Source organism: Leptonychotes weddellii, chromosome 7, assembly GCF_054177405.1.
Source record: "Leptonychotes weddellii isolate Sample4059 chromosome 7, ASM5417740v2, whole genome shotgun sequence".
In the NCBI taxonomy this organism is placed as follows: domain Eukaryota; kingdom Metazoa; phylum Chordata; class Mammalia; order Carnivora; family Phocidae; genus Leptonychotes; species Leptonychotes weddellii.
The window spans coordinates 117,146,841-117,207,788 of NC_138375.1; the positions used below are offsets into that span (position 1 = coordinate 117,146,841).

General features: G+C 50.3%; 3 protein-coding genes across 3 annotated transcripts; all 3 read right to left on the reverse strand.

Annotated features, from left to right (window-relative positions):
* Positions 1-31,441: 31,441 nt before the first annotated feature.
* LOC145722494 (uncharacterized) lies at positions 31,442-33,450 on the reverse strand. The gene is made up of 4 exons (XM_081825760.1): positions 33,210-33,450; positions 33,099-33,131; positions 32,544-32,681; positions 31,442-31,788 (listed from the first exon to the last, which is right to left on the reverse strand). Exons 1-4 carry the CDS (start codon positions 33,360-33,362, stop codon positions 31,660-31,662), a joined length of 453 nt encoding a protein of 150 aa, XP_081681886.1. The 5' UTR covers positions 33,363-33,450; the 3' UTR covers positions 31,442-31,659.
* A 1,179-nt stretch (positions 33,451-34,629) lies between these two features.
* On the reverse strand, positions 34,630-36,951 carry CSF2 (colony stimulating factor 2). Its single transcript, XM_006751090.3, has 4 exons — positions 36,773-36,951; positions 36,631-36,672; positions 35,794-35,919; positions 34,630-35,059 (listed from the first exon to the last, which is right to left on the reverse strand). The coding sequence occupies exons 1-4, from the start codon at positions 36,929-36,931 to the stop codon at positions 34,925-34,927; spliced, it is 462 nt and encodes a 153-aa protein (XP_006751153.1). The 5' UTR covers positions 36,932-36,951; the 3' UTR covers positions 34,630-34,924.
* Positions 36,952-48,134: 11,183 nt separating this feature from the next.
* IL3 (interleukin 3) lies at positions 48,135-49,899 on the reverse strand. Its single transcript, XM_006751089.1, has 5 exons — positions 49,741-49,899; positions 49,608-49,643; positions 48,514-48,606; positions 48,351-48,386; positions 48,135-48,242 (listed from the first exon to the last, which is right to left on the reverse strand). The coding sequence occupies exons 1-5, from the start codon at positions 49,897-49,899 to the stop codon at positions 48,135-48,137; spliced, it is 432 nt and encodes a 143-aa protein (XP_006751152.1).
* Between the last annotated feature and the right edge of the window lie 11,049 nt (positions 49,900-60,948).

Below are 60,948 nucleotides of genomic sequence, written 5' to 3' on the forward strand. Positions count from 1 at the left end.
ACACATATGGTATACCATTTAATATTGTCTCACAGCTCCTGGATACTCTGCTCTGGGTTTTGTTTTTTTGTTTGAGGGATTTTTTGTGCATTTTTTTCTTTTTGTGTTTCAGTTTGCATAATTTGTGTTGCCCTATCTTCAAGTTCCCTAATTATTTCCTTGGCTGTATTGAGTCTGCATTGAGCCTTTCAAAGTCATTCTTTAGCTCTCTTACTACATTTCTTTTATTTCTAGAATTTCCATTTAATTCTTTTTTATAATTTCCATATTTCTGCTGAAATTCCCCATCTGTTCATACCTGTCGTTCATTTTTTTTCACTCAGACCTTTAACTTACTTATCACAGATATATTAAATTCCCTGTCAGATCATTCTAGTATCTCAGTTTTCCCTGATTGTGTTTCAGATAATTGCTTTGTTGCTTAACAGCACTTTATTTTCTTGTTTTTTAAATCTGTCTTGTAGTTTTTTGTTGTTGTTGTTGTTTGTTTTTTTGTTTTTATTCATTTGAGAAAGAGAGAGAGCATGGGCAAAGAGGAGGGTCAGAGGGAGAAACTGACTCCTGCTGAGTGGGGAGCCCGATGTGGGGCTGATCCCAGGAAGCCAGGATCATGATCCGAGCTGAAGGCAGACGCCCAACTGACTGAGCCACCCAGGTGCCCCTGTCTTGTATTTTTACTGCATACTTACCTCATGTGTATGCAATAATCATGCGTATGTAAAATCATGATGTAAATATGGTATTTTTCTGGAAGTGTGCACAGTTCTTCTCCTAAACTATTAATATGGGGCATTGAATGAGTTTAGTTTGTGAACCTGGGTTTGAGATCTTTTTTGTTCTTATGTTTGCTTTTAGTGTACCTTCAGCTTCAAAACATTTTGCTTAGGATAGGGACTGAGTTTCCAGAGTTTTTTTTTTTAAATTAATTATTTGAGAGAGAGAGCATGAAAGCAGGGGGGAGGGTCAGAGGGAGAGGGAGAGAGAGAGAAGCAAGAGAAGCAGACTCCCTGCTGAGCTGGAGCCTGACGCAGGAGGCGGGGGAGTGAGGCTCCATCCCAGGACCCTAAGATCATGACCTGAGCTGAAGAGCCAGACGCTTAACCAACTGAGCCACCCAGGCACCAAGTGGTGCCCCCAACTCCCCGCTTTTTTTTTTTTTTTAAACAATCCTACTCCACCTGCAGCTTTGAGACTTCCCAGTACACTTGCATCTCAGAGGGATTTTTCTCAGTGTACTCTTGCTCCTCCTTGGCCATAATCTTCTGTTGCTCGCTTAGCGGTGGGGACCAGTGAGAACCCTATGTTGTTCTGGTGCAGCCTCAGTCTTAGGCTACAAAGTTCATTGCTTTTGGCGAGGGTCAGGAAATGATCTGGCTCCAGATCTTTAGAAGTCCACTTTTGGGGGGATACAGTAATGGACCAAGACCCACCAAAGATACAAGGAAGAGTTTGACTGTCATGAGATGCAGGTCAGGATCACTGAGAAAGCCAGAGGGCCAGTCTTTCTTGTGAGCCTCCAGTGGAGGTCTGTGGAGAAGAGCATGTGAGAGGTGTGAATTTCCCTTGTGTCTGTGACTCCCTAGAATCCCATATTGTCACATCACCCATGCTTTGCCTTTAGTAGTTTGTTCAAAAATTATATGAGAATATTTCTTACCTGCTTCTATGATGTCCAGTGTTTCTTCCTTCTGTGCTCTGCTTCCTTTTGTACTTTGCTCATTCCATCTCTCATTGGTGGCACCTGTCTTTCCCTAGACTTAAGGCTTTTTGATTGTCCTATGATCTCAAATCTCTAATGGGTTCAGGAAAAGTTAGAGTTTGTAGTTCATCCAGCTATTGTTGTTGTCATTGTTGTTAGGGTATGAGCAATACTATTCCCAGATTTCTACATCCTGGAATTTTCTTCATGTTTTAAGGACTTTTTTTTCTTCATCCATCCATGCTACATTTAACATGTAGCATGATAGTTGATATTTCCCTTTTATTTGCAGTTTTTATTTCCTTTTTGGCTTACATTTACTTAGATAGTGACTTTTTAAAAAAATTTCAAGGTGGTTGAGATTTTTATTTAATCTTTTGATCTTTATTTCTATTGTTTTAATATTGTAGTTGAAGAATATGGGCAATTAAATTTTCACTTTGAGAAATACGGTAAAGTTGTTCGTATGACTTTTTGATCAGAATGTATATTCAATATTTATGAGATATAGTGTTTAATATCTCTATTAAGCCAAGTTTATTAATTATTAATAATAGGTTCTCTGTATTCTTAGTTGTCTACTTAATGTGTTAAAGATTAAAATAAGTATTTTATAAGCTAACCATTATAATGGTTTTACGATTTTTTTCTTGAATTACTTTTCTTTCTTCCTGGTTGTTTTACTTATTTTGTAAGCTGTTATTCATTCCAGAAATGTTTATAAATGTCTTTATTTTGGAATATCATAACAAAATAATCCTTTGATTTTATTTAGTCTTTTTTTCCTATTACTACTTCTGATTTTTTTCTTGCTTCATGTATCTTTGCCCATCTATTTATTTTTAATCCATCTGCTATGTCCATATCCACTGCAGAAACTCAAGTCCAAGTTTACTATCATCCTTTTCCTAGACTAATGAAATAGGATCCTAATTGGTCTCCTTGTTTCTGCTTTTACCTTACTAAATCCATTCACCACTCTGCAGCCAAAGTGATCCTTTTCCAGCAGAAAACTCTCCCATGGCTTCTCTCATATTTATACTTCTTACCATGCCTTATATTACACAATCTACCCCCAGCCTACCTCTCCAAACTCCCCTCATACCACTCTCCGCTTTACTCATTGTGCTGTCCTTATACTGGCCTTATTTCTTACCCTTAACCATGCCGTGCTTTTACAAACCTTGGGGCTTTTGCACTGGGCATTCTACCCAGAAGACTTCTTGCAACTAATGCCTTCTTTTCATTTACGATTAAGTGTGTTTGTCAGAGAGTTTTTTTCTGACCACCCAATCTAAAGTAGCCATTCTGTCACTCTGTCACTCTCTTCTGTCGTTTTACTTTTTCTTTAAGGCATTTACTAACTGAATTAGTCTTGATTAATTATTTGTGCCCTCAGTGAGAGCGGGTGCCTTGTATGAGTTGTTGGCGCCTGTATCCCTGGCGTCTGTGACCCTACACGTGTCAGCGCAGTTCTCTTTAGCTGTTGCTTTGATCGTTAAGTCTTCGTCTAATCCATTTTCTCCTTCTAAAACTTCTTTTGTATTTACTTTTCCTGGTCTGGAGTTTCCTTGTGGATCTTTTTATTTTCTTCTTTTTCTGTTTTTCAAAACTTCAGTATCTTAGAATTTCTTTCAAGTTTGTCACTAATTCACCGGTTCTGTGTTCTGTAGTATGTAATGTTCTGTTCACTACTTCCACTGGGATTTAGTGTGTGTAGTTCTGCAATCACATTTTTTTCTCTCCACACATTGTTGGTTTTTTTTTTTTCTCCTGATTATATTGTTCCTCTTGACAAAGTGTCCTTTGAGATTACATTGGAAAAATTATTCCTCAGGTTGGAGCACTTTTTTGAACTGCTAAATTTGTTTGCCTCACATTTTAATTTATTTGTTTGCTTATCATTACAGAGAGAGGCCTGAGTTTGCTTAGTACTAGAAGCTGAAGTGGATTTGACCATAGATTGTATCTAAGCTCCGTGAATGCTTTCAGGTTTCTGAGATATTCAAGAGCAGTATGGGGAGTGAGGTTGTGATAAAGGGAAGAGTCAGGTCCGATACAGGGAATAGTCACTTTCATCAAAGGAAAACTCTTCCAGGCTTGGAGAGTCAGTGGAGTTAGGGACTCTTCCAGCTATGTCTGAAGATGGGGTAACTGTACTAATAAACTAGAGCCAACTGTTCGTTATCTATATCAACTCTGGCTGGAACATGTAGCATGGTTCCTGGCACAGAATTAGTCCTCAGAATATGTTTGTTGAAGTGAACCAAAGCATACTGAATGACTGCTGAATTCCTCACTCTGTGCTGGGTGCTGTGGAAAAGAGACAGATGAAAAAGTCACATTTCATTCCTGCAGCGGGCTCCAGCTAGTAGGGATTTTAGCCATTTGAAGAGTTAACAAAGGAAGACGTTTCTCAAGAAATCTGGATGTGCTAAAGGAAAGGAGAACTCCCTCTGAATTGGTTAGTTGGGGAATTCTTCCAGAAGGGGACAATATTAACTGGGTCTTAAAGAAGTGGTTGGAAAAAGGAGGGATGTGGTTAGGGTGAACTAGGTGGTGGGAGTAGCTGATATAAAGATGATGTAGAGGCCCAAATCAGCATATGTATGTGGGAGAAGTTAAAGGTTCAGTTTCTCTGGGAGGAACAAGGCATGTGGGGTATAGAGTAGGTAGTCCCTAGCCCAGTGAGCTTGGGCCTTGATTGCTAAGCGTAGGATTTTGGCTTCTACCTTGTGGCTTCAGGAAGGTACTGGAGGACTTTGAGCCAGGAAGAAATGGTTAGAACTGTCAGGAAGCTCCTTCAGTCTGTTTCCATTGGTGAGAGATTGATAGGATATAAGATACCTCTTTTTGTGCTTTTCTTTCTTCTCACCTGTCTCTTCTCTATTTCTTCTCTTGCCCCAACCGTGATCAGTTTTCTGAGATAGTCCCTGGAGTGGCTTCTGATGACTACCATCCCCAAAGCAGGAACAAGGTCACAGTACACATTTTACCTCCTACTAGCTACTGCAATTTGGGCACTGGGATATAGCAGAGGCTTTAGAATTTTCCAAAGGGGAGTTTTGCATCCTGAACTCTGACCTAGGGGCGTACAGGATAGATGTCATGTTCTTATTAGATAGCTTATGAGAATTGGCCTTCAGAACAGAAATAGCACATGGTAGGAAGATTATATTGTCATTCCATGCCTTGGGGATGGATAGAGAGAAGCGGTATCAGACTCACTGACTGTCTGAGCTCCTAATATTTTTTGCCTTAGATAAAGCACCACCTTGCCAGAAGGGCCCAAGAGATCTTCATATAGCTGAAAGGTTAGAAAGTTGAGGCCTCCCTCAACCCATCACTCTGCCTCCTGAGTCACTGCCTATGGAGATAGGGAAGTCCAGCCCCCACCACTGTCCAACCTTCTGCTTCCTTTGGCCAGTCGCCAAAGTGGGGCATCTCACTAACGGAAATGGAGACAAAGGTATCACCCATATATCGTCAGAATTACACTCTTCTTCCATTCTGAATTTACTATACTTATTCCGCATCAGTCCATTTCACTAATATACCCCCTTTCCTCACATATATGAGGTTTTTGTGTGTGCAGCAGATGCTTGAGAAGATTTGAGGTGCCAGAGGTGTTTTATGCTGCCTTGATGCTTGCTCTTGGCCTCATCTGTCATGCGTTTCTCAAGTATTTAGTACTGTTTTCTGTTATCAACCTCCATTATGCATATTCTCCTACCCTTTGGCAAACTGCCCCAAACAAATGGGACAAACTTAACTATATATGGCTATTTAATTAAATATGACTAATTAATTAAAATTAAATAAAATGAAAAGTCCTCAGTTGCCTTAACCATATTTCAAGTGCTCAATAACTACATGTGACTAATGGCTCCTATAGTGGACAATGTAGGTATATCACACTCTCATCATCACACACTGTTCCATTGGAACTGCTGGTCGAGAATAATACTGCCAAATTCCAGCAGGACTGTCCACATGGATGTAGGTTCTCCAAGGCTAGTTCAAGTTCTTCACTGCCACTGTGTGAAAGTAGATACACCTCTTCATTATTCCAGTTGTCCATCTGGTAGCTATTATTAGACACATGCATACACACACACACAGAGTCACCCATTATAATATTCTTACAGACTGGATATTATAAACCCACAAGGAAGAAGAGAAACATTTTTGAAATTGCTCTATAATTACCCACAATAAAATTAATACCTCATGCTATTATACAAAGAAGTACTCCCCCTTTCAAATTATGCCCTTTGAGCCTTTCAGAAATAGGGAAATAAACCCATTTCTGAACCACTCTCCTTCAATGGCACGCCATTCAGCTCTAAAAGGATGCAACAGAAGCTTTTCTTATCTATTCATTTAGAACCTGTTGAAGTGTTCATCTTCTCCCCCATCTGAGCTGAGGCTCTGGACGCAGAGGCAGCAAGCCTTAGTGTTGGGATGACCTTACATGCTGTAGGCTTTGTCATTTCACACCTTAACCTCAAAGGAAGTCCTTGTTCTTGGGATGGAGTGCTTTAGTTCCCACAACTCTTCTCTGAAGTCATTGTAGAGTGGGTGGAGGGACGTAAGGGCAATGCTTCGGTCTGAACTTTTTGGGTAACCTTAGGAGTGGATCTATTAAAACCAGAGGGTTTTTTCCTTTACCACACCACCCCCAGGATTCCATTTCCTGCAGATGTGTTATCAGCACCTCTAGCCATCTTGACCCAAGCCTTTGGATCATGCCTTGGGACAGCTCTGCCCTCTGCCTTGAGCTCCGTTTGTACCTCTCCAGTGGAAACAATGACTTTCTTTGTCCTGTCTTGGTGGGCAGCCTCTTTCCTCTCTTACTTGGTTAACTGAAGTGGGAATTACAATTACTGCCCTTGCGGGTAAAAGACGTTTTTTCCTCCATGTTGGTAAAAGGTAGGTAATGGCTTCATCTGCCACTCTTACCCATGGATATTAAAAGAACCTTTGCTCCTGATGCAGACTCCTGCCTCTGCTCCTGGCCCTTTCCAGCTTCGATTCTGTTTTGATATCTACTCACCTCTTTTTCTGACCCTGATGCTATCCTGGACCATTCTTCTATCCCTCACTCTTCCAGCCCTTCTTCCAGCCACTGTGCTGGACTCAAAGTGAGCTGAGAGGGGCAGTCTCTCAAAGTCTAGGCAAAGTGCCTCAGAGGTAGGAGTACTACTGAGAGGCAGAGTGAAGACATGGGGAGAGGGACACAGACTCTGAAGCTGGTACCTTCCATGGCCTTCTCTCCTTCCTGTCTCTGAACTTCTTTGAACAGAGGAGCCCTTATCATCTGACCCCCTGGCTATCCAGTACTTTGGGCCTGCCCCCTGTACCCTACTGTGGGCATTCAGCTGTGCAGAGGAAGAGAGCTGGCCCATATCTCCATGTTCAGGAGTCAGGGAGATTCATAAGCATGACGGTTGAGGCCTAGGCAGAGACATCTAGAATCAAGTCACCCTTGGTCCACAGGACCCCCAGCAGAGGGAGCAGGCTCCAAACTTTCACGTGTCCTTGGCCAACTCCTAATCATTTTATAAAAAACCACTTTGTTTTTAATTAATCAAATTTTGCATGAATACACTATCTTCTTGTAACATGTTCTCTTCCTCTAAAAAAAGGAAAGTTATTTAGCCTTATGATTCTATAATCATAAAGCTAAATAAACTGTTTCGCCTGATCCCATTCCCTGTCTCAGTAACTACAGTTTCCAGCAAGGTATATATCCTCCCAGTTTTTTTCTATACATTTCCTTACTGATCCTATATATCTATAGATAAAAGGATTGTTCTGTGGTTTTCCCTCCCTCCCTCCCTTCCTTTCTTTCTTTCTCATAAATGATGTACTATACCTGTCACCCTACAATTGTTAGTCAGTGACATCTCTTAGAGATCTCTCCATGTTGATTCAAAGAGATCATGTGCATTTTGGAATTGCTGCACAATGTTCTCTAGCATGAACACACCTCAGTTTATTCATTCATCTCTGCTTGATGGACATTTTACGTGTCTCCCAGATTTCACCTCAACAAATAGGCTGCGATGAGTATTCTTGTGTATGCTTCAATAAGCACATAAGCAAGCATCTTTCTTGCTTAGATACACCATAAGAAACCACAGACTCATAGGGTATGTGTATTTATATTTAGTAGAGTCTGTCAACTTGATCTCTAGAGAATAGTTGTACCCACTAACAGCCACTAACATTACATATCCACTAACAGCCTGTTGAAACCATTGTCTTGATGTTATCAAACGTTGCATACAGAATTTCTGACTTTTGTATTTCTCAACTTCCTTAGAGATGCTAAACATCTTTTTATTTATTTATTGGGCATTTTTGTTTATTCTTAATGTCAATTATGTGTTCATATCCTTTTTCTGTTAAATAGTTAAGATATTATTTGTTAACTTTTTGATACTCTTTATATACTCTGAATAGTAATTCTTTGTCTCTTAGAAGTGTTACAAATTTTTTTTTCCCTAGTGTCTCACTTATTGTTTATTTTATTCTATCTTTTAATTATATTAAAGTATTTCATTTTGTTGGAGTAAAATGATCAATCTGTAAAATGACCTTTTTTGTGTGTCTTAATTAAAAAGACTTCTTCTCCCTCCAAGGTCATAAACACATTATCCATATTTTTCTACTGTTTATTCCTTATATTTAGGGCTTTAATACATCTGAATTTATTTTTGTGAATGGTATGAAGTAGGTCCTAGCTTTATTTTTTCCTCTGAAGTGATAACTGTATGGGAGCTTTGTTGATTGTCTCCCCAGTATTAATTCTTCCCTCCTCCCTTGCTAACAGTATTCTGAATTTCCTAGTTGGGTGGTATGTATGGAATTGCTCTTACCCTCACCTCTTAAAATGGGTGCTACTTGGCTTAAGCCAATCAATGCATTCCATCCTGGCTACAGGGCATGAATGATTCAAATGGGTAAATGACCCTTTGGGGGCCAGTGATACATGAAATAATGTTTGCTATGAGTTTCTGAGAAAGAGACTTTCTCTGTACTCTTGGCTCAGTTGCCTCTGGCAATCCTCTTACTTCCACATAGGAAGCTAGTCTTAGGATGAACCAGTGCAGTGGAAGGCAAGGAAGAGAGAGCAGAAGAAATCAGGTTCTTGCTGATATCATGGATTTACTGGATCTTTCCTGTTCTGAAATCTAGTCTGCCTCTGGACATTTCTTGTACATGAGCCAAGGCATTTTATTTATTGTTTAAGCCAGTTCAAGTTGAGTTTTCTTTTACTTAAAACTATTACTTAAAATCTTTTACTTAAGTGACGCCTGGGTGGCTCAGTCAGTTAAGCGTCTGCCTTCAACTCAGGTCATGATCCTGGGATCCTGGGATCGAGTCCCGCGACAGGCTCCTTCCTCAGGGGGGAGCCTGTTTCTCCCTTCCTCTTGTGCTCTCTCTCACTCTGTCTTGCTATCTCTCTCTCTCAAATAAATAAAATCTTTAACAAATTTTTAAATTAAATTTAAAAAAATTTTTTACTTAAAATTGGTTAGTATTCCTAACCAATTTAATAACATTTGTCTGAATACTGTTCATTGAAAGATTCATCTGTTTCACACCGCTATGAAATACCACTTGTGGTAGACTCAGGCCTGCTGACTGAAAGACCCAGAGTAAACATGAACAGAAAACTTCAAGTCTCTGCAGCTAGGTAAGGATAGATTGCCCAAATATTGGCAACAAGAATTTTCAAGGCCTAGAATAAACATATTAGGCCTATATGATGTGGCTTACTAAAGAGCGGAGTTATTGCTTTATTTGTTAGGTGGGATTGTAAAAGGCACTGAATACTCTTCTGGGCTCTCCTCACCTGACAGACATCTAATTTCTGTGCAGGCTGCCAAGACCATTGAACTTGGAGGATGCCTTTGTGAGAAAGCAAGAAAGGCAGTGGGGAGCCACCCCCCTCCCCCATGCATCATTATCTTCTGAGTATCCTTTGTACTCCTAATTATTAACTACTTCAAGAGTAAACCAAAACAAAAGCAACCTTGAAGAGAGTCCAGGTCAGCATTATTACCTATCCCTGAATCTCGATTTTATCTTTCTCCATAAATCCCATGAATATGTGGGTATGTTTCTGGACAGAATATGGGTACATATTTATTTATGTTCCCGTACCACCCTGTTTTAATTCCTCTTGTTTTATTAACATATTTGATATTATAGAGGACAAATCCTCCACCATCGTCCTTCAAAATGATCTTAAATATTCTTCCATCTGATTTTTAGAATCAATCTGTCAGGATCCATGAGACATTCTGTAGGAATTTTGATTTTGATAGAATTGGGATAGAATTTATAATTGGAGGAAAATTGACTTTGTAGTATTTGGGCAAGCTGCTTTTTGTTTGTTGATCTTATATCTGGCCATATCATTCAACTCCTGGGTTTTCTGTGTAGAGTCTCACATCATAAAGAGGTAATAGAAGACAGTGATTAAGAGCACAGAGACTCAAGTCAGACTGCCTGGGCTTAAATCTGGCTCTGCCATTTACTAGCCAAGTACCTCAACATCACTATTATTTAGTTTCCTCATCTGTAAAAATGGGTTTGATACTAATATCTTCCTCATAAAATGGTTGTTAGGATTAAATGAGTTAAGATACACAAAGCATTTAATATGAAGCAAGCAGTAATAACCATCATCCTCATTTATTTAAAAATAACAAGTTTGTTTTTTTTAAATACCTGTATCTGTATTTCTTATCTTAATGCACTGGATAGGACTTAAGTACAATATTAAAGAGTAGCATGGATAATGGGTATTGTTGTCTTATTACTGCCTTTAATGGGATTTCTTCTAATGTTTTTCTATTAAAGCCCTGGGTGTTATACACGACTGTTGAATCACTGAACACTACATCAAAAACTAATGATGTACTATATGGTGGCTAACTGAACATAATAAAAAAAAGGGGGGGCGGTAATTGTATTTGCTATAGATTTCTAGTATAATCCTTGATCTTATTAAGGATGCTTCCTGGTAGTGCTAGTATAAAGTGTTGGTGAAGCAATGAGTAAGGCACTAGGCTAACCTTGCTCACAGCCCATGAGGCATAAAGTAGCCAGGGCCCACCAGAGAAGTCGAGACAGGGCTGCAGGTGATCCAAGTGGGCCCATTACCCACCTTCTTCTCTTGGTGAGTCTCAGGCTTGAAAGGGGCCTCTTGGAGGTGTACTTGGGATGAACATGTGATAGTCTCTGTGCCGCAAAGAAGAGGCTCCGGCCTGTGTGTATAAGTGTGTATGCAGGGATATATATATATATGTGTGTGTGCTTAAGTGAGCATGTGTGCTCACTCTGGTCCAGGTCCCTGCAGCAGCAGGTTTATGGGGCCCTGTTTAGCTTCTTTTCTGTAGCAGGGGGAGAGGGGCTCCTGACTGCTGTGTGTTTTGGGATCGTCATATTTTTCTGTAGCAACACCCCTATGTCATTTGCCTCCACCCCCTAGAGGCTGGCAGGGTGATGACTGAAGCATCAGATCTGTGGTTTCCATAACAGGAAGTGATTTAGATGCTGAAAGCTAATTTTAGAGAGTTGATATGGGGTTTTCAAAGAATGTTTCAGGGGAGGTTTCATGCTCCAGGTTCAGCCCCCTGCTTCTCTCATCTACAAGGGACTGACAGTATCCTACTACTATCATTGTCACTGTCTAGCTGGGTGAGCTCATGTCCAGCTGGGTAGGTCCCTCGGGTAGAAAATCAGGGCTGGTTTTCCCTGGATTCCAGGCTGCCTGAGTCATTGTTTCTGGTCTCAAGCTCCAGGCAGTTTCTTGTGATTCAGCACAGGCTGGCTCTAGGCCAGGCTGACCCAGGGCCTGTTATCCCTGGCTGGGATGGCCTGCAGGCTCCACGGGTCCTGTCAGAACAGGGCCATCCACTCCCACCCAGGCTGAGGCCTGGGTCAGAGATGACTTGAGGCTTCTGGCCCAAGAGAAGTGTCATCTTGGAGAGCAGGCACTTAAATGGGGAGTCCTCTCTGGGCCATCCACTTCCTGAGCCTCTTTACAGGGGACCCAGTATGGCCAAACTAGCGATTACATCATTGCTTCAGCCCTGGAGGTTAGTATTCCTTCTGGTAGCAGCAGACACATACACACACACATACACACGCACACACACACACAGAGGAGTTAGCACAGAACTTTCAGAGAGTCCTGTCCTCATAGAGCTGAAACCCCACTGGTGGGCCCCCTCAGAGCTAAGTGGTTTCTGTCTGTCAAGACCTAAACACAGAAAATGGAAGATGGGCGGTCTCTGCTCGCCTCCACAAAGGTCTACAAAGCCCATTCTCATCTGCTGTCCCTTCCTCTAGGACTTCCACAGCAATCTCTGCAGCAGAGAATGCCACCCCATTCTCAGAGAAGAAATCAGGTCTTGCTCTGCTAAGGGCGACGGCCCAGGGTTATGCGGCATAGTGGCAGTCAGAGCCAGGCTAGGTGCTAGCCCGTGCAGCACATTGCCAGTGGGGGGGCCCAACATTCAGGGAAAGAGCTCTACGTGTCTGATCCTGGTGGCGGCCAGCCACGAGCCCCTGTCACAAGCCTGGGGTCTCTCAAAAGCTGGGGAAAATATAATTGAAGTCTCTGCCGGGGTTTAATCTACCCCTTGTCCTGCTATGGGGTGAGGTGTAGCCTGAGAGCTGAGGCTAGGCCTATAGGTCTTAGTTGGTATATAAGAGGAGACGCTACTGCCCAAGAGAGGCTATAGACACACGTTTCCAGAGCCAAACAGGCAGCCTTTTCTTTGGCCTCCATAGCCTATCAGTCCCCTGAAGAGGACCAAGTAGGGCAGGACAGGTGACCAGCACTAAGGCTGGGCTCAGATCCAGAGAGGAGGAGAGCATTCTCACAAAATCGCCAGGGATTGCAGACTAATAACATAGACTTAGATGGTGTGAGGTAAGCCCTGCTTGAGAGTTCCACTGAAAGTATCTTTGACCTATTTTCAAGGCCTGTGGTGGCAGGAGGAATTTTTGGCCACATCATAAAGAGTTTTGCGGGCATCTCTGATAGACCCCGCTCAGGAAGTTGTAATTTTCCACTATTAGGTTGTTAGTCACCAAAGCGATCCCTGCCCCCAGCTCCTGGCTCCTGCACTGCAGCAGGCTGACAAAGGTGGGCCGTCCGGTGGAGAAGCCCTGCCTCTGTAGGTGAGGCCCTGAGCATTGAAGCTGGGTCCTCTCTGCGTCTGACTTCTTTGTGGAGCCTCACAGCCCCATTCCAAGATTTACATAACCATCTTGAGTGTTTTGTCTTCACGTGGAGATTTAGTTTGGACAAGAAATTCCTTAACATACCAATGAAGGGGTATGGGTAAAGAGTAGCTCCCAGAAAATCCACTCAAGGGAAGACCCCTGTACTCTATGGTATCAGTAACTATGAGGGCCCAGTCTTTCTGGGGCATTTTCATTTTAAGAAAAGAGAAAGTCTTAAGCTGAAGGAATCTATTAATAGAGGTGTTTCATAAAGCACTTTAAGGAAATCATGCAGGGCTCAGAGCTCCTTGCCCGTTAGAAAGATGGGGTTGTGTGGTGTTCACACCTGGATCCCCAGGCTTCACTCAGGGAGGCAGAATTAGATGCAACCCACCCTTCTGTGGGGATTTTGCCTAGTTAGCCCCTTCTCCCAAACTCTTGGGTTGTCTCATCTTAGCTCCTGGGCTCACCTGGGTGCGTCTGAGGAGCATTCCTGCTCCTGGAATCGGTGGAGCACTGCCAGGCTGAGGGCTCAGGAGAGCTGCTCCCATGAGCCCTGCTCCCAGAGCCACGGGGACAGTGATACATCTCATTTGCCAGCTGGTGGCATTTTCCTAAATGGAAAGGGCAAGAGTGGAGTCCTCTGTGGCCTTTAAGGGAACCTTCCTCCCTGAGCCTGCAGCTGTCTCTGGCTTGGCCTCTGTGATCATCTCTCAGTCAAGGCGTGTATGTGGTAGATAAGAACACAGGGAAGCAGGGGTTTCTGCATTGGTAGCAGGCAGAATGAGGTGGGAATGGGGAAACTAGGCTTTTCCTGTTCTTATTTCTATCAGAAACAGTCTTAATGTGGCCACAGTCGTTTGTTTGTTTTCTTGCTCGTTTGTTTGTTTGAAAGTAACCGTTCTTTTGCTGGAGGAGTTAGGGATTGACCCAATGTTCCAGATGTTTGGGAGCCTCCAAGGGTCCTTTTCAGGCCTGTGACATGACACCTCTCACCCCCACCCGCACCGCCATAGCCAGACCCTTGATGCTGATGTGGGTCAGAGGAGGGAGCTGAGAAATAAAATTCATTTCCAAGCTCTGGACTGTCTTCTCAAGGTAGGGAATTTACCAAGAGGATAGCTTGCTTCCTGTGGGGGAGTAGCAGATGAAGCAGCCCCGCATCCAGGGCAGGCTGAGAGCGAGGCCTGTGGCTCACATACACTACTACAGTCAAGAAATTGAGAGAACACCTGGGTAGGAGTGAGGTGACCACTCTGCCCTCAGAAGAACAGGAGTCTGAGTTCACAGGAAAGTGACTAAATAACTCAGGTGGGCAAACCCCAGACATTAGTGTAATCTGCTTTCACAGACATCCTTTTCATAGTGTTTCTCACATGTCCCCACCTTAATCAACAGTGCTGACCACAGTGAATGCCTTTCAGGGTGACTCAGTGCCACTTCTTAGGCTGGCCACTGGGCCTTGAATATAGGCAAGGATGCAGGTGCAGCTGGAGGTGGGACCAGCCCTGAATGGGCAACAACCCCTAAACAGTCCCTAGGTTGTCATTAGGCAAAAGTCTCACAAGTTAGTTTGCTTCTAGGCAAAAGATAATAGTGGCTTGAACCACTGTGGGTGGTGGAGATGGTGAGAAATGTTGGATTCTGGATATATTTTGAAAGGGAGAACAATCAGGATTTGCTGATGGAGTAGATGAGGAATATGAGAGAGAGTGCAGAGTCAGTGATGATTCCAAGGGGTTTGCTCTGGGGAGCTGGGAAAAAGGGCCTGATGTGACCCGAGTTAAAGAAAGCCACGAATGGGGGCGCCTGGGTGGCTCAGTCAGTTAAGCGTCTGCCTTCGACTCAGGTCATGATCCCGGGGTCCTGGGATTGAGTCCTGCTGAGCAGGGAGCCTGCTTCTCTCTCTCTTCCCTGCTTGTGCTCTCTCACTATTCCTGTCACTCTCTCTCTCTCAAATAAATAAAATTAAAAAAAAAAAAAGGCCACGGATGGGGTGTGTCTGAAGGGGAAGATCGGGGGTTCACTTTTGAATGGTTGAAATGGATGATAATATCCACTTCTTGGGCTGTAGTGAGGATTAAATAAGATAATATATGAAAGCACTTAGCACTAGCACATAGCCAGCTTTCAGTAAATGTCACTTTCTCTTTTCCACTCTCAGGCAGGTGGCTGAAGCCTGAGCAACTGGGGGGGGGTCCTCCCAGCCAATTTGACTAATTGTCTTTCTGTAGAAATAATAAGCCAATCAGATGCCAAGTCATTCTCCTCTCAGGTGGTTTTCTCACCCTTCAGAAAACTTTCACTGTTGCTAACAGGGTCTTTCACTTTGTCAAAGTTTTCTCAGCAATGCTGACACACCGATGTGTTGATGAGTTTCTGCCTCAGTGGCACTGTGGGGCCTAGGCAGCCCCTCTGGGGGACTCCCCCTCTCCATGTCAGTCAGTCTGCAGAGGCAATACCTTCTTCTAACAGTGGATAGAGATTAAGGGAAGGAGTTTCTCTGGAAGCTACACTTTTTATTTTCCAAAGACGTTTGACATAATATTAGATCACAACTTTCTCTTAGCTCTTTGAATCAAAACAAACTATTGACTCTGAATAAAATTGCTAGCACGTGGCCCATTACAATTGCCGAATGAACAAAACAGAAAAGGTGACAACATGTAAGAAATTGTTCACGAAGTGTGTATGTGTGTACTTGATTCTGTGGATGGAGGGAGAGAGGTGCCCCAAGCATGCTAACCAGAGTGCCGTCTCTGGACAGGGGGTGTGTTTTTACTTGTTTAGATTTTTAACAGTAAACTTAAATCATTCTTAGGACATCAGAGTAATTTCTAGAAAGTGTCTGAAACGTTCAACTAAGGTTTGTGCAGCGCAGCCGTGTGATGGCTTTCTCAGGAGGTGTTTCTGGTGGTTACGTAGCTTCAGCTGAGGGGTAGACTGAGCCTGCTAGAACCACAGTGGGACAGGCCATGCAGGGGCAGCTGAGATGGCAAAGGCTTAGGAAAATGGATGACCTTCCTCAGAAGTGCCCACGCTTTCCTCGTCCGCTGAGGTTGGTCACTGCCGAGACCAGAGCCATGCTTCAGGCAGAAATGTGTAAACTTCTCCGGGATTTTATTATGCATCTGTGTACTAGTTTATGGTGTGAGGGCTCCACATAAACGGGGGTCACTCTGACAGCTCAAGGATAACAAATCTATGTCCGGTTCTTCTTGAGGGCTGCTTGTAGGACTGGCATATATGAGAACAATGATCTCATTCTTACTCTGTTTAAATTCTGGAGATTGATTCGTGGGTACCTGCCAGTGTAGGCATGAGCAAGTGAGTCCCAAATACACGTGCTTCACTGGCCTGTACAATAGTTCAAGAGCCAAGCTAAGTTTCCACATGGTGTCTCAAAAAAGCTATCAAATTGTGCAGAAGCAGAGCATTTGAGTACCTGCCCTAGTATTGTTCTAATCTAACATTTTTCTGGGCCCATTCTTAGAGTCTTGAACAGCCTATTCTTGAAAAATGATACAATTCTTATACTCTCTGACCCTTGGGGTCCTACGGCATTGTGCCTAGCCGGCTGAGGGAATATCACTGGGTGGGGCACAGACATCCCCCTTCCTTCCTCAAGCCACTGAGGGGTGCTGATGGGAGTGGCTTCAGTTTGTCCCCAATACTGAATGTCCCCCTAGGGCTTCTGCCTCATTCCTGACATTGCTATTTTTGCTGCAACTGTCCTTGCCTCTGTTTCTTTTTTTTAAAATTTTTTAATTATTATGTTAATCACCATATATTATATCATTAGTTTTTGATGTAGTGTTCCATGATTCATTGTTTGTGCACAACACCCAGTGCTCCATGCAGAACATGCCCTCTTTAATACCCATCACCAGGCTAACCCATCCTCCCACCCCCTCCCCTCTAGAACCCTCACTTTGTTTTTCAGAGTCCATCGTCTCTCATGGTTCGTCTTCCCCTCTGATTTCCCCCCCTTCATTCCTCCCCTCCTGCTACCTTCTTCTTCTTTTTTTTTTTTTCTTAACATATATTGCACTTCTGTTTCAGAGGTACAGATCTGTGATTCAATAGTCTTGCACAATTCACAGCACTCACCATAGCACATACCCTCCCCAGTGTCTATCATCCAGCCACCCTATCCCTCCCACCCCACCCCCCACTCCAGCAACCCTCAGTTTGTTTCCTGAGATTAAGAATTCCTCATATCAGTGAGGTCATATGATACATGTCTTTCTCTGATTGACTTATTTCGCTCAGCATAACACCCTCCAGTTCCATCCACGTCGTTGTAAATGCTTGCCTCTGTTTCTAACCCCTTCATCTTGACATCCCAGCCCTCCTGCTTTGGTATCTTTGGGGATTGGATGCTGGTGGAGGGGCACGCTCTCCTTGATGGTGAGCAATGGTATGAGCATGGGGTGAGCAGTGCTGCTGACCACTGACTTTTCCGCTCCTGACAGCTATCCTCTCCCAGCCTGTGTTGCTAACCTCTGTCTCACATTCATTTCTGATCTCCCATGGCCAGAAGCCCAGAACTGTTCCAGACAGGGAGGATATCCCCTTGCGTGACTGATTGCCAACATGCTCCAGCTTCATTGGGTCTCTCCGTGTCATCCTGGATCATGGCCAGGTGAAGGTGCTTAGCGGCATCTACCCATCAAAGTTCCAGCCGTTCAAGGTACTGGAGCTTGAAGCAGAAGGGTACTTGCTGTATCTCAAGTCCAGTTCCTCATATGACCAGGATCAGTGTGTCCTGAGAGTGAGCACACACCCTGGTAGGATCAGGTCCCAGGGCTCCCTCACCATGTGTCCCCACTTCCTTCTGGATACTTCTGGCTCTGTCCAAAGCCATTTGGCAGCAGCCTCCAAAAGCCCCAGCTAGCTCAGGAGCAGAGGGGGGAAGATTCAAGGAAATTCTGGAAAATTCTTTTGTTCCCTGCTTGACTATCTATGACCCCCACTAGAATGTCAGTACCAAGATGGTGGAGAATCTGTCTTGTTTCTCACTTTGCCCAGGTCCCCAGACAGTCCCTGATATACAGTAATTAGGACCTCAGTAAAGTATTTATTTCTGGAATGAATCAATCCAACCATCCACCTATACCTGCTTCAGAAGAGCTCACATTCTAGTCACTGGGCTGTTTCACAGTCCAGAGTAACCTAGGTGCTGAGTTGGGAGGAGTGCTCCTCCCCTTCACAGGTGACCAAGACACAAGCCTGCTGTGACCCCAGGAGGAGAAGAAAAGTCCTCTTAGCAGGGTGCTAGCCAGCCAGTGGGCCACACGTCTCTTTAAAAGCAACAGGAAGCCAGGCTCTGAGATAAGCGTGACTGCCAGTGTGATAAAGGTGGGGAGAGGGCCAGAAGGTGGAGAGATGGGGCTGCTCTGTGGGGATGTCCAGGCCTCTGTGGCTGGCCAAATACTGCCACATGCTTCCTGTGGGGAGCAAGGAGAGGAGATTCCCTCCAGAGGCCCTGGATCTGGGGCTGCCCCAGCTCCCTCACCCTTGACTTCGCTAAGGTGGCTGAAATACAGGGCTGCTCTCCCTCACTTCTGCCGTTCTTGGGCATATAGGGGCCCACGCCAGGGAAGATGTTGGACCCATATGCTCTCTGCCCTGGCTCCCTGTGCTCCTCTGTGTTTTATCCTCTCTGTTGGTAAAATGGCTCTACCACACTGGTGGTGGCGAAGAGTCTGGGATGCCAAGGAGGAGGGTCTCAGTGGGAACTACAGGTTGGAGCCTCAAGGAGGATGGAGGTTCTAGAAGGTGCTTCTGTCCCATGGAACCTACAGGGAAACCCCCAGATGTGAGGTATGAGAGGCAGCCTGGGGAAGGGCCTGGATGGGCCGGGTGAAGCTCAAGATGAGGGTCCTGAGGCAGGCATGGAACAGACCCTTAGAGGCCCCCAGGTCTAGCTGGCATGATGGTGCTACATAACAAAGACCTGGCATCCCTCCCAGTATCTTATCCTCATTGGTTCATGCTGAGCAGCAGGGAGGGTAATGTAAGAGCACCTGACAAGAAGTCTCAGAGACTGGGGTTCAAGTCTCTGGCCGTGTGACTCTGGACAAGTTATTTCTCTGCTCAGAGCTTCAGTTACGCCATCCATAGAAGGGTCATGGTCTCACATGATTGTGGTGAGCATTAAAGAAATGATGTAAGTCATTTCAGTGACACTATGGGCTTTAGCTCCCCAATCCTGCCAGGCCATCTTCTGGGGTGGGGATGGTAGGGGAACTGTGGACTGAACTAAGGAAGCCAGAAAACCACTGTCCTGACTCAGTGACTTGCTCCACCCTGGCCTCTGGCCCAGATTCTAGAGGCCTTAGTCAAGGGGTAGGTGTCAGAGCTGGGGGTTTCTCTGTAGGTTCCATGGGACAGAAGCATTAAAGCTCTCTGGAAAGCCCTCAAAACAGTTGGATGTAGCCCTGCTTGAGAAGAGCTCAGAACAGACGGGTGGACCAGTTGGACCTGCCCCCTGGGGAAACCCAGGCATGAGCTGGCATCTGGTCCTTAATACAGTTCTTGTCCATCCTCTAATAAGGCTCTGGAGAAAGCTTAAAGAGCAGCGGGGGTGGTCCCTAGGCCAAGGGCAGCTCTCACCTGAATCCTGCTTGGCATCCAACCTGTCCAAAAGTCTTCTAGTGCCTGAACTCTCCAGGCCTCTTCCACTCACATCATCTCCTATTCCCCATCATCCCTTCACTCCACCTGTCCCAAAGGCCCTGCCAAGAGATGCCACTTCACCCTACACTGACCTGCTCTCTTCAGGATTAGGGCTATTTTCTGACCTGTTGGTCTTCCCTGCCTCCATGATGCCACCACTCCTGGCTCCCTCCCTCCTCTGGGACCAATCCTCACTGACTTCTTTTGCAGTTCCCTCCTCCTCTGCCCACCTCCTAGGTTTGCAGGTACCTTGGGACTTGGTTCTTTCTCTTCCTGGCTATACTAGATATCTCAAACTTGTGGTCTAAGAGCCAAATCAGGGCCTACATCCTCTAACCAGGGTCCCTGCCTTTTCTTAACATGCTACCCCAGAGATGGCACCTCAGAATCATGGTATTCCCCAGACATGCTCTGTATGCCCTTCTTTGGGGAGAAATTCCACCATTATGGAGCTACCCTGTGCAATCAAAAGAAACAATCGAGAATGATGATCCTGTCAAAAATCCCTTACCAAGTTTCCAGATCTGAACCAGTCTTAAGACTTAGAACTCATTGATTGAAGAAACCAGATTCCCAGAAGGAAGGATCCCACAACACTTCAGCAAGTGTACATAGTAATGTTCTCCAGCCCTTTCCCAAAGGGACCTGTGGTCATTTATTCAAGTAAGTATAGATACTGTGTAACTGTAGATACCTAAAGGTTTCAAGGGCAATTGAACACAGGATTTGAGTTGAAATTGTTATCTGGAGATCTGAAGGAACATAAAGACCTTCTTGTTAGAGTTAGGAGCATATGTAGTTCAGATAATAAATAGATTTTTGCCTGAATCCTGCTCGTAGTGGGCCTTCTAGATCCACACACCCATCCAGTAATATAATCAGATGGGCACACTTGAGGATTAGCACAATCCCCTACATTGGGTCCTTGGCCTATGTGGTAAGAGCTGTCATAGAGAAGAAAGCCAAGTGGAAGCCTCCAAAACTTCCCATTCCAGCCAAAATAGTATATCAAAAATAATGTAACATTCCAGAGGGGATGGCAGAAATTAGTGCCACCATTGAAGACCTACAGGGAATCCATCAAATCTTCATTTAAGCCACCAGTAAAACCCAGATGGCTCCTAGAAGATGGCAGTGGGCTACTACCAGTTCAACAAGTGGTAGCCACAGTTATAGCCACCATGCCTACCAGATGTGGTATATTTACTACAGCAGATTAACATGGCCTTGGGCATTGAGTGAGTGGCCACTGATCTGATGACTTCATTCTTTTCCATCTCTTTCAAACAGTTTGCATTCACTTGGAGAAAAACACAGTATAAATTTCCAGGGATAGGTTATTTCTTCTTCCTTCTGTTGTAATATAGTCTCAAGAGATCCGGACCATTTGGACATCCCATAGACCATCACACTGGTCTACTGTATCAGTGATGTTATGCCAATCAGACAAGGTGATCAAGAAGTGACTGACACTTTGGTGGCCATGACAACACACATACACACCAGAAGATAAGCCCTATGAAGTTTCAGAGCCGGCCATATCAGCAAAGTTTTTAGAGATCCAGGGGTCTACAGCATGTCAGGAAATTTCCTCCAACATATAAGACAAATTACTACATCTTGTACTTTTCACTGTGAAGAAAGAAGCATGTTTGGTAGGCCTCTTGAGGTTATGGATGCAACCTATTGCACACTTGGGAATACTATTCTGACCCATATCCCTAACAGTAACACAAAAGCTTGCCATCTTTGAGTGGGCTCCCAGGCAGGAGAGGGCTCTGCAGCAGCTTCAGGCTATCGTACAAGTAGCCCTGCCATTTGCACTATATAAGTGATCAGAACCTGTAGTTTTTACAGGTATCAGTAGTGGGGAAGAGATGTTGTTTCCCTGGGATTCTAGAGCAAGGCCATAGCATCTACATGGGGGGATTATACACCTTTTGAAAAGTAGCTCCTGTTATACTACTGAATCCTAGTGGAGCTGGAATGATCATGCAGCTAGAGCTACTTGTGATGAGTTGGTTTCTGCCAGGCTTACTAAACCATAAGGTCAGGTGGGCCTAGCAATAACCCATCATAGAAGTCATACATCTGGAATCAAGTATGAGCAGGATCGGAGGGCACAAGTAAGCTCTACAAACAGGTAATCCAGAACCCCATGTCATCCACTTCTGTGGCACAAGAGCCTCTCCCCCCAGCTCACACCTACCGCTACATGAGTGATCCCCTAGGACCAGCTGATGGAGGAAGTAAAATCCCAAATTTAGTTCATAAACAGGTCAGATCAGTATGTGGATCAAGCCAAAAATGGTTAGTGACTATGCTGTTAGCCCCACTCAAAGGTGACCTTGAAAGGCAATAGTGAGGAAAAATCCAGTGGGCTAGAGCTTCAGATGGTACATCTGGCCATTGACTTTGTGTAGAGAGGTAGTCTGAAATTAAAATATGTATTTACTCATGGGCAGTGGCAAATGGCTTGGCTGGTTGGTCAGGGACCTGGAAGGAGAAAGACCAGAAAACCTGAGACAGGGAAGTTGAGGGTAAAGGAATGTGATGGACAAATGTTTGTGGTACGAAGTATGAAGAGTTTCATATTGCATGGTAATGGTCCCCAGAAATCATACCACAGTGGAAGAGGTACAATGATCAGTATATAGAGGCGCCTGGGTGGTGCAGTCGGTTAAGCCTCTGACTCTTAGTTTTGGCTCAGGTCATGATCTCAGGCTAGATAGCCCCACATAGGGCTCTGTGCTCAGCACCGGATCTGCTTGAGTGTCTCTCTCCCTCTGCCCCTCCTGCCCCGGATTGTATGCACATGCTCTCTCTCTCACAAATAAATACATCTTTAAAAAAATAATCAGGTAGATATATTGACTCTTGCAGTTGATACTATCCAGCTTCTGTTATTCTACCCCATTGCGGGTTCATGAATAGAATAGCCCCGAGGGCAGGGATGGAGGCTCTGCGTAAACCCAGTACCCATGATCTCTCACTTACCATAGTTGATCTAGTTACTGCCATTGTCATATGTCTATCCTACCAGCAACAGACACCAGCCCTGAGCTCCAGATAGAATATTGTGCCTCTTTTGGGGGATTTCCTTTGCTGAAAAAAATTGCCATGCCTAAAATCATGCCTCTGTCCAGAGACAGCCTGCATCCAATTACTGATGAACATGATGGATTAAAGGCTTGACTTCCTCCTACCCCCAACTCAGGAAAACTTTAAGAACCACCCTAGCTCTGGGATTCTCCTTTGGGTTAGCTGAAACTTTTGTTGTGACTGCACTGAGTCCAACTTCTCCCGCTGCTCAGTCCTGCTTCCCTTCTCTTCCACAAGCAACCCTGCATGCTAATCTCTGTCTCAGAGTCTCTGTCCCAGGGACCCAGCCTGAGGCAGGCAGCCTGGTCATGGTTTCAGCAAAAAGATCCCTTCAAGGTAGAAATGTCTCACCCCTTCCCAGGGGTTTCTTGGACTCTGTAGAGCTGAATATGTCCAAGTCAGCCTCAGTCTCCCTACCTATGAAAAAGGCTAATCACCTCCTCCTCATCTGGCTTGCAGTCTCTCCCCTTGGCTTGGACCTTTTAGGATATCAGGTCTCTGGACCCTGGAGGTCATAGGAGTGAAGAGAAAAGCTGGCAAATTAGAGCTAAGCATTTTCTGATAATAGTGGGACTGTGTCCTCTACTTGACACTCTCCACTGTGCCCACAGAGTCTGGGCTCATAGTAGTCCCTAAGACCTTTTCCAGGACAAGCAGGTCCACCATGCTGTGAGGAGGTGGCCCCAGGAGGAATATAGGGGAGGATTCCCTTGCCCCCCAGTGCTTGGAAAGGGAGGTGGGGACCAGAGAATGGATTAATTCTTGAGTCTAGCTCCAGGGACAGTGAGGGCAGGGCCACAGCCTGCTCCCTTCCTGGGGACCATGGGGGAGAGGGGGGTTGGTAAAAGTCCCTCAGAGCCTTTGGTCACAGTGACAAGAGGAAGCTCCAAGAGCTTCTAGGGCCAAGCTCAGGACAGAACTACCACTACTGCAGCAGCCAGGGACTGGCTGGGACTGTCACCGCTAGGGACTCTAAGCCTGTCAATCTGTCACTGTCACCATCCCCAATTGGTCTCTCCATCTTTCCCTTCCATGCTCTGGCTGAATCTGCCAGTGCCAGGGACTCTGTCAGTATCTGTCCATCTGATATTTTCAGGAGCTCTGAGCTATGTCTTTCTCTTTGTCTGTCACTGTCATGGACCTGCTCTGTCTGTGTCTGTGACTCCTGGACCTTCGGATTGGCTGACTCTAAGGAAAGATGCTCCAGGGCGCTGGGGTGGCTCAGTCGGTTAAGCGTCTGCCTTTGGTTCAGGTCATGATCTCAGGGTCCTGGGATGGAGCCCCATGTCAGGCTCCCTGCTCAGCAGGGAGTCTGCTTGTCCCTCTGCCCTTCCTCCTGCCCTTTCGTAAATAAATAAAATCTTAAAAAGGAAAGATGCTCCTTCTTACCATGGGGGCTCACAGTAACGAGGGGACCCAGACCCAGAGCTGTACCTGGTGTTTTGTTTAGTCATGGAGCCCAAGTCTTGTGTCTCTGTCCCTGAGCTTCATAGGCACTGGAGCCTTTAGTGTGACTATGGCCTGAGATTCTTGCAGCTTTCACTGATTTCTACCTGAGTTCCAACACTAGATGGTCTGCATTTCCAAGGGTCAAACTGGTGAGAGATGGGGTGTTAGGGTCCATCTGAGCCACAGCCCTTCTGTGAATCTGGGAGGGGCCAACAGCAGCTGCCCCAGGAGATCCCAATGGGATGAGGGGCCTGAGAGCCGTGGGGGTCAGCTTCCTGGGGTGCGGGAGGAGAGGGGAGACTCTGAGTTCCCATGTAGGTTCTGGCTAGAAGCTGTGGCTCCAGCAGCAGTTGCTGATTCCCTGGCTTCCCCTCCCAGAGCATGAAGTGACCCCACCCTCCTCCAGCTCTGCTGGCAGAAGAAGCCTGGGCAGGAGCATGGGCTTCTACCAGGAGAGCTTGGGGCTGCCCTGGGCTCTGAGCAGGAGGAAGTGTGACACATTGACCAAGAGCTGGGCTTCCTTCCCTTTTCCTGTTTCCTTTGAGAGACTACCCAAGTCCATTAAGTGGGAAAGGGAGCAGGCATTGTGCTGTATTGGGTTCCCGGCTCCCCTGGCCCCTGGGTGGCCCAAGGTCATCCTCTTGGCTCACTTCTCAGATGCTGTTGTTGACAAGGATAATGCTAACAACATCCCTCACTGTAAGGGCCTTTACCTTATGGCCTTGTGCTGCTCTTTGTCCCACAGAGCATTTTCTAAACTTTGGGAAGTTCATACTGCCGTTTCATGTTGATTTCCATAAAACCTTTGTGCATTTCTTTTAATCATAGGTGAGAAAAGATGCATTTTCATCAGACCCTGGAATATGGCCACTGCTGGCACCCACGCAGTGAGGGGTTCTCCTCAGACCCGGGAGATAGAGCAGCAGTTCAGAGCAGAGACCCCTGAGGGGCAGATGGTAGTGCATCCTAAGGCCCAGGAGGTGAGCGGGCAAGCCTCCAGAGTAAGTGTCGAGGAGGAGTATGCCCCAGTAGAGGACATGTCCATTCCTGTCGGACACTGGTCTTGGCTCCTGTGGGGACGGATGTCAGGCACATGGCAGGATGCATTCCGGGCACAGGGACCAGGGGCTGGTAGGGGAGCTGTGGCTGGTTTGTGTTCCTGGGGCCTCAGGCTGCTATGAGGGAGACAGGGTTGTGAGCAGTGAGGCTGGGGGGTGGGGGGTGGTCTCAGAGTGGCAGGGCAGCGTCTTAGACCAGATCATAGGGCTTGAAGTTCACAGTGAGCCAACAGGCAGCCCCTGTGAGACGCAGCCAGACTAATTCCCTAAAATGCAGGTATCTCAAGGGTTGGGTTTCCTGCAGAGCCTGGCAGAGTTCCTGATCTTTCATAGGCACTCAATAATACTTGTTGAATGGATTCATGAGTGTATAAATCCATCCGACTGCCATGGGGAGAGAAGCAGGAGAGGTCTATCTAGAGACGAATGTCTGTGAACCGTCTGAGCTAGTAGTCTGTGGAAGAGGTGGGCTAGGCTGGGGCAGGGCTCGGGGATAGAAAAGTGGGCAGACTTGGAAGGGACCAGGAAAGTGAGAACATGAGGACATGGTGGGGGATTAACGAGGGGAGGGAGACCTTGAGAGGAGCCCAAAACACTCCCCTGCGCTGAGCTCCTCAGCCTCTCTCTCCCCTAGGGTGGTAGCACATCATAGTCTCCTCGGGGCTCCCCAGAGACTCTGGTGCAAGAGACTTATGGACAAGGGCTGCCCTGCATAACACACTGGCAAGACATCATCCACATCCATGTCAGACTGGGCCCTTTGTGACCAAACTGCCCCCGAAAGGAGATGCTAGACGTGGAGGCAGCCCCTGCACAGCCGTGTAGCATGGGGAAGTGGCGAGTGTCAGCGGGCTAAGTTCTGTTCTTATCAATGAGCGGACTTCCCTGCCGCTCACCCAAGCCAAGCTCCCCAAGGGCAGGTCCAGCCGCCATGTGAGCAAGGTCTGAGGCCCAGGCTCAATCAGATTTGGGTTTTGTTTCCCAACAATTGGCTTTAGAGAATGTTCACAGTTGGGCAAGACTGATCAATATAAAGAAGAAATTCCAGTAATGAGGAGGACTTTGGGAAGCAGCTTCAGATCACGTGAAAGGAGAGGAGAGGTCAGAGTGATGGATAAGCATTTCTACAAGAGGCAGGAGAACCAGCAGTAATAGTGCTTATAAAAAATTTTCCTTGGAAAAATATGTGGCAGTATCTACTAAAACTAAAAATATGTATGTCCGATGACCTGGTAATTCCACACCATTCCCAACGTTTCCAACAGAAATGCGTACGTAATGCTCACCAAGATAGGAGTACAGGAATGTTTGTAGCTTTATTAATATGAGCCAAAAAGCAGAAACAGCCAAAATATCCATCAGCAGTGAAATGGGGAAGGACACGATAGACTACTTTGCAGAAACAAAATAGAATAGACTGCAGCTCCCTGCAACAACCAGAAAGAGTTACACACACATAATGTCGAACAAAAGACATCAAACATAAAAGCACGGTCTCTGAAAAAAAAAAAAAAAAAAGCACGGTCTCTGATTCCACTTAAATGAAGTTGAAGAAAGGCAAGATGAATTTATGGTGAAAGAGGCTGGATACTTAGCGAGGTAGATGCTAATGGGGAGGGAGAAAGCACAGGCAGCCTTTGGTGGGGGGGCTAGAAAATCCTCTGTATCTGGCTGTCCATGTTGGTTATATTGGTATAGACATACATAAAAAGTCACTGAAATGTATGTACAACCCAACGAAAACTCAAAACAAATATTTTTAGAAAGGCTTTTCTCCACCTCCAGAAGAACTGCAGGATCTTGAAGATATGGACCTTGCCTGTGGGTGAGGGTCCAGTAAGTCCATTTGAGGGCAGAACCCAGGGAGCTTGTGCTGATCTTCCCTTGAAGTTAAGAAAAAGAAAAGGGAGACAGGTTTTTAATTAATCATCTCTCAGGTTCAAAGAGCAGGTCTGGGCCAGAGATAACATCAGTGGCAGCAACGTGAAACTGTTTCGCTGCTGTTATCTCAAACCACAGTGAAAAATAACTTGTGAGGCTGTGTCTTTCCTGGCAGGCAGAGCCCAGGGTCTCCTCGCAGCAGGGAAGTTGGTCAGCCATTTGCGAGGGTCCAGGAAGGCGGCTTCTGCGGGGCCGGGCCTGGGAGTCTGCGGAGCTTACCTCCCGCGTGGTCCTGCGCCGGGGCCAGCCTCTCTGGGCCCTGGGGCCAGGGAGCATCCCGTGCCAACAGTAGGTGAGACAACCCCTCCTCATCCCCAGATCCCGTCCTGGGGGCCAGCTCTCCTCTGACCTGCTCTGCAGACCTGGATGCCCCGGACATTCTGCTCTCCTCTCTCCTCGGAGAAGCAGGGCCAGCATCAGGGCACTCTCAAGAGAAGCAGCCTTTCCTGACCTTGCCCTGTCTCAGCCTCCCTATGTCCCAGCAGGCTGGTCTGGGGCTGGCACCACAACCCTACTCGGCAGTTTTAAGGAAACAGAGGCCTGGGAGAGACCTAAATGCCAGATTTCTTTTTTGTGAAGCTCGTGGAACACTGTGGGAGGGGCTGGGACAGGAGGGGCCGGACTCAACCATGTGCCTTCAACACGAATAGCCGCTTGCTCCAAAGCCCTGGTTGGCACAGTATGTGCCTGGTCCATGCAGCCCCCGCCCTCCGCTTCCAATCATATAGACCCTGAATTCCCAAGCTCATACATGTGCTGGCAGCCAGGAAGCAAAAGGATTAAGGGCTCGGGTCCTAGTTTCCAGGACCAGTCCTGCCCACTGGGGGCTGTGACTCCAGGCACAGGACAGCTGTGAGGTTAATTGAGGATGCCTTGCACAGTACCTTGCAACCTCCAGGCCTACACTAAGAGCTGTCCTGCCTGCCAAGGAGGAACAGCCAGGCCTCTTCTGCTGTCCATGCTTTCTTAGAAAAAGGGTCTAGCCCTCTGGGCTTTGAGGGGAGCAGCCCCCTTTTCAAGCTGATCACCAGCATCTTGATGGAACAACCTAGCTGGGGAGTCATTTGATGCAAGCGACCACCAAGGACCCCATTTACCTGAAGACACTGAAGATGCAAATTTTCTATAAGCAAGGGAAGCACACGATCTGTGCCACCACTTGGCACTCACATGCAGCCACATTCACATTTACACCACCATGGGGTAGGAAGCCAAGGAGAAAATCCCGATTCCTTTCTGGCCCTTGGCCCACATGGCGTCATCCCAGCCTTGATGCCTTTCTGACCCTTTCACAGGTGCCTTGCCATGTTGCCATGTTAGCTTCAGTCCATCATTTCATTTCACGGACTGACACATTGGCTATTTGTGTGGATGAAGCTCCCCTCCTCCTGTGTGATCTCCCCACATCTGAAGTCTGCGTCAAAGCGTAGAGCTGCACTATGGCCTATGACAGAGGCTGCCATGGGGCTGCCAGCCGGGCGATCCAGCCCTTGAGGCCTAGCGTATGGAAGAGGGCTGCATGACCACTTTCGTGTGTGTCTTAGATTCCTGGTTCTAACCTCAGTACTACCGAATTCTGAGGGGGGAGGGGGCCCGCAGGAGGCAGGAGGTGGTAAAGAGTTGAGGTGGTCTCTGGGGAGGCCCCTATGAAGTGAAGGGAGAGGCGCTGTCCTACTGTCCTGGGAAGTCTTGATGTGTGGATGAGCCTCTGTTCTCAGGCCACCCCACCTTGTTCTCCTTCCTGGTCTAGAGATGGCCCTAGCAAGGCCAAGAGTGTTTGCTGAGGGTCAGGGTAAGCCTGACCCACACCTGCCCATGGTTATCTCCCTTGGAGGGATAAAATTTGGACCTTTTTTTTTTTTTTTTAAGATTTTCTGTATTTATTTGTCAGAAAGAAAGAGAGAGCACAAGCAGGGGGAGCGGCCGGCAGAGGGAGAAGCAGACTCCCCACCGTGCGGGGAGCCCGATGCGGGGCTCGATCCCAGGACCCTGGGGTCATGACCTGAGCTGAAGGCAGATGATTACTTAACTGACTGAGCCACCCAGGCGTCCCTAATTTGGACCTTTTGCCTGGTCTCCTAGGGAAAGGGAGTGCCTAGGGTCTTTCGCAGCCAGCTGGAGGTCAGGCCATGCATCTTGTGCCCAGGTGTCCAGCCTAGAGCTCCGCCGGCCAGTGTATCAGCCCCTCCATAGATGTTGAAGCGGTCATGCCCCTAGGCTCTCAGAGAACTCTGGGTTCCGGCCTGCCTGGGTCTCCAGAGCAGTACCCACAAGGCCCTCCCACCTGGTTCCAGCTGCCAACAGGAACAGTACCACTGTCCAGATGAGGGTCTAATTAGAGAGAACACTAGGGCACAGAGAAAACCCAGGTGGCTCTCACTGCAGGGTCTCTTCATGGATGGCTGTTTGGGAGCCTTGGCCAAGGCTTACGGGTGGCAGGGGGATGGGGGCAGTTACTCCTTGGGAAAGAGCTGCCTTCCCACCTGTATTCTTACCAACTTCCTGTTTCCCAGAAGAGGCACTAGAACCTCTCTGTCAACCTTAGTTTCCCTAGAGTTGAGCCAGATGCTCTGAGGCCCTCTAGCATGACAAAAACCCTGAACCTAGGCTGTGTTCTGGCCTCTGGGGCTAGAGCCCACACTGCCTTTATGGACTGTGGCTGAGAGATTGAGGTACCTGTCCAATGTCACACAGCAGGTTAGTGGCAGACCAGGCCTGTGTACACCCTGATGTCCTGAACACAGTAATGGGATGACAAGGGTGTACATGCTAGCCCCTAGGCCTCTACTGTTAGATGCCTCAGGCTCAGAGGAGGCTGGGCAGTAAAGTGGTCGGTCTTCTCACCAGTGTGTCTCTACAACCCCATCCTGCCATGCATCCCACGGGCTCTAGTGCTCATCACAGAGGAGTAACCTTGGAAACCCTGAGCACCAATGTGGGGTGCCCAAGCGACAGGAGCTCACAGCCTCTGGGGAATGCACCATGGGCTTCCCCAGGGTTGTAACCATCCTTGACTGCTCACCCCATCAGCCTTGACACCTGAGTCACGAGGCTGCCCTCCATGTTCTGAGATAATTTGGCAACTTCGCTCAGTCACATTTGCTGACCTCCAGCCCAATGTGGCCTGTCAAGTTGGAGATGCGCAGGGAGCGGCCTGAGAAGTCTAGAGTGAGGGATGGGGGTGGGCAGGGCTATGGTCCGTCTCTGCATTGGCTGCAGGCATAATCTGAAGCCTCAAAGCTAGGCAAGGTCTGTCAGAAGGTAGATGTTGCGGACAGGTCTGGCCTGAGCCATATTGTGGTTGCAGCTTGATACCTAATTGTATTCCAGAACAATAGATCTTTATCTTTCCTGGTTTGGTGAAGGAGCTCATGGTCTGAGAGGTTTGGGTGGTAGGAGGCTGTCACCTCCAGTAAACTCTTCAAATCTGGGTTAGGGTTCGAATTGAGGATGAGGGGTCAGAGGTCGGTAGCTCAGTGTGGCAGCACCTCAGGACCAGAGCGGCTGGTGGATTCACCACACGGAGTGCCCCATACTCTGGGGTGGGGGCAACAGTAGTCGGGGAGTGGGTTTTTATGCCAAGGGGGCTCTGAAGGGTGTTGTGAGAGGCTTTGTAGGTGAGGGGCTTTACTTTGAAGTCAGATAGCTACTTGCTAGTCTAGAAGAAGCTGGGAGTTTAGAGATGTCCCTGGACCCTGTGGGGCCCCCCACCTGGTCCAAGTTCCCCACTGTGCCCAGTCCTCTGTGAGTAGGCTGCAAGCCCCCATTCCCCTGAGCCATTTACCAGGTCTGACCCTTCTTTGGTCACATCAGCCCTCAGCAAGGGGCAGGGGAGGGGGGGATGATGAATGAGATTTAGAGCCCCCAGGAGCAGTAGTAGAGACCACACAGGGGAGGGCCTTGAGCCTTGAGTCTTGGCCTTTGGATCCAGGGTGGCTGGGTGCTGAGTGAAGCTGGGGGCGGGGGGATCTGGGAAAGGATCTGATTCGAGTTCTGAAGGACTCGGGGAGAAGAGGACTAGTAACAAGCTGCACAGACACTGATGGAGCCCGTCCTGTGTGTCACTTCACGCTGGAGGGGCAGCAGAGGGGCAGATGAGGTGGGGCTCCTGCTCACCCTCTTAAGCCTCTCCTCCTGAGAGACTCCTGGCTCTCCAGGTCAGGAGTCCTGGTAATGGGGCCATCAACCCCAGCCCCCTGCCCCTTCCGGTCTGTCATGGGCCTCAGGAGTTTGGACTCTATCATGACTCTCACCAGCATTTACATACGCCTGCTTTATTGAAGTAGCGGGTACTGTTGTAGGAGTTACAGACAATTTCCTCAGGCACACCCCTGCCCGCATTACCCGCCCACAGGCTCGTCAGCCAGCCCAGGGCCAGCAAACTCCCACCCCACCCTGGCTAAAAACTGTGCCCAAGGCTCCCCCCAATCCCATTTTTTCGCAGCTCTAACCAGGCCCCAGGGAGAGGAGGGGGTCTCAGAGGCTGCTCTTGACGCTCTTACAGGATTTCCATCCTTCTATGGATATGACAACACTCTCTAAGGCTTCCTTGAACTGTGAGAAGTTACTTTCCTCAGTAGTGCAGTTCTTGGGTGATTCTGTAGGCTAAATAAGAAATGCATATTTAAACCATATTTTTAGCAGAAAAAAATAAAAGCAAACTCTCTACTACCAGCCACAAGGGTCCTGTAAGCCCTCCACCGCCTAGGAGATAATTTGGTCAGGCCCTCTGCACCTATCTTAGGGGCACACTGGGGGGCATCGGGTGATAGTGGAGCACAGGGTCTGAGGCCCATCTGTAGCCGTGGGGAGAGAGCCAGCCAAGTGTGGGCAGGTCCCACAGCTGCCCAGGACAGGGACACAAGGACAAGCAGGGTGGGAGCACACAGGGACCTATGTAAGCAGGGGGCACACACAGAGGAACACCTCAGTCATTTCCCAAGGACATGCCCCCCCAAAACCACTGCCCATCCACACAGTGGGCTCCCAGTGGGGCTCACCAGCCCAGAAAGAGCCCCAGGGGCAGGGCAAACTGGAGCTCCCTTGGACTGGCTGCCCAGTTGGGGTTGGCACTGAGCAGCCCTTCCCTCTCCCCAGACTGATTACACAACAGCCCTGCTCTGACCTGTCTCAGACCTGCTCCACACTGACCCCGGTGCCTGGGGACTTGGCAGAGGGCATCACAGAGACCTCTGAAACAACCCCTAAATCCCCACCCTCCTAAGCCCCAGCCCCTGTCTGTGAGTGTACTTTTGGGTCAGAAAGTAGTGGGGCAAGTGGGGGCTGTAAGAAGCCCTTTGCCCCGCTGGGCCCCTGGCTGTGGTAGCCTAAGTTTCCTCTAAGAGCAAACAACAACTTACTTTCAGCTTTGGGCAGATTCTGGTGAGTTCTTTCATGTCCTTATAAACCTTTTTTATGTGATGGTCATGCTCGTTAGATTTTGTAAGTTCCATCAGGGTGGAGATGAAGTCCTTTGTAAACTCCCCATAGCAGGGCTCCTGAAACAGGGTGAAGAGCAGGGGGTTGGTGGTGTTGTACAGCTGAGCACCAGTTGACCCCCAGCCTTGTCCATCTCTGGTCACCCTGGCTAGATGGAGCCCTGAACTCAAATTCAGGCCCGACCCTGATTGTCCTGCAGGTGTCCCACAGGTGCAGTGGGTGTCTGATCTCTCCCCAGGCCCAGGGCTAATCTGGGGTGATGATCAGAGAGCCTGGAAAAGCCTAGAACCTGGCCACTGATTCATCTGTTGGTTGAGCTGGAGGCCCCAAACTCAAACTCTGCATCCCCCGCCCCCCCGCCGCCCCAGATTCCTCACTCCAGGGTCTTTTGTTCTTATCTCTGTGCTGGATGCTGACTGGGGTGATGATCCCTTTCAAATGTGATCAGAAAGGTCCACGCGGCGACGGTTCCTTACCTCACTGGTGTTCTGGGGCCTTTTGAAGGAGCCCTGAAAGCAGGAGAGATTGGTCAGAAACACAAAGGGCCACTGAGAGCAAAGTGATGTTTGATGAAGACCCAGACTTACATTGTATATAATGTTGTCAGCCGAAAGTTCTTTCTGAATTTCAGCACAGACTGCTGTGTGATTGTCGTAGGCAGACACGTTGGCTGTCTTCATGGAGGCGCAATGGTTTTCTGATCCCCAGAGTGCACAAACCAGGAACACGTACAGGTACATGGTAGGACTTGAGGGTAGCTCCAAGCCGATCTGAGCCCTGGGCTTGGCAGTATTTCTGTGGAGAGGGGTACCTATATATGTGAGTCTAAGGAAATGCTAAATCTCTTATCAGTCATCACTGGCTTACGTGGAAGACAGAGAGGACCTTATCGCCGGGCAAATGTGCTTTTCATGCATTTTTCTATGACCACAGCACACTTCTTGGATTCTTGTCTTTGTTGAAAATCACGCTTGGTCTAAGAATTTTTATTTGTAATCAAATTTCAAGTCATGACCTTTCTGCCTGCTTGTTGGGACAGGTCTTTGGCCAGGACTGGTGCTGTCTGCAGGTGTAGGCCGGAGCAGAGAGAGTAGGTGGGGTGGAGAGAGAGCGAGGCAGGGGCACCAAGCCAGCTTCCTCAGGCCCCCCTGTCAAGGAGAGGGCTGGCTTTGCTGTCCTGTCCACCTGACACTTGCAGACACACCCACTTCCTCATAGTCCCCGGGAGGGAGACAGGGGAACAGGTTTCAGAACACAGCCTCCAACCAGGCTGGCAAAGCAAGGGAAGAACGGAGCGCTGGTATTTCTTGGCCTGAAGGCCTTGGGTTTTAGAGGAAGGCACCTGGTTAGATGCAAAACTTCATGTAAAAATAAAAGCTCAGAAAAATGCCACGCTAGAGCCGCATGCCGACAGATTCCGAATATACATTCTGACTCTCACAGATTAGGATCACCCATTTGGGGGAAAGTTTGGTAAATATGCTGGGCTCTGACCCCTGTGATTTTGTTTTGTTTTGTTTTTTCCCCCCTGAACAGCTAGTCTATCTACTGGTTCACCTTAGGAGTCGCTGAGGCCCTGAGTGTGAGGATCAGGGTGTGGCCACAGGGCCAGGCCTCTGAGGGGCACGGGTGTTTGCCTCACTGTAGGGCAGGCCCATTCAGCCAGTGGCCAGCCAAGTCCCGGGAACTCCCAAGCCTTCTCATGAAGTATGATGGCCTTGTCCTGGAGCAAGTTCCCACTGACCAGGTGCCTTGGACTTCCAAGTGAACCTGAAAACCTCTTTCTGCAGTGGGAGCCCTTGAGTATCCAGCGGAGCACATCTGGGTGTGCAGAGTACCGTGCCTAGGCCAACTCTTACCTCCCCTCTGCTCTGCTGGAGCACCCTGCCCCTCCTGAACCTGGCAGCTCCTCTCCCCCCTCCCCCCCGACCTTGCCCTATGGGGAGGAGAGCACCATCAGCCTTTGCTCATGGTTGAAAACAAACGGGAAACTGCACAAATAAGAACAGGCTTTTAATAATTTATTATTATGGCAAAACATCTTGAATAAATACAGAGTATGATCTTAAATAAATAAATAAATAAATATTAAAATACATAAATATATAAATAAATATTACGGATCCCTGCCAATGTAAAACATTCTCCACTCCCCATATACCAAGCCGGTATCAGGGGCAGCATGGCTCAGAGCAAGTCCGTGCCCCCCACAGCCCTGGCCCGCCTTATGGTTCCTCAAAGGTGAAGATCCTGGGTTTCAGCCATCCATGGGGAGGAGGGCAGTGATCTGGGAGCTGCGCGCTCAGGGCTGGCTCCTGGCTGCACTGGCCTCCGTTGTTTCTGGCTGCCAGCAGTCAAAGGGGATGTTAAACAGAAATTCCTTCAGGTTCCCTTTGAAATTTTTGAGGGTGATAGTCTCGGTTGCACAGGGAGTTTCCTTGAAAAAAAAAAAAAAGAACAAGAAAACTTTGAGTCCAGGTGTGAGTGGGTAACGGGGAAGCGCTGGTGCGTTCTGCACTGCCCTCTAGAACGCAGAGGCCGGCAGGCCCGTTTGGAGCCCGCCTGCTGACCTGGGTCAGATGACAAGCTTGCCACCGTGTGCCACCCAAAGGGTGCACAACTCTGCCAGGGGCCTGACAACATGCCAGCCCAAAGCTGGTCTGCTGGGCCGGGCGGCTGGGCCGGCGTCTCCTCGCTCTCAGGCCAGCAGCCCAGAAGGGGCAGGAGTCAAGGCCACGAGCCTCACTCCCTACAGAAAAGGAGGGTTTGGGGCCTTTGTCCAATCTGGGTGTGACCCCCCTCCTTGCTCCCATGCAATTAGGCACCTCACAAGGGGCCACGGAGGTGGCACTTGGGCCCCGGAATACACCCTGGGCCTTAGGCAGGACCTGAGTTTCCTTGGGTTTGCCTCGCCTCCGACCTCATTAATGATAGTAAGGACAGAAGCGGCTCCCGCTGGGGAGCATATAGGCCCCCAGAGCTCCGTGGCTTTACCTCCTAGGGATGAAAATCGGCAGGGCGGCTTGCTTAGAGGGACTAATGCTGACAAATCTGTTGACACAGAACCCCTTTGGGGTCCTGAACAGCTATAGCCGAAGATCCCTTCTTAGCCACCCTTCCACCCTCCTAGACCAAGACCTTCCGGCTTGGGGCCCTGACGTGGGCACTCACCGGTGTAGGAGGGCAGTGCTGCTTATAGTGGTTGGCCATCAGGGTTAGGGGTTGCTTGAGGCTGCTGAGGCTGCCCTGCAGGCCTTCCGTGTACAACCGTAGGCGGGTCTGCAGGCATGTCGGCTCCTGTGAGAAAGGTCCGTTACTTGGCGAGTAGTGGACAAGTGCCCTCTGGTGGGCACACGACACGCTCCCCGTCACTCTTTCCTGTTCTCAGCCCTGTCCCCCAAGAGGAGGACTTGGGAGGGGCACAAGATGATGCCGGGTTCAGTCATACACACTGCTCTGTTCATGCCAACACAAATCTGCCCCATTCGGCTCAGGCCACCCTCAGCTAGCACAGCCACGTTCCCTGGCATCTCGAGAGGGTCCCAGGCCCCAGGAAAGGAGGTCGCTATCCCCCCACCATTCGGGGGGAAGGTAGCAGGGTGGGGCATTCCCCCCCACCCCGACCTGCGAATTGAATAAGGCTTGTTCCTGAAGTCTCTCTGTGCCTCTCTGTAGCCAGCGTGCTCTCTTCACAGGGCTTAGTCTCATGAGTGCCCCAAGCCCACAGCCCCTGTGTCTTGAAGTAACTGCCGCTTACCCACCTGTCCCCTGGTGACCCCAGGCCCCTTGAATGCTAGGTCTGCTCGTGGCTGCTCGGCTAATGAAGGAGTTCACGTGACTGCCACAGGGGCAAGGCCAGTGGCCTCCAGAGAGCCCCTCCCGGCAGCCAGCTGATTGGAGAGAAAGTGGACCGACCACCCTGTGAGAGTTCATCTGAAATGGAGCCACCCCCCCCACCCCCCCAACGTAGAGGCCTCTGGGAAGGTGTGTCAGAGTGAAGCATCTTACCTGGTGGTCAAACATTCCAGAGACGACTTTTACTACTTCATTCTGTAGAAAAGCAAAATACCGTTTGATGAAGCTGACAGGCAGGGCCAGTCCGGGCCAGCGAGGTGGCCCAGGCACAGCCTGCACTCGCTCCCTAACTCACCATCACAGCAGTCTCGTTCCTACTTTTGTTCAGAAGGCTCAGGGCCTCTTGGATGGCATCCACGTGCTGAGAGGGTCGGGTAACAGGGCTGGGGGAGCTGGTGGGTGCAGAGATGCTGCAGACCACAGTGCCCAGGAAGAGCAGGTTCTGCAGCCACATCCTCCTGAGGACTTTAGCCTTTCTCTCTGAGCACTGGGCTCACTGGCAAAAGAGCTCTTATATACACAGTTAGAGGAAATGATTAATGGTGACCACAAAACGCCAGGGGGGCGGGGGAACTACCTGACCTGTGGAATCTCCTGGCCCTTATCACACATGGGAACGGTGAGCCTTTCCTCCAGGTGGTCAGGCTCAGGGGTTTTTGTTCATGAGCCCTTCCAAGAACTGGCAGCGCATCCGCCTGCCTCCTTGAGCACTCTCCTGCCCCCCCGGCAGTCTGGCCAATGAGGCTGCCCCCTCCCTCTGAGGGGCCTCGGCACAGCTTGGACTTCCTGGCCTGGAGTGGCCAGGGCGGGGCCTGGGAGATACTGGACTGAGCTCCTACGCCCAGGCTCTCCACCCTGCCTCTGATCCCAAGAAGCCTTTGGGCTGGCTGTGCCCCTGGGGCCCATTCCAAGCCCAGCCTCCCCCTTCTCCTCCTAGATCCCTCTCCTCTGGCCACAGTGAGAGATCTGAGTGGGAGGAAGACCCTCACAGGCCTGCACCAGTGTCCACCTAGGCAGAATCCAGCCAGATGCCAGAGTCCTGCAACAGCTCTCAGCAAGGATCCAGAGTAGTTGGCAAGCTCTGCCCAGCCAGGGACCCCTGCCCCACAGCCCCTGTGAGCAGGGAGAGTGACAGGTGTGTGCACGGCACATCCAGCCGGCAAGATTGCAGAGTGTGCCTTCATGGTAAGATCCCATCTGACAGCAACAGTCCCCTTTCCACAGCTGTGTTCAACCCCCAAGCTGCAGAGGTGGGTTGGGGCTCTGAGTTCAAGTTCTGGCTCCAGTACCACCTTGCTAAGTGACTCTTCGTTCTGGACTATGCGAGCCTCATCTCCCTCTGCGGGCCAGACTGCCCATCTGAGATAGGCACTGCGCTCCTACATGTAGCCCCTGGCAAGGGGCAGGGGACAGCGGCTTCTCAAACGAGGTCTTCCAGGTTTCATTTCTTCATGGCCCCCGCCCCAGCTCACCTCCAGTTCCAGAGGCCTCTCTGTGGAACAGGAACTGCTTCTGAAAAAGCCACAGGCTCTTGAGGGGCTGACAAGTGTTTGATTTTCACAAAGGAGTTTGGAGAGGACAGCACGAGTTTGTGTTTGCTGCCCCATGCTCGGAGTTTCATGGCACAGGGGTGTGGGGTGCCCACGTGCAGACTTCTGAGTGTCTGTGCGCCAGTGTGATTGGATGTTTTACATGAGGTGCACCTATGTGAGCCCCCATGCCTCTGCAGATGGCCCTCTGATAGAAGCTCCCCACAATGGGTGTGAGATTTTTGGCCCCCCGATGTGGTCTAGTTTGATGGGGTAGGACACAAGCGATGATACTCTGCTGGGCTCAACAGCAGGTAGGACTCACGGTCTAAGTACTGTGGCCCGAGCCTGTGGCCCTGGCAGGTTTCACTGGATGGCAGAAGGGTTGCTGCCCTTGCATAGGGAAGACAGACGTTAGTCCTCCAGACCCCACTGGGGCCCAACATATTGCCATCCCTGCCCTTCTGAGCTGGTGGAACATTCCCAGGTGGCCAGGCTGGGGTGAGAGTATGGCATGTCCAGGCCCTGGTCCTTCGTGCTTTTCCATGAGGGCTCTGCTCAGCCCCTTCCGGGGAGCTCTTAGAAGGCACAGGAGAGGTCAAGAACACTAGATGCAGATGCCTCAGAGTGGAGGTCTGTGTCAGGCAGTGTTCTGGAACCTGGGTGGTGGAGAGTGGGGGGCCACAGGCAGTGGCGAAGCTGGTAGTCAAGGAGGCACAGAGCTGGTGTGGCCCCTCTGAGATGGAAGGTGACTTTTCTTTTGGAAATGAGTTGTCACAGCTCAGACAGTTAGTCAACAAACTCTTCCAATCCACATCAGGCCCTGTGCTGGGGAGGAAGTGGATGGGACCCTCCCAATGGCCCTCGCACCTGGCCCTAGGGGCTCTCAGCCTGGTAGGGGAGACAGACAGCACTGGACCCTCCCATTGTGTGGATCCAGGCTGGGATGGGGGAAGTTCAGAGCTGAGGAATCCTAAGAAAACACTTCTCCCAGTTCGGGGCCTTGTGGGGGATCAAAGAGCTTCCTGGGAGATGCTGCCTCCCAGCACAGGCCGAAAGGGCTAGTAGTGTCTGGTGGGCAAGTCAGACTGTGGGAGGGAGGGAGAGGACAGCCTAGTGGAAGAGTATTTGGGGAACAAAGACACAGCTTTAGGAGCAGGTATGGTGAAGAGGAGGCAGATTCCAGAGAGATTTGGGAGGTAGAATTATTCAGGACTTGCTGATACAATGGAGTAATTCAGTCATTCATTCATTTTTATTGAGCACCTACTAGGTTCCCAGCAGGGGAGGAGGATACAAGGATGGTGGAAAACAGGGCCCTACCTTTATGTACTCTGTAGCCCCATGGATGGAGAAGCAAGATTAATCTACTCAACACCCTCCCCAGAGCGTGCTTTTGAATATAAGTAGAAAGAGTTAGAACCACTGTCCAGGCATCTAAGCTGGGGAGCTAGGGATGGAGCAGGTTTGCAGTGTCTCAGGACCCACAGGAAGTGACAGTGGTTTGGAGGCTGCCTGTGCAGGAGACAGACCTGGATGTGGATGGCCCGTGTCCATGCAATCACTAAGGCCAGAGAGGGTTAGCCAGGAAGAAGGGCTGAGGGCCCAGCACAGCAGTTTTTAAGGGCTAGGGGCATGCTAGAGATGTGAGTGACTGGCCTGTGGCCAAGGCTCTTGGAGAGCAGGAAAGGAGGAGAAAGAGGAGCCCTAGGAGAAGTTCATTCTGGCAGCTTCCCTACAGGCACCCAAGTCACCATGCGAAGGACACAGTTCCCGGGTTTGGCTATGACGCTGATGGGCAGCCACACATCTTTCTTCTGGAAAGATGACATCAAGGCTGAGGCCATGACACGGGCAGGCATTCCTAGATCACACCGCATGGAAAGTGGTAGCGATAACATCAAGTGCGTGTGCTGACTCAGGGGCCCCGGAAGGGACTGTGGGAGGGTGCAGGCAGGGACCGTGGTGGGCAGTGTGACTCCTCTTGGTCCCGCCTTCCCACAGGGCCAGGAGAAAGCCCTCTGGAAGGGGTTTCCTATGAGTGTCCTCCCACAGACTGTGGAGGAAATGGGGGCTTGTGGCCACTCCGAGCTCCTTATCTCAAAGGAAGTTATCACGATGGGAAGGAAAAGGGCCTCCTGGTGCTTTACGTCTCGTGGGACCTCTACATGGGCATCTCGGTTGATCTCACCCTTGCTGGGCCAGCCAGCCCTTGATGTGGCAGTCCAGGAGACCAGCAGTCCGCCTAGCTCACGCAGTGATGGCAGACGCAGGATTTGGACCCGTATCTGTTCCTGCCCCCCCTGACTTCTGCTACTCTCTCAGAGATCAGAAAGTCAGGAAATGCTGTTCACCTAGACCAGCATAGGGATGTTCCCCCTCAGGGCAGCTGTACAGGGACACTCCTCCAAGTGTTGGCAGGGAAGCTAGAATGGCCTGGAATGTCCCAGGGAAGCCCTAGGGGCCAAGGGCAGAATTTCTCCAACAGAGCCTGCCATCCAGGCACCTCTGTGTTTCAGGTTTGGGCTCCCCACCACTGACCCCTGGGTAGCCCAAGGGCATCCCTCCTTCCTAAGCCTTGGCTCCCTTATCTCTACAATGGGTTTAATTATCGTTGCCTCACAGAAGAAACTGTTGCCTGTCCAGAGACTTTGTAGGAGAACCTCCAAGGGAGGAGGCAGTGCTTCAACCTTTCTTCTCCTCCCACCACTTTGGGAGGTTTCTGAAGCCCAGAGTGGGCCAAGGACTCAGCCTTGCTGGAATTTGCAGGGACAGCTGCCCCTTGTCCAGCCCTAGCCCCTGACAGCATCTTTCTGGACAGATACAGTGAGTTAGAAAGCCCAGCCTCCACCCAGACTCAGAGTTCAAAAGGTCCTGCCTCATGCTTAAGAGACCCTGGTGCTGGGGCAGCGCCCTGAGTGGCTCATTCTTCCCTGGGAAGGGATCCTGATCACTCCAGGCCACACCAGACACACGAAGCAATCTCCTTGACCTTTGTGGTCATAGCTCCAGGCAGACCCCCCTCCTGCATCGCCTCTGTCTAGGTCCCCAGAGGTATAGCTCAAAGAGACCCAACCTGTCCAAGCCAGTCCCAACTCTTATCCTGCTTTTTGGGTGTCCCCAGTCCCTGGCACTGGTGAGTTCTGACTGGTATGGAAGGATCTGAGGGTGGTTAACCATTAACCATGTGTGGACTCTGATTCCATACAGCCAAGCTTATAGGAGGGCCCACCACATGTCACCAACCTCACAGCCCCTGTACTCAGAGCTAATGATTGGTGGTCACGTTAGGCAGGGAGCAGGGAGGGTGATGCCCAGACTCACAGACACAGTGTTGAGGGCATCAACCACCATGTGTACAGAGAATGAACAGATAGGAGGGGGCAATCAAGAAGTAGGAGTGAAAACAGTTAAGGCCTTGAGGGGACCAGTTGCATGTGTGGGTTTGGGGCAGGAGGCAAGTGAGGAGTCTGGCGCTCAGGGTTCTGGCTTAGGCAGCTGGGTGGACAGTGAGGCCATTTGCTGCAATGGGAGAGACCCAAGGTAGCAGAGAAGTTTGGGGAGTTGTTCTAGACTGGACTGGATGTGGCAAGTTTAAGAGGCCAGGGGACCTCCAGGAAGACTCCGTCAGCTGTGGCTACATGGGCCCAGAGGTCAAGGAGAGGTCAGAACCCAAGACACTTGGAAGTCATTGGTGAAGAGGAAGTTCTCCTCCCAGAGGGCTGCACAGAGTAAGCTGGGCCTTGGGTAGTGCTCAGGGGTCCCAACTTGTAAGGCTGGGCCAAGAATGATGATACAACCTTTATTGCTTCATTCCTTGGTTCCCAGGACTTGTTGGTATTTCCTTAGGACCCAACAACTGCACACTCAGGTCAGTGACACCCCATGGGTGGGTGCCCCAGGCATGCCCTCCATGATGCCTCCCGCCCAGAGTATCTGCCTGTGAATCTCTGAATGTCTGTCCCCTGGCCTCATCCCCAGCTAGGATGTCATCAGGTATCCAGAAGAAGCCACTTCCTTTATTTGCCTCCTTGGGGAAGAGCTACTGGGTGCTGCATTAAAAATGAAAAGGAAGAAAAATCATTAGACCAGAAGCTTTTAAACTCTCAAAGTCCTATCATGCCCCTCACTGCCCTTTGTGTTTGAGGCTGGACTCCAGTCCAGTGTGCTGGGTGAGAGCCATGGGATCTGTGCCCAGCTCCCACATCTGCCTCCGTCTGGAGCTGATGGGCCAGAATCAAGGTTGCAGATGGGCTTTCCGTTCTGGTGGTTCTGGAATGAGCCTCCTTCAGGACATTTCCAAAGTGCTAGGGCTCCCTCAGACTCTCGCTGAGGCTCTTTTTGGGCAGGTCCATCTCTTGCTTCTGGGTCTTTAGGTCCCAGAGGGCCCTGGCCTTGAGCCTCCAGGCCACCCTCTGCTCCCTGTTATGTACCTCTCTGCCTCTGGCATCTTACCCAGAGGCCCCCAGCCCCTCACAGGAGTGAACAACCCCACTCTCAGGCCAAGGGCCCAGGAGGAGTAGTGATAAAGGTGACAATGAATGGGCCAGTTGTAGAGGGGGCTGGCCCACGAAGTGTCTCCAGGATGGCTGAAGGGGCTCCTTGGGAATTTCTCCTCCCAGCCTTGGGGCCACAGACTCAAAACTCTCTCTCCCCCAACATCTTTATTTCTCACTCCCTCAGGCCACTCCCTAGTATGGGTTGTGCTGAGTTCCCTGTGTAGCCTGCTGGGGTGCAGCAACTCCCTTTACAATGAATGCAGAGTTGGAGGCTTGCCTCCAAGCTTGGCCCTTGAGTCTGGCCATCAGCCGGGGGAGAGCAGAGTCATATTTATTGGGTACCCACGGGTACAGGTGAGTTTGTCCCTGGTGTTTCATGCCCGTCCCTGATTCACGGCTCACAGCCCCTCTGAGGGGGAGCAGTGGCTGTCTGGTTTATTATTATTATTACTATTACTATATTTAGGAGGGCCCCTGTAGTCCCACAAGGATCAGGACAGACAGTGGAAGGAGGAGGGGAGGGAGCACCCCCGCCATCCCACTCCCCACTCCCGTGCGCTTACAGCTCTGCTATGACTGTGTCCTCTCACACCAGCTACGGCCGGCCATTTTCCTTCCCCTCCCATTCCAGAGGCTGCCCTCCCCACGCCTCCCTGACATGGCCACTGCAGAGGCGCACATCCTCATCCACACAGCCTGCTGTCCTTGGCTGCCCCTGGGCGGTCTCTGCACAGCCCGTGTGCCCTCTGGGGCAGGGCTTGGTCCGGACACTTGCATGGTGCCCGCTGAAGGAAATCCCAGGGACAGCTGGGATTGGGAGCAGCTGTCTGAGGAAGAGAGCCAGTGGTGTCTCTCTCAGGAGCTCCATGAGGCATGGGGATGGGGGACACACGGACAGGAGCATGGAGGGCCAAGCTCTGGATCTAAGCCCCAGGGTGTGTGTACATGGGCGGCGCTGGGGAGGGGGAGGGACGGTGGGCATGTGGAGGGTTTGGGTGATCCATGTTTGGTGGCTCGGTGAGGGAAAGATGGAGCTGAGGCTCTGTGGCTGTACCGCTTGCCACTGGAGCTGGAACCATGAGGCTCTAGAGCTAGGAGGTCCCTCTAGAGGACTGGGTCCAGCCAGGGGACTAGACTTGAAAGCCTCCCGTGCCTCAGTGGACATTGGCCAAAGCACTGCGGCTTAAGGATTCACAGGCTCTGCAGTCAGACTCCCTTAATTTCTCTGTGCCTCAGTTTCTTCATGTGTAAAATGGGGTTAATTGTAGACTTGATGGGGTCGTTGAGGGGATTCCCTGAGCCCCTCCTCAGTCCAGGAGGGCAGCAGCAACTTTGCCTGATCCATCTCCCCCTCCATAAACCTGACGGGAGATTTTTCAAGGGAAAAATTGAGGCCCTGGCCCCCAGAAGGAATTCACTCAATCCTCCACTCTGGCCCACACAGCCTCTGCCTCTCCCACCTGCCCACCTTGGGCCCAAGGATCCTGCTCTGCTTGGCTGCTCCTCTTTCATTCAGCATCTCTCTCTCTCCGTTCTGGCTCCTTCCTGTGGACATTAAACATGGCACCCAATGTGGCTCCAACCCCTCCCTCTCCATCAGTACACACACCACTTCTCAGGCCATGGTTGTTCGGTCTTGCTGTCTCCACAGTGTCCAGGCCAGGCTGGGCTGTCCTAGGATCAGAGAGGAATGAATGGAGGATGGGACCAGGCTGAGACCCAGAGGTGCCCGAGGCCCAGGGTGACTGGGCTCCGGGGGCAAAGGCAGTGACCAAGGGAGATCTGGAGGACCTGGTTCCACTGAGCCACTTGACACACACACTCTGGCCCTATAAGTGGCCTGGATGCTCCCTGTGCTCCCAGCTTACCCTGTAGTCTTAGATCTTCATTCTCTTGCTCGCCAGTGTCATCTGCCTGCCATCCTTTTTCCTACATCTCTCTGCAAGATGAACCCCTAGTCCTTTCTCAATCTCCCTGTGCATCACCGTCTGTGGGAAGCCCCTTTAACAAGACCTGTACCTGTTCATCCATCACTGTGTCTGTAATAACCCCCACGGCACTGTGCTGGGTACATGGCCAAGCGTGGCTCAGCATCTCCCCAAGCCCTGGCCCCAGCCTAGGAAGCTGTGGAAAGTCCTCCAGGTATTTACTGAACTGAGTCAAATGCAGTTTCCGGGACAGGGTGGGAAGAGCAGAGCCCCTCCTGAAGCAGGAGGGTTCTCTCTATGGAGTGAGGTGCCGATGTCTGTCTGAGGGGTCCTCTCCTTCCAGGCTTGCCTTCCTAGCAATTTCTCTCTGCTTGATTTTTCTGTATTTCCAAGTTTTTTAGTAAAGAGCATAGATGCTCTCTTATATTGCCCTTCTGATGAAAAGCTACAATATTTCTTAAAATAAAAAATAAAATTCCTGGTTGAGGTCATCTACTTTCCGGCTGAAAAGGCACCTTGGATTTGTGAAGGTGGGAACTTTGACTTTCAGAGGGTCTTCGTGGGACTTACGATGGGGCTTTGCTGCCCACTGGTGGCGAATGGACTTACAGACCTGGCACTAAGGAGCTCTGGGCAGGCTCAGAGAGAAGATGTGAAACTAACAGACCTGCAGGGGAGATGTGAGTACCCCGGGACCTCCCATTAGGCCAAGGAGTCACCACCTCTCCCAGCAGGTGCCTGAGCATGGTATAGAAGGGCCCCAACCTGACTGGGAACTGACCACCACTTGGTTCCAGGCCCCAGCCCAGGGCTGTGCTGGCCCCAGGCAAGATCTGAGGTTTGGGATCAAGGGTGAGCCTCAGTGGGTCAGGCCCATGTTCATCCCAATCCAACCTGGAGCAGGCTGGACTGTTCTGTAAGAAGGGGAGACCCCAGAGTATCTGAAAAGGCTCACCTCCTCTCGCGCATGTCACCGCCACTTGTCTCCCCGCTGCTTTCTGGGCCTGTCTTTGCGGAGCTCCCCTCCCCCTCTAACACCCCCCTCCCCCCAGATCTACCTGCACCAGGTCTGTGTCTGACTGACACTCGCTCCCACCTCAGTCATTAGGTACTCAAAGAGGGCCTGGGCCTGAGGAGGGAAAGGGAAGAGGCTGAAGGAGGGTTGTGGGCTCTCCACCAGCATTCGCTCCTATCACGGTTTTCCTTCTGTTCTGTGAATGCTTTCGGCCCATTTCAGTCTCTGGATCTTTGCACTGTTCTCTCTGTCCAGAGCTCTTTCCTCGTGTTGTCACACCGCGGGCACTTTCTCCTCATTCAGGTTGCAACCTATGTGTGACTTGCTCAGAAAGGCCTTCCCAGACCACTCAATGTAAGGCAACCTCCCCAGCCCCGCTCCATCGGGCTAGTTCACTGCCATAACCCCAAGCATCCAGGACAAGCCCTGATACATGGGTGCCCAGCCAGAGTTTGCTGAATGGATGAATCCCGAGGCACTGAAGGAGTGTTGTGCCATCCAGCCTGGAGTGAGAACAGTGTGCAGCTTCCAGAAGGGGCCCTGAATGGGGACAGCCAGGTAAGAACAAAATGGCAGACTGCCAGGTGAGAGGAGCTCCAGCAGCTGGTAAAAGTTAACAGATTCCCCGTGGAAGGAGTCCACGTTGTAGCATTTCCCGATGTCCATAGTGTAAATACTGTCACTGGGCCCAATCTCAAGCTACAGCTGGTTTGATAACTGGTTGGCAACTTGTTAAAAGGTTGAACAATTGGCTCTGTGAGCCAGTATGAGCTGGTTCCATCCACCATCGGCTCTGGCCTGCTGAGGACGAGGCGTGGGAGAAGCATGGCAGGACAGGCCACGATCCATCTCCTCTCCACCAGGACAGAGGGTAGCTGGGCTGGCAGAGGCGGAGGGTTGCGAACCCACTCTCCAGGGAGCGAAGAGGAGGTGACAAGCAGGCACTCATCCCGGGCACATGGGAGTGGGGCACAAATGCTTGCCTCAGCCAGGATGAAATTAGGACCAGCCGCCAGGTGCGGGTGGGAGAGCGAGGGGGGCAGGGGAGCCGGAGAAGCGGGAAAGCTGGCTGGGGACCAGGACTCTCTGGGCACACTCTCATCCAGTGGCCCGGCTCCCCCTAGTGGCTCCACCAGAAGCTGCAGCAGCTTCTCCAGCTCCTCCCACCGCCCAGGGCAACACAGAGTCTTCGCTGAGCACCCACGGTGCTGTCCATGGGCCAGGCTGGAGAGAGGGGAGAAGAAAATTACTTTTGTGGGAACACAAAATTTTATTAGGAGGAGGAATGTGGAGGAACATATTTCTGAGGTAGTAGCAGATCCCTCTTTGACCTCCTGCTGTCCCATTCAAGCAGCTGGACTGTTCCTTACCCAGCATGGAAGGGGAGGGGTGGATCAAGGCGGGAAACAGAAAAGAAGAGGGCCTGGCCCCCAGCATCTGGTGTTGGCATCCAAAGACTTTATGGGACTTGTGAGGAGTCAGAGGGGATGACGTTGGTCCTTAGCGTGGTGACAGAGGAAGCCTCGCTCCCCCCTTTCTGCCCCACAAGACCAGACTGGAAGAGATGCAGGATGCCGGGGAGCCAGAGAGGGAGGCACTCAGGGCCAAAGGGTCCCTGGGACATCAAGGGTCAGGTGCACAATGAAACCATACTCAGTGATCTCCCAGGCTCCACCATCCCCATCTGTCTGCACTGCCCTGGGCTACATGGCTGTCCTTCCAGTGGGTCCCTGTCTACCTACCTATTTCAGACAAGAGCTCTGTCCTGGAATAGTGTGGACAGCAGAGGTAGGCAGCATTTGAGTTGGTCTCTGAAGTAGGAACTCACCATGTGGAGTCAGGATCAGGGCGTTTGAGGCTGAGGTGTCGGTGTGGGTAAAAGTTTAGAGGTATCAAGAATGGTGTGTGGTTCGTCCCGGAAGCCACAGTGCTTCTGTTGGCTGGCACATCAAGGGCGTTGGTAGTTGTAGGCATAAGGAAATCGAAACAACAGGTGGAGGAAGGCCTCTTTTGCTATCTTAAGGCTAAGGACAAGGTCCAGAAACCTCTGAGGACTGGGAAATTAAGTATCAGACCAACCTGGTCAGATTTGCATTTTCTAAAACTCAATCTGGCTCCCCAGTAGACCACAGATTGCCAGGGTGTGTGTTCCAGGGCCCGTCCGGTGGCAGGGAGACTTGCTGGGGGTGGGGGGTGGAGGGCTGCTCAGTCATCAGGCAAGAGGTTTACTAAGACTTGAGTCAAATCGAGACACTGGCAACAAAGCAGTTGTTCAGAGAGTGTGGTTTATTTTCCCAGATGTGTAGAAATCAGTTTAAAACCTGAGGTACAAATGAACAAGCCCCAAGTCCCCCTCTTGAGTCTTGTTTAGAAGGAGCAGGACATAGGCTCCTTTTCTAAAATAAATACACTTCATATTGCATAAGGTAATAAATAAAAACATACATCAATAAATAATTTCAATAGGATTAAAATGAGAACATCATCACAAAAGGCCAAAAGGGGACAGCACATTTCAGAAATTAGATCATGAACAATCCATCTAACTCCACCAGAGAAAATGAAATCCCTCCAGTCCTGGATTGTGTGAGAGACATCCCAGAGTATTCAGGTGTCCTGCTGTGTCTGATATCCAAGGCCCCATGGTGAGAAGGCCCAGAGACAGAGGGACATCCGACTGAGAATTCTAGAACTCAGTGCTTGTTCTTAAAAGAAACTTATGAAGGGCTTCCAGATATTTTTTCAGCTTCTTTTGGAAATCATCCCAGTTATTCTCAATATAGATTGGTTCTCCCTGTGAAGAAACCAGGAAGGTGGCATTAGGTTGAAGGTAGATGACAGGCTAGCGGTCAAGTCATGGCTGAGAGTCCCACCTGCAGGGGCATCTTGGGGGTCAGCTTACCCTGGATGTGGGATTGGGCAGGAGTGGCAGGAATTCCTGTGGGAAGAGACCAAAGCAGACAGTCAGAGACTTGCCTGGAAAAGGAGCAGGCCCTGCCTCCCTTTCCCAGAGGCTGGTCAGGGCCAAAGCAAGGATCCCCAAAACCCTCAACAGCTTTACCCACCTTAAGATTTTTCCAGATTAGTGACTCCTTGTTGTAGAAATTTTTGGTAGCATTCAAGAATGCATCCAGGTTTGGCCTCAGAAGAGTAGTATTCTAAGGGGACCGAGAATACATGTAAGAGGAGAAGGTTGGGGTTCAGCCTTCCTATGGTTGAGGTCATCCCCGGTTTTCCAAGTCTGCTTTCAGGGACATCCTTGGACAATCCCCTCCTAGTCCCCTTCTTGCCCCAGGTGGGTCCCTGAGATGCCCCTAAGGGCACAGGCCTCGAGGTGAGTGTACACCCCAAGCAAGGCCTACTTCCCTCAGCCCCAAGCCCCTGGCTCCAGAGAAGCTGCACACAGGGCCTGGGTAGATCTTTCCGCACTTGGGGGGAAGGTATTGCCCAAAAGAAGATCTACAAAAGGTGGAGGGCTGGCCAAGGGGAGTATTTGCAGCGAAGAGGCCAGATAACAGGATTAATGCCTTGACTGAATGAAGGGCTCCTAGAAATCAGGAAGAAAATTGCAGAGACCCCAACCCCAGCGGGACATGGGTGCAGCCTGTGAACTATGCATGCTTAAAAGAGGGGGATATACATGGCTAATAAACTCAGGAGAGATTCAACCTCCTGCTGGACCCAAGGATTGCCATGCAAACAAAAGTGAGATAACCATGGAAGCCAACTGCAACTAAGAAAAATAAGTGTAAACGATAACGCCCAGGGCCAGTCAGCATGAGAAACAGGATTCAGTGTCTCCAGGAAAAGGAAGGAAGCAGGCAAGTTCATGGGGGAAATTTTAGGCTGCCCCACTGAAAAATGAAGAGCTTAAGGCCTTTGGAATTGTTCACCTATAGCTGCCTTTTCATTTGTAATTTAAAAAAAAAGCATTTTCCTATTATAGACCCGGCTGGGGAAATGTATTGAACACTTGTTAGCACCTGACACTCGTCTGGTGACTCTATGCATTTGTTCCACATAATTCTCACAGTGACCCCACTGAGATACACACTGTTAACCCTGTTGGCAGAGGAAACACTGTGGCTAGGCAAGGTGGGGTGACAGGCAGAAAGTAGATTGGGATCCAGGTGTGCCCAAGTGTGGGCTGAGTGCTTACCAGCAGGATGTTTGTCTCATTTGGGTCCAAGGTTTCCTGTGGGGGCCGAAGGAGAGAGAGCCGTGAGTCCTGTTGGCCTGAGACACCTGCGAGCCCCTCTCCGCCCTCTGCCCACCTTTTCCCAGTTACTCACTTCTGAAGGCGAGGGTGAAGTGTTTAAGAGGTCCATAATTTCATCGATCATCTTGAGGTATTGCTTAGGCTGGTATGTTGACAAGGACCGCCCCTGTGCCTGTGGGGCTTGGAATCCAAGCAGGAACAGGAGAAGATGCAGGATGGGGAGGCTGTTCATGTTTGGGCTACAGGGTGTATTCTGCCTTGTCCTGGTCCCTTGTGGCATTCTGAAGCATGCGACACGGTCTCCTGTCTTTTCTACACCGAGGCCTCGTGCCTACACCCCGACGAGCGGGGCGGACGTCAGAAGAATCTTTATCTGACATGGAACCTCCATAGCAAACCACAGACTTATTCATCACCTTCTAGTACTGGAGATCAGTGGAACTTGGAAAAAAAGAATTACTCAGAGGTTATCTCCTCCTCTTGCCAGAGAGAAGAGCTGGGCTGGCCACTGGGCAGAGTGGGAACAGGTGAGAGGATCCCTCTGACAGGTGAGGGGCTGCCTGACTCTGAGCTTCCTCAAGCTTCCTGCCCCGTGGCACCTGGTTCTGCCATCCCCTGGACAGCTCTGATCCTCTGCTGCCCACCCCGCCTGGCACTGCCTGGTCCTGTATGGGTGTCCAAGGGATGGGCCCACTGGAACAGACAAGAGTTTGTCTGGAAGCCGGCCACACAGCTAACTGTTCATGTGTGGGTTCAGCACATCTCTTGACAACCCCCCACCCCAGTGCTGAGTTTCTGGTGTTAAAGCCCCCAGTGGTTTGCCCCATGGTCTTTGCACTGCTTCTCCTTAGCACTTTCTGTTTCTTGGGGCCAGGGGCTGCGGGGGGCGGGGGGGGGGCAGATGGAGCCCAGGCACCAGATGCCCATTCTTTTTCCATTGGTCTGACAGCCTGACTCTGCCCTGTGTTATGGGATCTTAACCTCTAGCGGAGGCCTGGCTGCAAGCCCTGGGTAGTCCCTTTGGTAGCACGGAGGAGCTGGGTTCAGGGACCTGAGGATAGGGGCCTTTGAGGAAATTGTCCCTGGGAAATAGGAGGGAGGGCTGGCCTGGGAAGCTTTAGGAGGTGGAACTGGAAGCCATGAGGGATGAGGCAGGGAAGAGGGGAGGGCAACTTTTGGCTTCAAGCTGGGTCTCTAGTGATGGGGGCTGGCAGACAGCGGAGAGAGCTGTGTTGCAGGGGTCTGGATCCCAGGCAGGCCCAGGCCCAGTAGGAAGGCTTTGTGGAGTGGGGAAGCGGGCAGGGATAGACCGTGGAGGAGGCCCTAGAGAACGAGAGTAGCAGCTGGAGAAGAAGCAGGGAAACCAGGAGGGTGGGGGGCCCAGAGGCAGCCCCTGAAGGGAGAGGGGGACCACTGCCCCAGGAGGCATGTCAGGCCCCACCGCAGGCCCAGGACAGGGGCTTTTGGCAAAGGGGTGCACGTGGCAGAGCGTGGGGAAGACTTCTTTGAGATAACCAGGACTGGGGCGGTGGAACAGGAGAGGCGGGATGGAAGAGCCAGATGTGATACAGTCATGGTGGGGAGATGAAGGATAGGAGGTTATGCTGAGGCAGGGGAACAGGGGGCGGGTTTTAGGCCTCCGAGCAGGGAACAGATCTGGTAAAGACAAGGACCAGGATGTGGCCTCAGAGTAGGCAGGTGAGGAAGCTGTGGCTCAAGGCAGGGCTGAGAGAATAATGCCCGTAGCTGGTATGCAGGGCTCCCCGCTCAGCCACAGGCCAGGAGGGTCCCGGACCTGGGCCCCGAGCATCCTCGCAGAGCATGGGGAGGCTCTCGGAGGCACAGTGAAATGAGGCAACACACAGGGAACCTTACGGCCCGGTACTCACTAGGCATCATTCATCCAACAAACTTTTATTAGCAGTTGCTGTGTGTAGGCCCTGGGAATAGAACAGAGTTGGTCCCTCTCCTTCGGAAACTCACAGTCTTGTGGGGAGAGGCTGACAGCCAGCCTTGCTCCTCTCATCTTGGACCTCAGAACTGTTGCTTGAGTGGGGAGCTTGTTGGAAGTGCAGACGCTCTGGCCTCACGCCAGACTTTCTGAATCAAAAATTGCATTTTCACAAGACCCTCGGGTGGATTCCCGTGACATTGCCGAAGTTCTGACTTAAAGTACTCAACTTGGGCTCCTGGGTGGCTCAGTCGTTAAGTGTCTGCCTTCGGCTCAGGTCATGATCCCAGGGTCCTGGGATCGAGTCCTGCATCGGGCTCCTTGCTTCTCCCTCTCCCACTCCCCCTGCTTGTGTGCCCTCTCTCTCTCTTTCTAACAAATAAATAAATAAAATACTCAAGTCATAACATAAGAGCTTAATAAATGTGAGATATTATCATCTGCTCTCCCAACATAATTTGTTTAGGCCTCATACAACATTTGCTCCTTGTATTACCACAATTTGTTCCTGTCTGCCCTATTAGACTTTGAGCTTAAAAGCAGAAAAAAACAATAGAAAGTACTCAGCTTGGGTAGGGCTGGGGGTCCTTGCCCCGGAGACACAGGGGGTTCACTATTCAACCATGGGTTGGTGTTATTTTCTATATAAAAGTTTTAGGGAACCAGAGCACAAAACATGTGATTTCTTACAGAGAAAAACCTCTATTTTTTTTTAATTCAACTTTAAATTGGGAAATTTAAAAGGGAATTTTAAAGTTCAGTCGATTTTGAAGCTAGGGAGGCTGAACATTCCTGCAAACGCTCCTTTTAAAGCCCTCACTTTGTAGTGCATTATAGTAAAGAAAACCGGAGTATTGCTGCTGGAAATTTTGGCATTTATAGTATTTGTCTCTTGTTTTAAAAATACATACAAAGGCTATCAGGAGAAGGAGGTTTTAGGCCTCATGCTAGGAGCATTGGAAGCATTGTGGGGTGTTCAGCCAGGGAGGCGTGTGGCCCTGGAAAGTGTGGGTTCCAGGAAGCCCAGTCTAGCCACTATGGGGAGAATGGCCAGGAAGAGTCAGGACAGCAGGGTGGCCAGCGAGGGGGTGGGGGAGTTCTCTGGACCATCAATGGTGGGGAGGCTACACTGGGTGGATTCTGGTGCAGAGGCAGAGAACTGCATGGAGGTAAAGACTCGAACAGCTAACGTCCACTGAGCAGCACTTAGCAAATGCTGGGCACTCAGTGCTTTTCCCTGGTTGACTCATTTAATCCTTACAGTGAGCCTGTGGGGCAGGTATTATTATTACCACCATTTCACAGCTAAAGAAACTGAGGCTCAGGGTAGCTGAGTTCCCCAAAGCTAGGAAGTGACGTCACCAGGATTGAATGAAGGCAGGTCTGATTCCAGACGCTGAGCACCAGAAAGTAATAGATTAAGGGGTGATGCAGGCTGGCAGGAGGGGGCCAGTACGGTGAGGATAAGATGGAGCCACTGGAATTTTTTACCAGAGGACACTGGTGCCTCTGGGGTAGCCATTTTAGTGTGTAGTGAGGGTAGAAGCTGGTGGCGATGGGCTGAGGAATGAGTGAAGGTGGGACAGAGGGTAGTAGATGCTTTGAAGTTTTATTCTGAAGGAAGGGGAGAGATGGGGGCAGCTAGAGGAGTCAAGGAGTCAGAGAAGGATCTTTCCAGACAGGGAAGCTTGGAGATCTCTCCGCTGGAGGTGAGCTGAGAATGGGCTGGACAGCTGGGTGGCGGGCCAGCGCAGTGAGTGCCCGAGGGGCATGCACACCAGGAAGGCTCCCAGCATTGGGCGTCACATGCTCACCTGAGCAGAGGGCTCAGGAAAAAGCCATCTGGGTGGGCCCCGTCCATCCAGCAGGGAGGGTATAATGGATTGTGTCTGCTGGTTTGGTGGCAGGAGAGGAAAATGGTTTCTGTGTCCCCTGTGAAATAGGAGGCAAAGTCAGCTCCTAAAGGCTTAGGGAGGTGGGGTCAGAGGCATGGAGGGTGCCCTGGTTGGGAGTCTGTGAGCTGACTGCCTGGGGATAACCTTAAGGGGCTGGTAGCCTGGGCTTAAAAGACAGGTTGGGAGAATCCAAAGCCTTTCTGGTCCAAAGCGGAGGGCCCCTGAGGCAGGGGGATGAGGCCATGGTGGGCAGAGGAAGGAGCAGGACAGCCAGGCAGGAGATAGTGGGCCCAGTCCCCCTGGAGACACCCTTTGAGTGCAAGCCAGGGCTTATTCCTGTGCAGAGAACACAGTTACATTCCACAAAGCAAACGTGCTTCAGAGGGTCTGCTCAGCTGCTGCTGGAGGGGACAACCGGATATCCTCCCCAGGGCTTCTGTGACCTCTCAGGGCAACCAGGAGTCTGGGCCTCCTCTGGGAGTCTCCTTTGAGGTTTGCCTTGGTGCTAAAGGAGCTGCTTCAGGTCAAATCACAGGAACCCCCTCCTTCTCTGCAGGCCATAGTCATGCCCAACCCCTTGGGAGAAGCCTGGCCTCCTGTACAAAAGTGATTCTACCGCTGGTGTTTACATCAGCCCAGCCTAGGGAAAGCCTTCTCTGCAGACTGGGCTGATTGCAATCAGGAAGGGAAATGAGCCCGGGTAGGACAAGGGAGGCCCCACTAGGGCTGGGGTGGGAGAGCCAGCCCAGGACTGCTGACGGGAGTGTGCAGAAAAGGGACCCTATGGCTTTAAGGGTGGGTCTCTGGGCCCCATCTGATGGGTCCCTGTAGGCCTGTGGTCCCAATTCACTCAGAATGGGGCACAGTGTTCAAGGTTGTTGTCCTTGGGGCCCATCCAACGGGGGCCTATCCATATCTGCTCCTTCCTATCACTCACCCACTCACCCTCACAGGCCTGGTGGAATTTTCTGGGGTGCCCACCGCCAACAGGGACCCAGACCTCAGTCATCATGGCAAACTCCCCGGACACCCTCTCTGTGGCATCCTGTGTCAGATTCTGTCTGCCCGTGAACTCAGTCACGCTTCCGCTGGTAGCCCCGACCACACCACCTGGTCTTGCCACTACACAAGGCAGCTCTGGGCTCCCGGCTGGCCAAGCAGTGGCACCAGGTTTCACGTGCTCACCTGAGCAGAAAGAGCTCCGGAAAGGGGGAGGTCTGGCCTCCTGTCCGACCCAGCTCTGCACTCCTCACCCAGGGCCTACCTAGCCTCACCCTCTGCACCCTCAGCTTTCTGTCCCATGCCGTGGATGTGGCCTCCTGGGGCCCATCTGTGCCAAGTGGACCTCTTCCCCAAGTCCAGTCCCATAGGGACAGTTTAGAATAATAGGCCTGACGAGGAGAAAGTCTGGAAATGGGGCAGCCTCACCCCGCCTGGACAACTGGGGAAGACTGAGGAAGGGAAAGCTAAGCCCTCTGAAGGCTGACCCGGAGCCAGACCTATTACAGAGGAAGCACAGCTGGGTGTGGGAATGCAGACGTTCTATCTGTCAATCTCAAGTCTCTTAGCCTCAGCTCTGATATCTGATAACAGGGGGCAACCATGTCATTCTTGTTATTTACAAACGTATGTGCATTCAGTGCCTGCCACTCTCTTGTTGCCCACGTAGAACACAAAGATTTGGGACATGCATTCCTATTATGTTGATAAAGCCAGGAGCCAGGTGAGGGACAGACATACAGGGCCCTCAGCCCCACACTCCCCATTCACAATGTAGCTGCCCCAAAACTGTGGGGTGACTTAGATGCTAGTAACACAGTGTTCCAGGGTCTCACGAACTGCTCTTCTAGGTGGTTGAGCCTTCACGCAGGCGGTTAGCCATGAAGATGAGGTTGCCAGGCAGAATCTTGGCTGCCTCACAGGCAGAGAAAGGGAGGCCAGGAAGGGTGGCTGGCAGAGGGTCACAGCTGTCCAGGGGACAGCAGGACCAGATCCTGGCTGGGGAGGGGCACAAGCAGGCCCAGGTGAGCTCAGAGCCAGGTTGCCCACTCTGTCCAGTGAGCAGCGGCTCTTATCTTCCTTGGTGAGGTGAGGCAAAACCCTTTGAGAATGTTTTTCAAATTTTACTGATCACAAGTTCCAGAAGATGATGAATAAGTTGATAAGTTTGTCATGGAGGTTCCCTATCAGAAAAGGGTATCAGCCCATCTGGGGCTTCTCTGGACATCCCCCACCACCTTGTTTCCCGCCTCGCCCCACCCCCCATTCTCCCCAGTGGGTCTATAAAAGAGAAAGCAGGCCAGGCCACTCCAGATGCCCTACAGCCAGGGAGGATCACGTTAGCTCCCAGAAACTCAAGATGTGCAGCTCCCAGAAACTCAAGATGTGCAGCTCCCTGTGCCTTCAGCTTCTCCTCGTCTTCCTTCCCCGCGGCCTCCCTAGATCCGTGCCCCTGACAAGCCCCGGCGCCCAGGCTCAGTGCTGCAGGTACTGGAGTGGCATCTCTGAAATCTGCTCTAAGCTGAACCCTAGCTCTGTGAGTAGCTGGTGGCCCCCTGGGCATGGGCAGGGGCAGGGGCAGCCTGGCAGCCTCAAGCCAGAGGCACTTATGGTTCTCTCTCTTTCCCCCTGCAGACTCCTGAAGACATTAATCTGCGGCTGGAGCTGCAGGTGAGAGCTCAGGTGCCAGGGCCCACCATCTCCCTGCCAGGGACTGCCATTGTGTGGCTGGTCCCTGCCCTGGGCTGGGGTGCGTTTGGGTCAGGCACCCCTGATGGTCACACCTGGGCCTGAATCCTTTATCTGGCATCTTAAGTGCAGATACTTCCATTAGCCTCTTCTTTGGCTCGTGCGCGGGTTGCATAGTGGATGTTTATTTCCAAGTAGGGGAATTCTAAAATGGTATGTTGCCAAAGCTGGCCTCCATCCCTTTGGGTTCTTCTGGCGGCTGGTTCATGAAGTTCCCCGGTCACCCACGCTCCTTCCGCAGCCCGTCTGAGAGCCAGGTGGTGGGTGGGACAGGCCCTGCCTTGACTGGGCTTTGCCAGAATGTGCTGCGACCAGCTCAGGTGCTGTGCTCCTGGGGCGGCTGGGTTCTTCCTGGTCTGGGGCCGGACAGGGCGCCGATGCGGAAAGCTAGGGGAGGTGGTGGAGGGTGCTGGTGAAGGCATCCCAGAAAGGAGGCAGGAAGGATGCCACCCAAGACCATGAGAAGGACAGCCCCTCCCGAGCCCTCCCTCATCACTCTTTGTCCTACAGAATGATAGGCTTCTGACGTCTAACCTGGCTGCCTTCCGGATCATCTCAAAGGAGATCGTCAGTGGTTCTAATGAGTCTTTAGTCGTCAGTAAAAATTTGGAGGAGCTGGAGGTGTGTGAGGTTGGGGAGGGTCTCTCTGGCACTGGGTCTCCAGGACCCCAAAGGAGCCCACTCCGGGTCAGAGTGCGTGGCCTTGTCTTGCCCTTTTCTCAAAGAGTGGCAGCGTTTTCACCCTTGCCCCTGAGCTCCTACCTCCTCCCCTGCCGCCAGCCCCTCCATGGCTGGGGACAGAGTTGTCACCTAGTCCCTTCTTGGGTACGGTCACCGGCAGGGGGAGCTCCTAGTGAGACCCCTGTTGCCTTCCTGGGTTTCCCCAAAAGGCTGACTAACTGGCTCTTCTTGTCTCTGGTCCACAGAGATTCCTGCAAACCTTGCCCATGCCCACGCCCCTATCCCAGGTAAGGTGCCCAGACCGAGCGTAGAACCTGCCACATCCCTTCTACCTCCTTCTCACCTGACCCAAATTTCTCATTTCTTCCAAGGGAGAAGTGTACATCCAAGCAGAAGATTTTAACGAGTTCTCAGGGAAGCTGAGAGTCTTTCTGGAAGCCCTGGATGAGTTCCTGATGCGCTTACTGAAGTGCCCAGGAACTTTCAAAGCCTCGTGCAGTAAACCTTAGTCCGGGCCTCCGCATGCCAAGGGCTCAGAGTTGGGCTCAGATCCTGGGTCTCCAACCCTCCTCCTTGATATGCCAGTGAATGCTCCACTCCATCACAGATCTCATTGACAATCCTATTTATGTAACAATTTATTTATTGTTCAACCTATTACGGAGTTATTTATTTTAATAATGGAGCCCTCTCAGGAGCCTCTGAGCAAAGCTCAGAGGGGATGTGAAGCCATTTTCATTTGTACCTCACATTTCAAAAGGGTTCCTTCTCCTCTGTGAAAAATAAATATTTTATGAAGAGCTACTTTGTGCCCAGTGTTGCATTTCTAGCAGGTTTCTCTGTCTGACTTGGGTCTGGGTTGCAATTTCCACACCCACAGTTAATTTCTGTAAAGATTCTTTTTTTATTTGCCTGGTATTCCCTGTCCTATCCCCTGCATGGGCGCACCCAGGTCTTTTTCTTCTCCCTGGCTCAGGCACCACCATCAGCCCCATGCCCCTACTCATCCCTCTCCCCACTCCCCACTTCCCACTACTGCCTCCTAACACCTCTCTGTTCCATCCACTTCTCATCTTTCCCATGTGCACCCCGATCCGGACCCAGACCTGCCCGCTGGAATTCCCACCACAGCTCCCAGGCCAGGCATCTCCCATCCTATTTCTCACAGTGGCCAGAGCAGTTAGACACCTCCCTGCCCACACCCCCCTGCCACTGTCCCTCCAATGACTTATGGTTAGCCCACTTAGACCAGGCCCCAGGAGAAGCAGCCTGGTTTTCTTCTAAGGAAATCCCCATTGAGGAACCTTAGGGCTTCTTCCAGTACAGGGAATGAGTAGTCCTTGTTAGTTTGGGATCCTGGCCTCCCAAAGTCCCCTCACCCCTGTTTAAGCCTTTGGTCCTCTCTCGCCCCTCCTGTCCTTTCCTACCTCCTGGGAGCCACACCCGGACAAGAAGACTATAGTCTACACCACATAGTACAAAATAGGCTCCCATTTTTTATATTCTAAAACCCTCCTTTTGGACTCAATAAAGCACAACTCTAATGGCCAGACACTAAGCAAATGAAATGTTGTCTTCTTCCTAGTGAGCTGTCAACTAGAGGACATTTGCTTGTTCTAAATTACCCTCTCAAGAAAAAATGTCAGTTTAACAGGATGCTGCGTAGGAGTTTGCTTGTTGTCCTAGAAAAGACAACCAGCATCCAAGCTTATGCTTCTTTGAGCCAAGAAGACAACCAGTGGGACAGAGTGCCTTGGGGGCTTCTGGCTTCCCACAGTGTGGTAGAGCAAGAATATATGGTTTTCTATGGCCTAAGTGGAAGCCTAGAAGTTGGAAGGGCTTAAAGCCCCAGTGAAGAGGGCTACCTGCCAGGCAGGGGAACCCAGGGAAAGACTGTAGGATGACCACAGGGACTGGAGCAAGGGGCTCAGAAGAGGTAGAATCAGGGGGTTGCCCTTGATGGGGAGCTATGGAGTAAGCAGGTTCCTGCCTGTTCCTTCACAGAATCCCGAAGGATGCACACACATACCCATGGGACCCACCTGCCACGGAGAGCCTCGAAGCTGGGCAAGTCCAGCCTGAAAAGCAGCAGCAGGTAAGAGGAGGACAACAGTGTCCGTCCTATAGGAGATAGGGTCTTTTTCCATCCTCCTCACTCCAATGGTCCAAGGAAGAAAGGGTCCTGAAGAGGGAGGGGAGGAGAGAAAGATGTGGCCATGCCTGCCCCCACCCCCACCGTGGCAGCTCTCTGTGGCAGAACTGGCCAGCCTGGGGGAGGAGACGAAATGGGTGTCACCCTGACTCCAAGCTGCACCCGATTTTCTTTTATACTGCAGAGGACTCAAGAGTTGGGAATCTGCTCAAGAAGTTGACCAGAGTCAGGAATGGCTGGTGGGAAAGGACCACTTCACAGTCACAGAGCACGCTGCCCCCTGCTGCTCATGGTCCCTGTGAAGTCCCCCTCCACACTCTTCACCCAGCCGATTGCTTCCATGCATCTTCCTCCCAGTTCAAATGCCCTGACTAGCTTCTTCTGGAGATCTAGGGACAGAAGCGGGAGGAAGTTCCCTGAGACAAGAGGACAGCTTGCTTGCACCCATTTTCTCCTCTCTGCCTCCCTCTGACTCACACAGAGCCTCCTCTGGCCTCTTCTTTTGGGACCTTAAGCTCTTTAGCTCTGGAACTATTATCATCTCTGTGCTGTGCCCAAACGGTGGGTCCTATACCTCCATATCTCCTCCTCCCCTGTATTTGGCTTCTTAGGTATCTTATCTCTAATTTGTAGAAGTTTAGTTTGAAACATTTGCCTGACTATTAAACACAAACGTTTTCCAAACATCTTGTGTGCTGCGTCCCATCGGTTTCCAACAGACTCTTTCAACTCTGAGAACTTTTTCAGATTTAACTACTGAGTCTCTGTCTTATCGTTGCAGTGAACGTGTCTGGTGCTCCACGAGGCTGGGGTGAGTTGAGGAGGCCCATGGCCTGGAATGCCACACTGCATTTCTGCCCAGATGTCCATGCCAAAAGGGCCATGACGTCACAGACAGCAGGTTAGAAGTAGAGTTGGGGCTCGTGGGTCTCTCTGGTCTCGGTTGGTTCATTGTCCTGCCCTCTCTAATGATCATTGTCTGTGTGGGCTGCTATAACAAAATACTATAGACTGAGGGCTAAGAAAGCACAGAAATTTCTCTCTCACAGTTCTGGAGGCTAGGCAGTCCAACATCAAGATGCTGACAGATTCGATGTCAGATGAGAGGCTCTTTTCTGGTTCATAGATGTCTATCTTTTCACTCTAACCTCACTTGGAAGAAGAGGCAAAGAGCTCTCTGGGGCCTCTTTTATAAGGGCACTAATCCCATTCACGAAGTCTGTGCCCTCATAACCATCACTTCCCAAAAGCCCCACCTCCGGATACTGATATATTGGGGATCAGATTTCAACACACACATTTTGGAGAGACAAAAACATTTCGTCTACAGCGGCAGCATTATTTACAATAGCCAAAGCAACCCAAGTGTCCATCAACAGCTGAATGGATAAACAAAATACAGCCTATACATACAATGGAATATTGTTCAGCCTTAAAAAAGAAGGGAATTCTCATACATGCTGCTGTGTGGATGAACCTTGAAGATATTGTGCTAAGTGAAAAAATCCAGAGACAAAGGGATGAATATTGCACTCGACTTATATGAGATAGTTCTAGTAATCAATTTTTTAAAGATTTTATTTATTTATTTAGAGAGAGAGCACTCGCACACAAGCAGGGGGAGGGGCAAAGGGAGAGGGGCAGGCAGACCCCCAGCTGAGCTCAGAGCCAGACGTGGGGCTCCATCTCGCAACCCTGAGATCATGACCTGAGCTGAAATCAGGAGTCAGACAGTTAACCGACTGAGCTACCCAAGTGCCCCAATAGTAATCAAATTTATAGAGAGAGAAAATATAAGGATAGTCGCCAGTAGCTGTGTGTAGGGAAGAATGGGGCATCATTGTTTCATGGGTC

Coding starts and splice junctions, on each gene's coding strand:
- LOC145722494 (XM_081825760.1), bottom strand. CDS start 33,362: ATGTACCTGTACGTGTTCCTGGTTTGTGCACTCTGGGGATCAGAAAAC. Junction 33,132..33,209: donor CTGACAACATTATATACAAT/GTAAGTCTGGGT, acceptor TCCTGCTTTCAG/GGCTCCTTCAAAAGGCCCCA. Junction 32,682..33,098: donor GGCCCCAGAACACCAGTGAG/GTAAGGAACCGT, acceptor ACCCTGTTTCAG/GAGCCCTGCTATGGGGAGTT.
- IL3 (XM_006751089.1), bottom strand. CDS start 49,899: ATGAACAGCCTCCCCATCCTGCATCTTCTCCTGTTCCTGCTTGGATTC. Junction 49,644..49,740: donor CTTCACCCTCGCCTTCAGAA/GTGAGTAACTGG, acceptor CGGCCCCCACAG/GAAACCTTGGACCCAAATGA. Junction 48,607..49,607: donor ATGAGACAAACATCCTGCTG/GTAAGCACTCAG, acceptor CGGTCCCCTTAG/AATACTACTCTTCTGAGGCC.
- CSF2 (XM_006751090.3), bottom strand. CDS start 36,931: ATGTGGCTGCAGAACCTGCTCTTCCTGGGCACTGTGGTCTGCAGCATC. Junction 35,920..36,630: donor CTGGAATGTTTGACCACCAG/GTAAGATGCTTC, acceptor CCTTTCTCACAG/GAGCCGACATGCCTGCAGAC. Junction 35,060..35,793: donor AGCACTGCCCTCCTACACCG/GTGAGTGCCCAC, acceptor TTTTTTTTCAAG/GAAACTCCCTGTGCAACCGA.